Raw genomic sequence first — 72,089 nt, forward strand, 5'->3', positions numbered from 1 at the left:
AGAATTGGAAAAGTTAAGAAGCAGCAGCATAAGCATCTTATTTAGAAATGTGGAGGTAAATACTAATAACTAATAGAATATACTTAACACTAAATGTGTTAAAAGTGGTTGGTTATCTCTGAACAGGAGAAGTTGGGCGTGATTGGGGAAAAGGATAATGACAGCTAATTATTAACAAAACTTGTAAACCTGGGTGACTCTTACAAGTATATGGGTATGTAAATTTAATAAAAACAAAAGCTTAAAAATTTTAAGAGAGCCATCTATAAGGACAGCCAGCCTTACAAGCATATCTAAAAAACGGTAAACCCAGAACTGGTTCAAAGCTAAAAAGAAACTTACTTTCATTAGAAATGCTTGTAAGGTATTAAAGCTCACTTGCTTCTGACAACAGTGCTTCGGGATAGATATTTGTGTCACCATTTTGCAGATGAGATAACTGAGGCTCAGTGAGATTCAATGATTTGTTTGAGATCATGATTCATTCACTCACTCATTCACTCAATATGTATTTATGGTTCATCTCTTCTGCATTCGCTAGACTAGAATCTGGCCACAGACTTTTCAAACTTTACTAGTACAGTCTGTGTTCTTTTCCTGATACCAAAACAGATCCCCAAAAGCTAGAGAAATCCCATGGAGGTGCTCTTTCAAAGAATATGATTTTAAAGAGAATGAGAAGTTTTACAAAATATATAATTCTGACTATGCAACCGAGAGTAATTTAAATGAGAAGGAAATGAGATTGAAGGTCAACGTACTCAAAATAGCTACAAAATTAACTCCCTCATGAGCTTAGAATTTTTAATATACCAAATAAGCCATAAAGAGCTCATGACCAAGAAAAAGAATTGGCTTAGGCACAAACCTGGAAGGTTTGAGTCAGAATGGTTGTGGATCAATGCAAGATAACATTTTATAAATGTTCCAGATCACCAAAAGTGGCTAGAAAAAATGTGGAAAGGTGAGCTATGTGTCTGCTAATCAAAGATGTTATTGATGTTAACAGATATCAAAGAGCCAAGCTGTACCTAAATTCAATTGTTTCTATTATCTTCATCAAGAAACATGGTTTCTAAACAAGGAAATAATAAAAATAAATATTGTTTAGAGATGGTGGAAGACAAAAGCATTAGAAGAGATAGTGAGCTAATGTTTGGAGAATTTATAAAAATCTAAATAGGTTTAATTCCCCAAACCTGATAGAATTGCATGTGAGGTTGTTGACTTTTTTTTGTGTTTGACTATGGAATTATCTAAGAAAATCAAATGATTCAACCCAAAGTCCTGGGATAAAGGAGTAATAATAAAATAGTGAGTAAAACTAAAATGCTGATATATTAAGGTTCAAGACACAGGAAGCATTGGTTGGCTGGAGCTTTGACTGTGAGGAAACATGGCTTCCTAGAAAGATATGAACTGCTTCAACATCAGGCATCAGCCACCTGATGTTGGTACCTGTGGATGGCAGAGATCTCCATCACAGAGCCCTTGGAGGCCTCATAGCATGCCCCTTTGGTTATCTGTAGTTAGGTGCACCTTGGTAAGCAGGAGAAGTTCCTTATATACAAATGAAAGCCCCCTTTGGGAATTTCCAGAACTGTTTCAAAATTAAAGAGAGTTGGGGTACTTAAAGAGCCGTGAACATTCTATTTTGTTACTATTGTTACAAGTCTTCAGTCAAATTCATTCTTTATGATTTTTAGAGATATTGTCCCTTCTTGTGACCCTAGAATGCTGATAACTCATATGTATTTAATATTCCAGGTAATTTTTATATTTTAACAGAACACTCATATGGGATGTTATTTTTTAAATTTAAGTTCTTTATTGTTTAATGCATTACATAAGTCTCCTTTTTCCCCATTGACCTCTCCTCAGCCGCCCTCAACCCCAGCACATGCCCTCACCCCCCACCCTCACCCCCTTCTATGTCCATTAGTTATGCTCATAAGCATGGATACAAGTCCTTTGGTTGATCTCTTACCCCGTCACCCCCTGCCTTCCCTCATAGGCTGGATAGTCTATTCTATGCTTCTATGATTCTGGTTCTATTTTTGTTCATCAGTTTATGTTGTTCATTATATTCCACAAATGAGTGAGATCATGTGATATTTATCTTTCTCTGACAGGCTTATTTTGCTTAGCATAATGCTCTCCAGTTCCATCCATGCTGTTGCAAATGGTAAGAATTCCTTCTTTTTTTTACAGCAATGTAGTATTCCATTGTGTAGATATACTACAATCTTCTAATCCACTCATCTGCTGATGGACACTTAGGCTGTTTACAAATCTTAGCTATTGTAAATTGTGCCGCTATGAACATAGGGGTGCATATATCCTTTCTGATTGGTGTTTCTGTTTTCTTAGGCATATCGGATGTTTTGATTCAAAGGGATGAGTTATTTTTTTGCTTAATCCTCACCTCAGAATATTTTTTTCCCATTGACTTTTAGAGAAAGTGGGAGGGAAGTAAAGAAGGGGCCAGAGAGTCAAAGAAACATTGATGTGAGAGACACATCGGTTGGTTGCCTCCCACATGTGCCCTGGGACTGGGGATAGAACCTGAAACCCAGGTACGCTCCCTTGACCAGGAATCAAACGCTTGACCTTTTGGTGTGCAGGCCAATGCTCTAACCACTTAGCAAACACTGGCCATGGCAAAGGGATAAATTCTTTATGATAGAAATTTAGACCCTGAATAAGTAAGCCTTAGCAGAGGACCTTTCCCTAACCCTTTCATATTCCTCATAACTGGTGTCCCATCTCTGTTTATCATATCTCTATATATAAAAGCCTAAGCGACCTAACGACCTGTCAACCGGTCGCTATGATGCGCACTGACCACCAAGGGGCAGACGCTCAATGCAGGAGCTGCCCCCTGGTGGTCAGTGTGCTCCCACAGTGGGAGTGCCGCTCAGCTGACCAACAGGTGCCAGATGCAGGGCTCACGGCTGGTGAGTGCAGCTGCGGTGGTGGGAGCCTCTGCAGCGCTACTGAGCAGTGGCAGGCGCAGTAGGGCCAGGATGAGCAGGAGCGGTGCGGCTCAGGCTCTTCTCTGGCTGCCTGCCACTTCGCGCACTACTAGATCCCTCGGGGGATGTCGGACTGTCAGTTTCGGCCCGATCCCTGTAGGCCAGGCTGAAACTGGCAGTACAACATCCTCCAGGGTTCCCGGATTGCGAGAGGGCACAGGCCAGGCCAAGGGACCCCACCAGTGCACAAATCCATGCACTGGGCCTCTAGTATTTTCATAATATCTTTTTGGAGCCCCCATCTCTTTCAGTTTATTGAAGTCTCTGAATTATTTTCTGACTTTCACAATGTTACATGCCAATTGAAGTAGGAGTTTATAGATACACTTGTAAGGTCTAGAGATCCATTCCCTTCACACTATTTAAAGAGGTGCAAAGAACACACTAACCAGATTGACTTCACGTTTCAGATGTTTAACAAATGTTATGAGCCAGAGTGTGTATCTCAAATGTATATTTATACAGTTGAGCACTGCAGAATGTGTCTTTAGGGTACTATTGCAAACAAGCTGTCAAACCTAACAGGGTTATCTTGGGGGAAAAAGCAACCCTTGTTGCACATGTCATTTACAAACCTTGCAAGAAACATTTGCTAATCAAATTGATTGGATGATTTTAAAACCATGGAGTACTGTTCTATCTGTTCAGAAATCCAGACCTTAGGCCTTTGTCTATTTGGCATTTGGAAAGCTATTTTAAAAATTAAAATCCAATCAATTGACAAATTGCCTCAAAATGTTTACAACTGTTATTGTGTTTTCTTACTTCCTTTTTAAAAATTGATTTTTAATCAGTTGATCAAATTAAATTGATTTTTAGTTATTATATAATGTTGAGAGTAAATATCAGACTTTTGGATAAAGTTAATATAGTCACTTTCTCATTCTGCTTTTATTAGAGAACAAACAGACTCAGACAAATATCCCAAATTTCTATGATTAAATCTAAAGTCACCTTCATCTGAAACATAAAACACTGGAATTCCATAAAATAAAATTTTACTCATTTCATTTAATTTTAAGGATTCTTTGTGAGGAGAATTAATGGAGTAGAGAAGCAATTTTCAATCTTTTTCATCTTGTGGCACTCATAAACTAATTACTGTGGCACTCCAAAATATATATTACATATATTTTTGCCAATCTGACAAAAAATAGATATAACTTTGATTCATTCATACTGGATAGCTGTTGTTGTCTTGGCTGTTATAATTTTTTTTATTTGATAATCTAAGGGAAAGGAGGGCAGTGCTTCTGACTAAGTTGTCAGGTATTGCATGCCTTAAAAATTCTTGCAGCACACTGGTTGAAAATTGCTGGAGTAGAGAATTCACTTTAGCAGAATCAGAGTTTGGAGTAGGGGAGACTACAGCCAAGGTATCAGGGAAGGCTTCCAGGAAGAAGGCAGATTTGAACTAGGCTTTGGAGAATAAAAAGAATGTCCACAAATGGATTCAAACATGAGGACATTCAGGAAGGAGGAAACACTAGGGAAAACAAAATCTAGGCACGTCTAGGAAATAATGACTAATGCAATTTAAAATAAAGTATGGGTATATAAGTAGTGGATCCAAAGAAGAACCTCTCATAGCAATTGGGAAAGAACACGTAGTAGAGGCAATGTATTCTTTCATTTACCAATTTGTTTGCCAACTGTGTACTGAGCACCTCTTACATGCCAGACACTGCTGTAGGCAATGAGAGCATAAAGGAGGGTATGTGTGACAAAAATTCTGAGAGCCCTTCAGACAGAGTACAATGACATTCTATATAATAAAGAGGTAATATGCAAATTGACTGTCACTCCAACACACAAGATGGCCACCCCCATGTGGACACAAGATGGCTGCCACAAGATGGCCATCAGGGGAGGGCAATTGTGGGCTATCAGGCCAGCAGGGAAGGGCAGTTGGGGGCAAACATGCCAGCAAGGGAGGGCAGTTGAGGGTGACCAGGCCTGCAGGGGAGGGCAGTTGGGGGCAACCAGGCCTGCAGGGGAGCAGTTAGGTGTCGATCAGGCTGGTAGGGGAGTGGTTAGGGAGTGATCAGGCTGGCAGGCAGAAGCGGTTAAGGCAATCAGGCAGGCAGGTAGGCGAGTGGTTGGGAGCCAGCAGTCCTGGATTGTGAGATGGATCCCAGATTGGAGAGGGTGAAGGCTGGGCTGAGGGACACACCCCCCCGTGCATGAATTTCATGCACCGGTCCTCTAGTATTAGTAAAAGGTGTGCAGGATAGGGCTCAGCCCTTGAGCATTCAGACAAAAGTCACCAACACACACGACAGAAAAGTGCCTTACTCTGTAGCCTAAGGAGTTAAAATCAGCTTAAGAGGGGAAAAAAAAAAACTTAGAGCATTGCCTTCCATTCATTAATTCAACAAGTTTTTCTGGAGCCCCCTACTCTGGGCATGAAGCCGTGCCAGCAGGGGAAGGGATTCTGAGCATTTAGAATGGATAGTGAGAAGGCGCACAAGCCTGTCTGGAGTGATTGGAACTCAGGGCACAAAGGGCATGTGACCTCTCTTGATGGGGCAGGAAACACTCCAGGCTCTTGTGGCCCTCAGGTCATCTTTATGGACATGTGCTATCTTTGAACTCCAGATTTGCAGAAGTGCCAACTATTAATAGACAGTAGAAAACAGTTTACTGTAAGAGGCTGACAAATATAGATCTGAGACATCAATATCCAGCTAATTTCTCTTCTGCCCGCAAAAGCTTTGCTGGCCCTTGTGCTCCTTCCTTTCCCTTCCTCTTCTCACTACTACAGCCAGACACAAACGGCTGGGAGCAGAGCATATTGTATCTGGTCTTTCTGCAGACACAGATAGGGCACAAAATAAGAAAGAAACTGTTATTTTAGGCCTGGTTTCTTATTTTCATGTACTTCTTGACTGACTTTTTAAAGGACCAAGCCTATTTCTTTTCCATTGTTGCTCCTTTCTCCCCGTCAAACAGCCGAGAGCATGATTTATGAGGTTTCTTTTTGGGAATATTAAAGCTAGGTCCTTCACTAATAGAGAATCCTGAAGTCAGGAAGATATACTTTTCCTTACTGGAGCAATAAACTGGTTATGGAGGCTCCTTAGAACTTTTTTAAAAAGGCTGCTGTAGGCAATAGTTTGAATGTCTTCCAAATTCTGAGCATGTCTTTTTTAGTCATAAATAATTACAGAGCTGGCACATTTGTGTGATTATCCCAGTGATAGACTCACCCAGAAATAGAGCAAAAGACTCTTAAAATATTATCCAGGCTATGGTTCTTTACATGCATAAAAGCTTAAATAAAATAGTTGAAACTTTAAGGAATTTCAGCTACAACCTGAAAAAACGTCCATGTGATTCTGTGTCTTCGCCTGTGAAGAAGTTGAGATAAATTTCAGGTATGCTTTTCAAGGGTAATTTTATAAAATTTAAGTTACTCATGAATGCAGAGACATAGCATTGTGGATTTTTAAGTGAATGATAAATGTCAGTTTATAGTTTCTACTGTAGTGTTGAATTGCTTTTTTAGAATAAGCCATGGTGGAATTACATTTTGGGGCTTTAAAAAACTCCCCCCACCACCAGATCTACTTTATATCAGCTTATCTTTGCCTTCTACTTTGTTACAAAATAGTCTGTTTTGTATTCCTTATAGACTTTCTTGTCTATAGGTATTTTTTAACATTGTGGTAATATAATCTTTCTATGGTTTGTAATCTTTTCTTTTTAACTCTGAATTTTAGCACTATTTTCCCAGTCTTCAGGTAATTCTATTTTCTTTATCCATTTATATAATGCCAAAAGATTTAACTTGTAGTTTTGCTTTCTTAATAATTGTGAAACTAGAGATATAATTCATATTGCAAGTGTGAAAAGAATATCTCAGAAAACAGTGAGAAAATAAATGAACCAGTAATCTGCTGTTACCAAATAAACAATCCAATTAAAATAATGGGCAGAGGACCTAAACAGACTCTTCTAAGAAGACATACAGATGGCCAACAGATACGTGAAAAGATGCAAATCAAAACTGCAATGAAATACCACCTCACACCTGTTAAAATGGCTATTGTCAACAAGACAAATGGTCACAAGTGTTGGAGAGGTTGTGGAGAAAAAGGCACTCTCATTCACTGCTGGTGGGAATGTAAACTGGTACAGCCACTGTGGAAAACAGTATGGAAGTTCCTCAAAAAATTAAGAATAGACTTTCATATGACCCAGCAATTGCCTTTCTGGGTATCTAGCCAAAACAATTGAAAACATTTATTTGCAAAGATATATGCACCCCTATGTTCATTGCAGCATTATGCACAGTGGCCAAGACATAGAAACAATCAAAACAATCATCCTTTGATAGATGATTCAATAAAGAAGATGTAGTACATATATACAGTGGAATATTACTCAGCCATAAGAAACTGTCATTTGCAACAACATGGATGGATCTTGAGAATGTTATGCTAAGTGAAATAAGTCAGAAAAAGCTAAGAACCATATGATTTCACTCATATGTGGTTATAAAACTGAAACTCACAGATACAGACAACAATATGGTGATTACTAGAGGGAAGAGGACTGGTGAATAGTAAAGGGTAAGTGGGGTCAAATATATGGTGACAGAAGATGATTTGACTTTGAGTGGTGGGCACACAATGCAATATATAGATCCTATACCAGAAATCTACCGTTGAAAACTATGTAATCACATTAACAAATGTCACCCCGATAAATTTAATAATAAAGAAAAAAATCAGTTGTTAGTGATAATGCAAAATGTTTGTTCTATTTATTGTTCATTAGTGTAATGTAGATTTTTTCGTTCTCTCCAGCTTTATTGGGGTATAACTAATAAATAGACTTTTGAGCTGTTATACATGTCTGTGAAAATATTGGGTGGATATGAGAACTGCATAAAAAAAGATAATACGATATTTAATATTTAAGCTTGATTTCTTGATGGGCGCTAATATTCTGAATAAACTAGAGGCCTGGTGCACGAAATTTATGCACGGGGAGGGGAGGGAGAGTCCCTCAGCCCGGCCTGCATCCTCTCGCAATCCTGGACCCCTTGGGGGTTGTCCAACTGCTGGTTTAGGGATTGGGCCGTCTGACATCCCTCTTGCAATCCAGGACCACTGGCTCTTAACTGCTCACCTGGCCTGCCTGCCTGATCGCCCCTAACCACTCTGCCTGCCTGCCTCATTGCCCCTAACCACTTGCTTGCCTGCCTGATCACCCCTAACTGCCTTCTGCCTGCCTGATTGCCCTTAACCACTCTGCCTGCCTGATCACCCCTAACCACTGGCCTGCCTGCCTCATTACCCCAACCACTCTGCCTGCCTGCCTGATCGCCCCTAACCACTTGCCTGCCTGCCTGATCACTCCTAACTGCTCACCTGCCTGCCTGACCACCTGTGCCTCGGCCCTCGCTGCTGCTGCTGCTTTGTCCAGAAGGACATCTGGAATGATGTCCAGAAGGTTGTTTGGCTATCTGGTCTAATTAGCATATTTGCTTTTATTATTATAGATACTCTTTGAGTAATAATTGCTCCTGTTTATTAAATTATAACAAAATGCCAGACATTGAGAAGGATACTGGGGATACTATAGTTAACAAGATAAAATCTATGGCTGTAAGGACTTGGCATCTAGCAGGGAGAAAACCATAACAATACTGTGGGATAAATTCTATGATGAGAATGTACAGGACATGGGAGTTGGAGAGTAATTCAGTTATAGGGAACAGCAAGGAAATCCTAAAGAAAGTAATGCTAAAGCTGATGTGGTAAGCATAACTCTAAAATGAACCCCAGTGAATCATGGTTTTGTATAATTGCATCCCTTGAGTGAGGGTGGGATCAGTAATTTATCTCTATGAATACAATAGGGCAAAGATGATAGGATAATATATTATATTAGATGGAGGGATTTTGTATATGTAATTAAAGATCCTAATCAGTTGATTTTAAGTAAACAAAAAGGAGCTTATCTTGGATGGCCTGACCTAATTAGGTGACCTCTTTAAAGGAGACTAGATGTCTGAGAGATTGCCTTCTAGCTTTGAAGAAGTAAGCTACCATATTGTGATGGGGTCTGAGTGGGCCCCATGGTAAAGACTTTGTGTGTATGGGTGTGGTGAGGTGGTGGGGCTCTGAAAGTTGAGAGAGGCTCCTGGCTGACAGCCAGCAAGAAAGCATGAACCTCAGTCTTACAACCATAAGTAATTGAATTCTGCTAACATGTGAACTTGGAAGAGGACTCTGGAATCTGGATAGGAATGTATCCCAGTTCACACCTAGATTGTAGCCTGATGACACCCTGAGTGGAGAACCCAGCTAGGCTGCACTCATACTCCTGACACATGGAAACTGCAAGATGATTAATGTATGTTTTAGACAGCTAAATATGTGGTAATGTGTTATTCAGCAATTAGGAAAGCTACTATAGCTGAGATGTGAACAATGCTACTTAGATGAAGAAAGAATGTTCCAGGATTGTAGTAGAGTAGTTAAAATCAGAGCCTTTCTAGTCAAGATTAACTTGGCTTCTCATTTAGCCAGGTGACTCTAAGCAGATTACTTACCTCTCATTTTTCCTAATATGTAAAATGGGCATTATCATTATCATCATCATCACCATTCTCCTCTTCACCATCATCATTATCATCTCCACCACTCATCATCTTTATCTGCATGATCATCATTATTCTTTCCTTTTGGAGCTAATTAACTGAATTAACCTGTTCAATTTTTTTTAAATTTATCTTTATTGTTAAAAGTATTTACAGATGTCTCCCCTTTTCCTCCATACATGCCCCCTCCTCTCAAGACCTTCACCACACTATTGTCTGTGTCCATGGGTTATACATACTATCTAACAAAAGAGTAATATGCAAATCAACCACCACTGTGCTACACCACAAGCCACGCCCACCAGCCAATCAGGAGTGAGTATGCAAATTAACCCAACCAAGATGGCTGCGGCCACGGAACGAGCAGGAGGCTTGGGTTTCCCAGGCAATGGAGGAAGCCAAGCTTTCCGCACACCCTGGCCAGCCCAGGCCTCCACTCAAGGCTACAAAGTTTCAATTATAGAAGATAAATAAATCCCAACAAAAATGGCTGTGGCCACCGAGCGAGCAGGAGGCTTGGCTCTGCTCAAGGCTACAAAGTTTCAATTATAGAAGATAAATAAATCCCAGATACCAAGGCCTCAACTTGGGTTGCTGGGGGGCATGGCTGGCCTGCAAACCACCACAGGCCCCTCGCCCAGGCCACCCCACACCCCAAGGGAGCCCCCACCCTGATGCAGGACACCCTTCAGGGCAAACCAGCTGGCCCCCAACCGTGCACCAGGCCTCTATCCTACCTAATAAAAGAGTAATATGCAAATTGACCATCACTCCAACACACAAGATGGCTACCCCCATGTGGACACAAGATGGCCACCACAAGATGGCCAGCAGGGGAGGGCAGTTAGGGGTGAACAGGCCTGCATGGGAGGGCAGTTAGGGGCAAACAGGCTGGCAGGGGAGCATTTAGGCATCAATCAGGCTGGCAGGAGAGTGGTTAGGGGGTGATCAGGCTGGCAGGCCGAAGTGGTTAGGGAGAATCAGGAAGGCAGGCAGACGAGCAGTTGGGAGCCAGCAGTCCTGGATTGTGAGAGGGATGTCTGACTGCCTGGGTCCCAGATTGGAGAGGGTGCAGGCTGGGCTGAGGTACACCCTCCCCCCTTGCATGAATTTCATGCACCGGGCCTCTAGTATCTATATATATAAAAAGGCAGTGACTGTGATGACCAAAACGACCGATGGACTGACTAGGCTCTCAACACAGGAGCTGCCCCCTGGTGGTCAGTGCAGGGCCCTCCCACAGTGGTAGCAGCCACTCAGAAGGCAGGTCCACAGTCACTGGGCTGACCCCACAGGTTGCCCCCCACCAGTGCACAAATCACAGCACTAAAAGATGGCAGTTGCTGACTGGGATGAGCGGCGCTCCCACATCAGGCTAATCCCCGCAGGCCACTGCCCAACAGTGCACGAATCACAGCACTAAAAGCTGGAAGTTACTAAGCACCATCTTTGTGGTGGGCGAAGGCTGTGTACTCTCCACGGAATCTCAGATACTCCCAGAACCTGCCTCACATGGTTGATCTAAGGGTTTCTACTCACAGCTTTCAGAATGGAATGAGATTATCAGCTTTTAAGTAGTTGAGGGAAAACACTCACTGCTCCTTTTCATTCTCTTCCTCCCGCCTTCTTGCAAGAAAAGACCAACTGGCTCCCTAGGCCCCGCCCTGAGCACTGTTTGGAGAGCTCACCTGCCCTCAGCTCCAAGTGAGTCTGCCTTCCAACGGCCTTTACACCTAACACCACTGCCTGCGCATCTTACTCAACCCATATCACTGACTGAGCACCCGCCCAGGTGATGCCCCAGTGCTGGCAGAGCAGCAGGGAGCCAGCCGCCCTGTCCTACTGAGTGTGAGTTCTTCCAGGAGAGGACAGGGTGCCGGGAGGAAACAGCCTCGGACAGACGTGAGGTGCAGCTGTTAGAGGGCACGGGCACCATGAAGACACGGGAATGAAGCCACGTAGGGGCTCCCTGAGGGAGGGGCGAAGGGAGGCTCACTGAGGGAAAGTGGACGGATGGAGGAGAGCCAGGCGAATGCCTGCAGAAGGGCATTGGGCAGAGGGGACAGCCCACAGAGGGGCAGCAGGATGAGCAAGAGTCTGAGGGGAAGGGGGTCAAGGCTGGGTCAGGGGGCACATCCTGCAGGGATCGAGGGCCCGTGAGAACCTAGCGCCCCTGATCCCCTGAGTGCAGGCGGAGGCACTGGGGCTGTAGGTGAGGAGCTTCTGTGTCAGGAGCAGACTGAGGGGGAAGAGGAAGCAGGGAGACAGCAGGAGGCGACAGCACCCTCCATGAGGGCGATGAGGAGACAGTGGAAACTGTGGCAGCCGAGGTGGCGGCTTTGGGGTGTGCTGGAGGGAAGCCAGAGTGTGAGGAATGATGTGTGGAGGGGGAGGGGTGAGGAGGCCCCATGCTTAGCTCGGCCCCTGGGAAGGCAGGCTCTCTGGCAGTTGCTGGCAGGGGGCTGTCTGTTTTGAGGGTCTGACTGGAAAACCCAGACCTTAGTTTGAGCTCCACATGAGGGACGAGGAGTGTTCACCACCAGCTTCCCACCCTGACGTCCAGGAGGCGAGTCATTCCTAGCTGGCTGCCTAATCCCTCCACGCCCCGCCCCCCAAGCTCTCTTCAGTGATGACAAGCACTTATTGGAAACAAGCAAATGGCTTTATTTTTGGTACAAAAAACAACACAACAGAATTATGGAAAGCAAAAGTTGGAAACTAGGAAAATGAAGCCCCCTTGTGGACACACAGATCAGCTGTGCCTGGAACCGGGTCACGGGTGACACAAAAGGGCTCAGGGCCCAATGCAGAGGGCTTGCCCAGGTGGCCGGACTCCAATCCCTGACTCCAGTTTCCAGGACAGAGAGGATCCCGCACCACAGAACAGAACGGCAGAGACCAGCCCCAAGTCCCTCGGCCTAAGGCAATGCTTGTGGTGCTTCCAGAGAAAGAAACGCTCCTGAGATGCTGGGACAGGGAGATCAGCATCCAGATCACTGCCTCTCACTCCCACCCCGGGTCTGTAGTGCTCCCAGCTCTGCCCCTCCTCCCCCTCCCACGCTCCTCCCAGGTGAACTGCAGATGACCCTTCCCATCCTCCACCCTCCTCAGCTCTGATGGCAGGTAGAGGGGGTGGGTCATGCGAGAAATCTGAGGGCCTCAAAGAAGTGCAGCTTAAAGAGCCAGAGACAGTGTCTCACTAGTGCGTGTTTAGAACCAGTCCCTCTCCCTCCCTCCGACTCTGTCACTGCAAAACTTGGCTGTTTTGGGCAAGTCGACCTCTGTAGTGTTAATTCTCTCTCCTTTAAAATAAGAACAAGAGCCCAGCAGGCGTGGCTAAGTGGTTGAAAGTAGACCTATGACTCAGGAGGTCAAGGTTTGACTGTCAGGGCACATGCCCAGGTTGTGGTCTTGATCCCCAGTGTGGGGCATGCAGGAGGCAGCCAATCCATGATTTTCTCTCATCATTGATGTCTTTCTCTTTCTCTCCCTCTCCCTTCCTCTCTGAAATCAATGGAAGATATCCTATATAATAAAAGCCTAATATGCATATTGTCCCCTCAACCAGGAGTTCAACTGGGAGTTCGACTGCTCGCTATGATGTGCACTGACCACCAGGGGGCGGCGCAGAACATGGTGGGTGTCCGCGATGAGGCACTGGCAGCAGATGGCAGTGCAGGTGCTGCTGGACCCAATGGGCTTCTGAGACCGCAAGGGCCGGTCGGGCTCACCATGGGTTCGTGCAGGAGCAGGTCTACTTCTGTGCAGTGCCACTGGGTGACCCAGAAGCCCATGCTGCACCCCGGCCCACGGTGTCTAGCCGCAGTTACCACATCTCCGTGTGGGGACTTGGACACCATGACTCAGGTAGAGGGGGGCAATTGGGGGGCCGGGGGCCCCAGAGGTCAGCCCAGGGCCCAGAGGTCAGCTGGGACCTGCCTTTCCATGCCAGACACTCACGCTTCAATTGCCAGCCAGGCCTAGGGACTGTACCCGTGCACGAATTTCGTGCACCAGGCCTATGGTATGCATATAAGTTATTTGCTTAACCTCTTCCTTCCCCTCTTTCTTCTGAGATTCATCAGTCTGTTCTATGCTTCTGTCTCTGGAACTATTTTGTTCATCAGTTTATTTTGTTCATTAGATTCCACATATGAGTAAGATCATGTGATACTTGTCTTTCTCTGACTGGCTTGTTTCACTTAGTTTAATACCTTCCAGGTCCCTCCATGTTGTCTCAAATGGTAAGAGATCCTTCTTTTTTTACAGCTGCATAGTATTCCATTGTGTAAATGTACCATATCTTTTCTATCCACTCACCTACTGATGGGCACATGGCTGTTTCTAGATATTAACTTTTGTAAATAACACTGCTATGTACATAGGGGTGCATATATTCTTTCTGATTGGTGTTTTAGGATTCTTAGGATATTTTCCTACAAGTGGATCACTAGGTCAAATGGCAGAGACTGGATTCCAGAATGCTCTTCTCAATTATAATTTATATTGTTCTTCTCTATTGTTATGAGCTCAGGCTCAGCAAATTTGACAGATCTGAGTTTAAAATCCAGCTTTACTCTGAGCAAGAAATTAAAATGTTAAGGCTCAGTTTCCTCATCATATATAAGATATGAAATAATAGTACCCACCTTATAGGGCTGTGAGGAGATTATGTATATGACATGTGTAGCAAAGTACATACTGAATAATTTCTTAAGTTACTTAAGAAATGTTCTGTGTTATTATTTGTAGACTCCATTCTTTGTATTTATGATACAAATAGTTACATCTACATGCGTATAAAAGGCTTCTCTGCATAATGAGTAGATTATGAGGAAAATTATAGTCTTTCTAAAGATCATTGAAACTAAGACAGATTTTAATTGGTCTGAAATGCTTCAGGTCAGGTAAATACCAAAAAGTAGTTATGTTAGAGATTCTGAAATTATGTTCCCAATCATCGTGTTTCTTAATTTAAAAAATTCTTCACTGTAATTACTTCATATGTGTGTGAATGTAGCCGAGCTGACTGATTTATATCCCTCAGGTCCTTCTTCACTGATTGTATAATTATTTGTTCTTTGATTTTCAAGGGGTGAGTCATTGCTTTCTATTTTTATTGCTCCTTTTCTTCCTTTTTTTTTTTTTTTTTTTTTTGTTTGTTTCCAGAAGAGCATGGCTTGCTCTGTGAATAGGTCCTGCTGATGTTTGGTTGTCTGAAAGCAAGCTTTTTCACATAATGTGGCTTATTATTACTATAATTTTCTAAACTTGGCTATTGCTACTAATCCAGAACAAGCTGAGAATCGAAATGCTGGAACTTATGATGAGGAATAGGGAAGATTCATTTTATTTTCTTGTGCTAACGCAGCCCTTCCCATGGCTGCTATGTTTGTTTTATTGGCACTCCTGCTTCCTCTTTCTTTCTGTCTCATTGGCATAGACTATGTTTATTGTTGCCTTACAAATTATCCTTCCACTTGGCATTTGCTGTTGCTAATTGCCTACTAACTTTCTCCCCGTTCGAGTAATGAGTGGCAATTTTGCATCTACCTCCACGCAGATATTATGGTTTCCTATCATTATTACACTGCATCTATTTCTCTCTTATACTTTACTTGACTTATATGTACATAATGCATTTTATACATGAAGGAAACAGAAGTCATTTATATTCATAATTATTCCATCTTTTCAAGAGCAAGGCAAGAAAAGTGTATTCTGTATAGCTATTTAGATTGGGGAACTGAATTACAGTTACTAAAATTTTCAATAAAGTTTTAAAATTGTGCAATTGTACAGACGTAGTACAGCCTCTTTATCACTTCTGTCAGGGCAGGGAGCTAAAGCCTGTGTTTGCTCTGGAGAACTGGTTGAGATTCCAGAGTACCTGTGTGAACTGACAGTGTAGTTGGGACCCCTTTCCTGGCCAGTCAGTGGCACATTTCATATTTTCAACAGCTGACTGATCATACCTTTTACTCTGGTATAGTTGGGACCCTTTAAAGTATGAAACAGAAAGCAATTGAGGGCAGTGTTCTGCTATAGAAAGATTACATAAAACATTACCTAAAAGTTATTATTGTGTAGCTTATTTGAACATGTATTTCTACACATATTCTCCTGCTTTTGGATATTAGATTCCATAGTCATCCTCCAGTGGGTAGTTGATTGTTACTGTAATCACTTTTGACAGTGTTTTAGTTTAAGGACTCTCTCTCTCTCCTAAACTGAAATTATCTCCCATTTCTCTTAACTCTTAAGTTCATTCTTTTCCAATCCACTCTTCACACTGCTGCCAGAACTCTCTATTTTAAGCAGAAATCTATGTCACCCCATGCTTCAAAACCCTTGCAATCTCCTGACTGTAAATAGGAGAGGATGGTTAAGAGCATAGCTTTGCAGCAAGGTCAATGTAGCTGGACAACCTTGGGATAGTTCCTCTACATGAGCCTCAGCTCCCTCCCCTGAAAATGGGGGTAATGTTGCCTCCTGCATAGGATTACTGCATGGACTAGAAAGAGCATCTGAAGTGCTCCATGGAGCCCTTGTCCAATGTGGACTTTCAAGAAATGCTAGCTCTTAGCTACTGTTTTTATAAGTATGACGGGTTTAAAGTCAGTATTCATTTTAGACAAAGGAAAAGCATCAGGAGAGACATTCATGTGATATAGTCTCTTCCTCCAATCCATCAAAACTTATTGTAATTCAACTGTAAAGCAACTGTAATTCACCACTCTGTGTTTTATTTTCATGTGCCAGGTTATTTTATATTCAAGTGATCATGACTATTATAAGACTATTCCATTTTTAGAATCTGATTTTAGGGACTTGACAGAAATGTCAACATAGCATGGCCAAGAAAAACATAAACAATCAGATCAAAGAGGCTCAGCAAGAAGAGAATAAAATTCAGAGCAAGAGAGAAAAATGTTCAGAGGAAAACTAAAGAGGCTGAAAACAAATTAAATATTGTTGGCAAGAACATTTTTATCGGTACAGGATGTTTTGTGGCTTCTGACTCCTCTTTTGAAAACTCTCACTCATATGAATCCCTTTGTGTCTGCTGGCCTACTGCCTTGGATGATCTCAGAGTCTACCCATAGTAACATTTTTGCCCACTTCATATTTCACATCCCCTAGCTGTGCCTTCTCTCACTGTTCCATCTTAAAGAGCTGCCCCCAATTATGGCTATTCATCTTTACTGCCGTACTCGACATTATTTTTTCTGTATAGCATTTTTCACACTATAATATATGAAATATTTGTGTGTCATCTGTTTCCCCCACTAAATATATATTGCTCAAAGGTACAGTGTGGTATAGTCTGAATATTTGGGTCCCCTCAGAATTCATATGTTGAAACCTATCCCCAGTGTAATCATATTAGTAGGTGAGGCTTTAGGGAGGTCCCAGAAAGTTTCTTCATCCCTTCTGCCATGTCAGGACACAGTGAGAAGATGAATATCTATGAATCAAGAAGTGGGTTCCCACCAGAAAAAACATCTTGGTACCTCAAGCACCACTTAATCTCCTTGACCTTAGACTTCCCAGCCTCCAGAACTATGAGAAAAACATTTCTTTTTTTTAAAAAAAAATATATTTTATTGATTTTTTACAGAGAGGAAGAAAGAGGGATAGATAGTCAGAAACATCATTGAGAGAGAAACATCAATCAGCTGCCTCCTGCACACCTCCTACTGGGGATGTGCCCGCAACCAAGTTACATGCCCTTGACCGGAATCGAACCCGGGACCTTTCAGTCCGCAGGCTGATGCTCTGTCCACTGAGCCAAACCGGTTTTGGCGAGAAAAACATTTCTATTGTTTGTGAGCCACCCAGTCTATCATAGTCTACTACAGACTTTTGAATGGACTTAAGACATAAGGACTTTGTATTATTCAGAGTTATACCCCTGGGATAACTAGAAGAGAGTCTGGTACTATAGTGAGTACTCAATAAATACATGTAAGATGAGTAGATAGATAGAAAATTTAATGTCCAAATTCCCAAGAAGAAATGTTTTAAATACCTTTTTCTACTTTGTTAATTATCAAAGAAACCAATAACTCATAGATTGAGACTTCTTCATAAGCAACTCCTTAGTAAAGGGAAGCTGTTTGGGCACCTATTCTTTCTACAGATAATGTATAACATTTACATAGTGTATCTATTGACATATGGTATTTTCTAAGTACTACTAATTATTATAATAGGTATGATAGATTAAAATGAGAGTTCTATTCAAGAATATAGCCTGCATTACAACAGCACGTGTATACTCCTCAGAAAGGTGTCTCTGACCATTGCCCCTCTGTCAGACTTGAGTGACCAGACATAAATACTATATGAGCTTGAAAAGAGGAGTGAGAATGAATAGTCAGTGCCTGTTGTCATCAGTGATAGAAGCTGCTTTGAGTAATCCCAGCGGAGCCTCAGAGCCAACATTCCTGAGGTCCCTTCCTGCTCTGAAATTCAGAGCAGTTCTATCTGACGGAGTTTTCAAAGTTCCTCCCTATATTTCTTTATCATGTAGGTCAGACAATTCACAGCTGTGATCAGGCACAGAAAGAGGAGTAAAGGGTTAGGAGACATGGATTCCTGATTTAGTCCTGCCACTGTGTCCTCCTCAAGCACCACTTAATCTCCTGGTACCTCAATTTCCTCATTTTTAAGTGGGAATAATACTGGCAGGTCTTATAAGGACACACAAGAACTGCATCCTGTGTTAAATGTTAGCTCTGCTGGCATAGTTCTCAAACTGTCATTCATACCCACTTTAAAAGTGTAAATATGAATGACAAATTACAAAAATTAAGGACTAACACCTAGAGAAGAAACAAAAGAAAAGAGTCACTGAGAGTATATACATGTCTCAACTTGGGGGCATGTTAGCCAAAAAAATCACCAATAAGCATGTATATTTGTACCAACCTCTTTTCTTTCTTCATCTCCTCTCTTCTTGATTTCTCTACAGCTTTTCTAAACTTTGCAGAGGCTCTTTCTGCATACTAAACTTAAGACAACTTCAAACGCAGGCACAAATAACCATTCTAAAACATTTTGTTCAAGTGAAGAATAAAGTATATGACGTACCACGTTATTGTTTTTGCAAAAAGCTATTATGTAAATATAAAGGCTCATATACGCTTAAATAGTCTGAGGCGAGGATGCAAAGAAAAGGAATGCATCCACATCTACGGAAGCAATGCTCACGGCGGCCTGGTTTTAACAGACAATTGCATATCCTCACTTAAAGGCCAAGAGGAAACCATATGTCTATTTTAGTGACTCCATCCTGAAATGGTGCACTCATTCCTTTTATTATATCTTCAGATAAATACATATGGGACTAGTCAGATGTCAGCAGTGGCTCTGAAAAGAGTATGAATTAGTCACACTGGCACACAGGGCTCGGGAACAATGAACGGTGTTCTGGAAGACCCTTGAATACAAGCCTATTTGCCTCTTAATCCAAATGAATAATTAATGATAATTATCATGCTGCAGTTATTATCTGTGATAATAATATATCCGTAAGGTGAATAAATTCAATCTGCTACTATGCAGAAATGGCAACTCATAATATTCTTAAGAAATACAGATATAATTATCAGTATTAATGGTCAAAGGAAAAAAAGAGATTTTTATATAAGGAATTACAGGAAAAGGTCTAAAGTCAGGTGAAAATGAATCCTCTTGATAATATTTTTTCCACAGCCCTCATCACCATTGCCCTGCTGTGGCGATGTTGGGGTTCCTAATTTTGTGGATAGGTTCCATTTAAGTAAAAGCTTTATTATGCATTTGTGAAGTCTGCAGTCTACCCTGAACATTTCCATTATCACCCTTTAGAAAATGACTCCAGTTAAGTTTCAGATCCTGTAAAAGAGCTTGTGAAACATGTTAGGACAGGTGAGGGTGGTTGGGCCTTCAATTTGACTATTTAACACCTGAAGGAAAAAAGGTACAGAAATCCAAACAAAATTAAATGTGAAAAGTTTGCTTATTTGACTGGGAGTAGAGGAGGGTCAGCCCTAATTTATGGAGGTTGTGGGTAGTTGTTCTTTTTAAAATGCCCTAATGGCATAGAGTCAACCAGTGAAACAATGCAATATGGCTGGTACATGACCTAATGCTTCCTAACAGTTCTCATTACCTTTGGAAGGCAAGCTGCATGGTCATCATTGTGTGTGTGTGTGTGTACACATACTTGCACACATATATCCTTTTGGAAAAAAGTCAGGTCTATTGAGATATAATTTATATAAAGTAAACATAATCCTTTAAAATATATAATTTCTTAATATTGGAGAAAGTATACAGTTGTGTAATTTCAACCACAACTTAGATATAGAATGTTTCCATCACTTATAAAGCCTCCTTCTTGTGCCTATGTGATTAACCCCCTTTCTCACTCCCAGCCCCTCATAACCACCAGACCAGTTTTCTGTGCCTATAATTTTGATGCTTTCAAAATGCTTTATAAATTGGATCATATAGTAGCTTTCACTTAGCTTAATGCTTTTAGGGTTCATTCATGTTGGTGCATGTATTAATAGCTTGTTCTTTTCACGTTCTGTGTAAAATTCCATTTTGTGGTTGTATCGCAATTTATTTATCCATTCACCAGTTCATGGACATTTGGGTATCCAGTTTTTTAACAATTACAAGTAAGGCTGCTATAAAAAATGGCCTACAGGTCTTTGTTTGGACATATCTTTTCATTACTTTTGGGCAAATACCTAGAAATGGGATTGAAAGGTCAAGTAGTAAATGTTTGTTTAACTTTATGACTACCAAACTATTTTCTAAAGTGGTTGAAACATCTTACATTCCAGCAACAGTAGATGTGAATTCCAGTTACACTGTATTCTTATTGACACTTGATATTGAGAGTTTTACATTTTTTGCCATTCTGATTGGTTTGTAGGGATATCTCATTGTAGCTTTAATTTGCATTTCCTTAATGACTAAAGATAGTAAACATTTTTTCATGCATTTACTTACAATCCACAAATCTTCTTTGGTAAATTGTTCAAATTTTTTTCCATTAAAAAATTGGGCTGTCTGCCTTCTTCTTGAGTTATCAGAGTTTTTAAATTTGTTTTGGATGCAAGTCCTTCATCAGATGTATGCTTTGCAAATACTTTTTTCCTGGCCTGGGGCTTATGTCATTATTTTTGTAAATGGTGTCTTTCAAAGAGCAAAAGTTCTTAATTTTTTGAAATTGTCTGAATTTAGCAAGCAAAGACAAATGGAGAGATTGTGAAGATTAAGATGCCTACCTCTTCAAAAATAAATCACTGATATTTTTCACACTAACTACATATAAAACTCTAGGCTGAACCTATAAAAGTGTATAAACACCCACTTAAGAAAAACAACAATAGAATAGTAGTTCAGTAGCTTCTATAATTTTGTTAAATGCCTTCCCCCCGCCCCCACACACTATTGCTATTTTGTTTTTATAGACATGGCTATAGATAAATATTTTACCTAGGAAAATAACTAAAAGAATATGTATAATCATGAAAATGGCATTTCCCTTTGATCAAATATTATAAATGTACTTAAATTCTACCATTTGTAACCTTTATAAGTGGAAAATGTTACCAGTTATTTGGTATATTTAGTATGTTAGCATTGGGAAAAGTAACCTTTTATTTGACACTGGTAGAATAACTCTAAAGTATTAGAGGAATATAAGACAGTTAACTCTAGATAACCAGATTTTTAAGTCATTTTTCAAGAGTAACTTTTATAAGAAATAACTATAAAACTTTCAAGGTTTACGCAGAAAATCTGACTAATTCTCTTTCAATAAGTGTGTATTTTTGTAATTCAGGATGAACTTTAAGTTCTTATAAGGCATAACAAAATTAAATATGTATTTTAGAATTGTTGATAATCAAATTTCAATATTGTGCTGTCTTTCAGTTGAAGAGCCCCTTAAACTAGGATATGGTGTTGGGTATCTGATATTTAAATAGCAGCTCTACAGGAGAAAAATTGCTTTTGTCTAAATTGTCTGAATAATTGATACATCAGTATAGAATCACAGATAATCAAGAATTAATGAACTAGAGAACTAGAGTAACCATCTTACCCATTCCCCTCATAGGTACAGAGAGATGAAAAAATGATCTTATTTTGAAAGATCTTTTAAAGGGAGTCCTTAATGCACTTCATTGTTTGAAACAATTATTCAATAACACTCAAAGCCTGATAATGTCTGAATCTAATGCCTTTGCCTTATTTTTCCTGAATTATCCACTTCTCTTTTGCAGACCCTAATATAGGCCAATGCATCTTGATAAAGTTCTGACTAATATGGAGGAAGTGATTGCTTTTGTGCATCCTAGTATTTGAATTGTTTTGTAAATATTACAGCATCACGTTATTAACTTACTGCTAGTTTACTACTCACTGTGAGCCTCTAACCATTTCTTCCCTGATCTTATTTATTTTCAGATTATATTCTTGCACTTTGAAACTCCTTATTGGTTTCACTCATTTGGGTCACTCAGAAGTTGGATCCTATCCTTTGGTATGATGGAAGTTGCTACAATCTGAATGTCATGTCTCCCCAACGTTCACATGTTGGAATCCTAAAGTCCAATGTGATGGTGTGAGGAGGTGGGGCCTTTGGGACATGATTAGTTTTTGAGGGTTGAGCCCTCATGAATGGAAGTAGAGCCCTCATGAAAGAGACTTCAGAGAGCTCCCCAGCCCCATCTATCACTTGAGGATACAACAAGTTTACAACTGGAAAGAGAGCCCTCACCTGATCATGCTGGCACCCTGATCTGATCTTCAACTTTCAGCCTCCAGAACTGTGGGAAATAAGTTTCTGTTGTTTATAAGCCATCCAGTCTGTGATAATTAGTTATAACAGTCCAAATGACCTAAGAAGAACTTGGTGAGTTGAAAGAATGTTCATTTTTTTGCTCTCTAATCTTTCTGTTATTCAAAAACACAATATGGAGACTAAAAAAATACAGAGTTTCAGAAACCACTGAAAAGCATTGAGAATGGTGAGAAAGAGCCAGATAGCATCATTATGCCATAAGTCCAGACTGTCCATTGTCTCTAAGTATAAGTAGAAGCAGGGGTTCTAGATGGAGAAATTTTGGAGTCTGAATGATTATGGCAGAAATATTTAAGGCAGAGAAACTAACTGGGTGATCTAACAGTTCAAGTGCTTCTTCATGCTCTTGGATACTTCCTAAATTATAATTTCTGTGATTACAAAGTAAATTATAACTTAAGTTCCAGACATAGGTCTGAGTACAATATATTCACATTGCAAATCCACTTGTAATATTAAGAATAAATGATATTAATAATATTTCTTTAATATATCTGGAAAATATATGCTATCTTAAATATAAATGCTCCATTGGTCTAAGAAGTGGAGTCTTTTGAAAATTTGCAAAATTATTTTGTGTGTAGTTAAAGAAATAATTATGTATTACTTCGGTGTTTTTATAAATTGGTCTCTTCTTTGTCAGATTGTAAGTGTGCTATCTAACATATGTGGAGAAGATACTGATGTAATAATGATAATCTAGGGTTTTATACTTTGAGGTAATGGATTCACCTTGATCCACTTCTGTTGTCTTGTTTAGGAGAGTGTATTTGAGATGAAATAAATTCTTTAAAATGTCTGGCTAAAATTAATGGAGTGGTTTTAGGTGTGAAACAAACTAAATGCATGGGAATAAGATTCAGAAATTTATAAAATATTTTTCATTTAAAATTCTATGAGAAGACTTTTCTGACTTGCATCTTTTTTATGAGGACCCCTGAGTTTATCACCTGATTGGGAATATATAATATTTATAAATATATACTTGCCATATATTTTGGTAACAGGAGGTGGTCTGATGTATGGCTCTATAGCACATATTCAAAGGGCCTTACCACGTTTTTGTGTGTAGTGGCCTAGAGCAAGATGACCGGGTTTTGATTTTCACCATGGTTGTTCTCAGTCAAAACTGTGATAATTGAATTTGTATTTACTCTCTCAATTTTTTTTCCCTGGCTCCCTTCCTTTTATCTGACTGACTTCGTGGTCCTCAGCTATTTAGTATTAAAGCTGTTTACTGGTTGCTTATAATCTTCCACTAAAGCATCACCACTTCACCTGCTCTCCTTCCCAGAGCCCAATATGCCTCCTCTTTCTCTCTGCCCCATCCCAATGGATCTGCCCTGTGTCTCATTCTCACTATTCTTAGATGATGAGAGCTAATATGATTTTTAAAAAATGTGAACCATTGAATTCTTCACCTAGAGTGATTAGTATTATGGGAGTTTAGATACTAAACTAAATTAGCTTGATAGGATTGATGGAAAGATATTTTGGGTTTAGAGAGTAATTTGGGTTTATGTATGTCATGCCTATAAATTTAACACTTCCTTCACACATTTGGCTAACTCAGAGGCAAGCTTGGGAGAAAAGCAAAAAGGCCATTGGTTTTTCAGAATTCATGGTGCTGTCCCCCTCAAATGGTGCTTTTAAAAAACATTTTCAATATTATATTAATTGACTTGGTGATGTTTAATAGCATTATTGAAAGACTTCAGGGAAAGCAGAGTGGTATAAAATGCAGGCAACATGCTGGAGAGGGTCAATGTTTTTGCTTCCTCTCCAGTCAGGTGAGCTCCACCCCAGCTGGCTTCCCCCTGAGAATGGCTCCTCCTTGTGTTAGAACTGGAATGAGTTCTGGACTAACTATGTGCCCATCCAACTGATTAGATCTGAGTTGTTTGGGGAACCCCTTGTAGCTTCTAGAACATCCACTTCTGGCATTTGTCAGCTCCAATGGAAAATTCCCTGACCAGGAAAGCTTATCTTTTAATATACATGTATTGGCAGAGTTTGATTTCTGTTGAGTGAGGACAGATATTTTTAGGCATTATTATGTTGCTAAGGAACCATTAATTTTGAGAGAAAGGCAAGATTTCTGGATCATTCTGGACACTCATTTAACAAATTTTAATTGAGCGTCTGTTGAGTTAATGTCCTAAAAATAGAGGTGTCCTAAAAAATGGGCTTAATAAGCTTACACTTTAGTGATATGTGAGTCCTTTATAAAATTTAAATCACTATACAAATTAGTTATCAGTTATAATTTACTATAATTACTCATTTAATATATATTTAACAAGCACCTGATATTTTCTCTGCACTGTTTGTGGTGCTGTTGACACTGGAGAATATAAAGGTGCATAAAAGCTTATCTCTATCCTTGAGGAGTTTGCAATCTGGGGTAGACAGTTATTGAAACAAATAGCCAAAATGTCAGGAATTAATTTCATAAGAGAGGCAGGTACAAAGTGCTGCAGGTCCATTAAGATGGATACTCACTGCTAACTACTTGTAAAGGTCTAGGCAGGACTCTACTGAGGAGATGGTAGTTGATTTGGAGTTGAAGGATGAAAGGGAATCTATAACATGGATGACAATCTGGATAGATGGGATTTGTAGAAAATTGAAGGCAGGGAAATCTAAGGTTGGGGGTAATTTCCAAGATCCAGAATGCTGTGAATTTGTTCATGTACAAGGGCAGATGAGATTAATTTTGTACATGAGACTCACCTAATTACATAACTCTCCTCCAGTTAACACAATAGACCAGTTCTCTTCCTTCATGTACAGGCTGATTTTGGTCATACCTTGGCTTTCACAGGTAGCTTGCATATTCTGCTTATTAGAAACCAACACTATCTTTATATTTGCATAAAATATCTCTCATTTAAGTGTAGTCACCAACAATGAGTAATAAATAATCCTATCTAATAAAAGAGTAATATGCAAATTGACCATCACTCCAAGACACAAGATGGCTGCCCCCATGTGGACACAAGATGGCTGCCACAAGATGGCCTGCAGGGGAGGGAAGTTGTGGGCAGTTAGGGGTGACTAGGCTGGCAGAGGAGGGCAGTTGGGGGAGACCAGGCCAGCAAGGGAGGGCAGTTGTGGGGGGGACCCAGGCCTGCAGGGGAGGGCAGCTGGGGGGGACCAGAACTTCAGGGGAGGGCAGTTGGGGGGGACCAGGCCAGCAGGGGAGGGCATTTGAGGGGGGGCAGGCCTGCAGGGGAAGACAGTTAGGAATGACCAGGCCAGCAGGGGAGGGCAGTTAGGGGTGACCGGGCCAGCAGGGGAGGGCAGTTAGGGGCAATCGGGCCAGCCGGGGAGCAGTTAGGCATCGATCAGGCTGGTGGGGGAGTGGTTAGGGGTGATCAGGCTGGCAGGCAGAAGTGGTTAGGGGCAATCAGGCAGAGGCAGGTGAGCAGTTGGGAGCCAACAGTCCTGGATTGTGAGAGGGATGTCCAATTGCCTGTTTACGCCTGATTCTGGTGGGATTGGGCCTAAACAGGTGGTTAGACATCCCTCAAGGGATCCCAGATTGGAGAGGGTGCAGGCTGGGCTGAGGGACACCCCTCCCCCCGCCATGCACAAATTTTGTGCACCTGGTCTCTAGTGTTTAATAAAATAAATGAAAATGTTTATATTAAATAACATGAAATTGTCTCTTTGGATGGTAGATGTTATCACCTAGTAAAATTTTCAAAATGCAAAAGTTACATAAGTGCTCATAGGTCCTTAAGTTTTATCTCTATATTATTTTTTTTCAAACACAGTTCTTGAAATTCTCACTTGTATTCCTTTTCTATCCTGTTATTTCTTGAAGGTCTAGATATAGAAATCCAAGGGCACATTTGGCTCAGAGAATTGGACAGAAAAACCATGCACTGGCACATTGACACTCCACCCAGCAAATTATGATAGCAAATGTGAGCTCAAGTTGTAGCAGAGAAATGTCTGCAGAGATTTGCAATCTATTTTGATGGCTCTGAATGTCACATTTCCTTCTATTTAGAAAGAAATATTCTTGTCATTCAACACCTATAAAACTCAGGTCCTTAACATTTTGTGATCTTGTGACTTCACCCTTGAAACAATTGGAGTTTTTCATTTCTTCTCTTAAACTATAGTCTCTAGCCTTCATGTCTTCAAACTCACAATCTATGAGTCATTGTCATTGATATTCTCTCCTCATAACCCCCTTCTACTTCTTCATTATGACCCTATCATTCCAGAACTCCTTTACCTACAATTTGCCCCTAAAGATCCCTTAATTTCTCTTCATCCATATTTTTCCATTCATTTCCCGTTCTTTCTCATGGTTTTAGAGACCCTGAACTCCTTTGCTTTCTCATCATTCACTAATTAGCATGTCTCCATGGTAACAGACAGTTGCAGAGCGGGAATCATTCTCTGTACCAGCTACTGCTGAGTAACCTCTGGGCCTAGCAAGGAGGGGCCTTGACCTGATTAAGATAGGAAGACTTTTCTCTTCTTGGCAGGAGAGGATCCATACATTTCAGAGAAGGCCCTGTTTCCTAAGGGAAAGAATAAGTCAATTTGGTTGAAAAGGTGTGTATACTTGGACTTAGGCATGTAAAATCAAAGTATGAAATAAACTAAGAAAATATTGAAGATGTAGGAAAAATATCTAAAGCTAATGCTCTGCTTCTAGTTTATAAAGATTAGCAGTGCTTTTGATCTGGAAGATGCTTATGAAGCAACTGGTAGCAAATATTTGTTAGCATTTACCTTCTAATTTTTAAATGCCTAATTGAAACCCAAGGACAGCTTTTCAAGGTAAGATTATATTATTTCAAGTTTATGTATGAATAAATTGAGATTCACAGAGGTTAAGTAATGTTCCCAAGGTCAAAGAACTAGGAAGAAAGAGCCTGGTGTGGTATTCCCAAATACCTGAAACAAAGTCTATGTACAGATATGTATTACCTGTACATTCCTACATTAAGATGTTTTATGATGTTTGCTATAAAAATGCAAAGTTGTAGACTCCTGTTTCCATGGAAAACAGTGATAAACAAGAAAGAGAGGCTGAAGTTTGAGGTCGCCTGTGTTAGAAGGTGCAGTAGCTTGAGGATGAAGACAGGAAGTAGCAACAATTTTTGCTGAGTGTCAGGGAATGAAATGTTTTAGCACATGTGGAACCTAGAAAAGCAAGAATTTATTGATTAGAAACATGTTCGTAATGATGTAAGGTTGTATAAACTGGCTGAAAACATTTTGTCCCCTAACATACTAATCTGGGCATGACATTGCTATCCTGGGAACTCTACTCTTGATGGGAGTTGGGATGGAGAACTTGTGTTCGCTGGAAGAGAGCTAACTTTTCATTTTCTTCTCTCCTCAATGTTTTTTATGAAAAACATCCCTTTTCAAACTTGAGTGAGATGTTACCAATTTGTATATGCATTCCATCAACTGAAGGTCAACTTACATCTCAAATTTTATTGAAACCATGAAGATTTCAGTCGTCATTCAATCTGTTAACAAAATGTCTGACATCTAAGGAGAAAAAAATACATTTATTGGTTGACTTCTATATGCCAATTACTGTGCAAAGTGCTTTCATATACAACTGGTGGTGGCTATGAAGGTATATCTCTCTGATTTTGTTCAGCAGAGAGTGTAATCATTTGGTCCCAGGTACTCTGAAATCCTTTACTAGGTTTGTATGGAGGCCAAACGAGTTCTGGTCACTAATTCTGAGGTGATGTGTGTGTGTGTGTGTGTGTGTGTGTGTGTGTGTGTGTGTGTACACGGGGAATTTCCCCACAACACTAGCTAGGATACTAGCTAGGTGACCTAGGATTCAATTCGGTCTGACACTATCTACCAGAAGATAGTGCCAGATCCCACAGGTTAAGGGCTTAGTCTTTCAAGACTATTTCCTGCACCACCTCAACTTCAGACATCAGTTGCAAGCCTTGGCTGTTACTTGTACTTCTGACAGACTGGCTATAAATAGAGGTTCCCATGACTCCCTTTTTGGGTTTGATTAATTTGATAGAATGGCTCAAAGAACTCAGAAACTTTTACTTACTAGAATATAACTCAGTAACAGCCAGATGGAAAAGATGCACAGGGCAAGGTATGGGGAAAGGGCTCAGAGCTTCTAAGCCCTCTTTCTGTGCAGCACTCTCCCTGAATCTCCATGAGTGCACCAACCCAGAAATTCTCCAAATCTGTCCTTTGGATTTTTATGGAGACTTCAATATATGGGCATAACTGATTAAATCATTAGCTGTGGGCATTGATCTTAATCTCCAGCCCCTTTCTACTTCTGTAATGTGTGTGGGTGTTTGAATGAAAGTTCCAATCATCTAATCATCATTTTTATGTGACTTAGGGGCATTCCAAAAGTCAAGTAACGTAACATAACATAACATAACATAACATAACATAACATAACATAACATAACATAACATAACATAACGACAGCTTTATGGCTTTAGGAAATCCCAAGGGTTTTAGGAGGTCTGTGCAGAAACAGGACTGAGACCAAATATATATATTCCTTACTACAAATCACAATATCACAAGGCCGCACTTCCCATGGGCTGCTCCCAGCCAATGACGGAGCATTACAGAGCTGCCAAGGCAGCTCTATTTCTGGAAGACTCTTCCATCCAACCTTCTTCCTCTCCCGCTCTCCTTCCGAGGGGTTGCCTTTTGGTCTCAGGCCTCTCCCAGCGTCTTCCTGCTCCCTCCTCACTTTACCCCACAGATGTCTCCCCTAAGGAACTTTCCCAATGCCTGCTTCTTAGATCAACATCAACTCATTGTCTAATTCAATCTTCCCAATCGTATGAGCCATTTATAATTGGAAGAATTTGAACCTCAGGGATTTTTAAGTACTCACTTAGATCACCCTGCCAATTAATGGCAGTTTTCAAACTCATCTCTGTTTGCTCCCATGGTCTGTTGACTTCCTGTACCCACTGCCTAGGATGCCTTATCATACCCACCGCTACTTCATGTACTGCTTTGCCTGTTGACAAGTTCTATGCTAAAAAAAAGGAATAAGGACAAATATTCACCCTTTTTCTTCGAATAACTTACAGTTTAAGCTGTCTCATATACATCACTGACAGGGAGCTGCCTGGCTACATGAATGTGTTGTTTTTCTTTTTTTCCTTATACCCCTTTTTAGGTACATCAGAGCTGCAAGTGCTGTATCTATTTTCCAGAGATAACATGTGAATTTGTGACATTCCCTGTGGAGTTTGAGGTCTAGCAACCAATGAAGAGATCACAATGAAACACGGGCATTATGTTTTCAAGTGATAGAGTAATTATTGTCTGAAGGTCTGAGCATTGCTTAAAAGGCAGCTCTTCTCATTTGGATCAGGCAGCAGTGTGCCTTTTCTGAGGGCGAGAAGGCCTTCCTAGCATGAATATAAAGCTGAGTACAGAGTGGGGCTGCAGGCTGCTTGTGTTATAGCAGAGGCCAACAGCAAAAAAAAAAAAAAAAAAAAAAAGAAAGAAAGAAAGAAAGAAAAAAGCCACGTAGCAGGCTTCAGGGAAGCTCCAGCAAGTGTAACCATTCCTAATGAATCCAAAGCCCAGTGGGGAAGCGAAGAAAACAAAGGGAGAATTTTTGTTACCGCCCACTCCCCACCTTTTTTTATTTTGGGAAACAAAAAGTACAATTTACTGCAATTCACTACTAAACCTGGTGAGGGTTCAAGAGGACAGGGGGCCTGCGGACCTTCACCTGAATGGCTTCCCGAAAGGTGCTGTGTCTAAGATCTTTGTGCCAGGAAAGCACTGACTTGCTTCCCTCTCTACTTTGCAGGCCATCCTTTCATGTGATTTAGGAAACTTTATCCTTCTCAGATTTGTGCCAGTGGTGTTGTGGGTGCTACCGGTCAGCCCATGTATAGGGAGACTCCTGCTGCTGATCCATTTTCTTTCTCAGGTCAGGGGTGGTGGTGGGGTGGCAAACAAAGGTAGGCACCTTAATATTTGATTTGTTTCCCCCAATGAGTCCACTGTTGGTCTCCTCCTGCCTCACATTCCCTTGAACTTGATAGTGTCCTGTTTACCTCTCCAGCTTCATCTCCCTTGGCTTCTTCACATCAAAACAACGTGCTTTCGATTCTAGAACCTTCCTCTTGCCCCACACTAACTCCTACACTTTTTGCCTATTTGGTACATGTCCAATTCCATTAAGACCGAGTTCAAATTAAATGTCTTCTGCAAAGCTTTCCCTGACCTCTCCAAACTCAATTAATTACTTCATCCTCTACACATCAGTCATTTTGCTGAGCTGAAATTAATTTTGCTTATCTTCGAAGACACAGATTCAAATTCAACAAATTTTCTTTGAGTGACTACTAAGTGCCTGGCACTGGAATTATCCCATATAGTGTTTCTTGAATTTTTATTTCACAAAAAAGTCAGAGAAGAAGAGAAGTCTTTTAGATTGAGATGGACTACTATGACATTCTGGAATTATTGTTAGACAGATGAACATAGACATGAGGAGTATTTTTAGTCATGCCCAGAACAAAACCTAACAACAAAAACCTTGCTGTTTAAGGTCTCTGATTTCCCAGAACTTTTTGAAAAATGTTCTAGAAAATTGTGAACTCCCCTTCTAGTGACCCTCTGCCACTCTAGGTCATCCTATCTAATAAAGAGGGAATATGCAAATTGACTGTCATGCCATCACAAAGGTGGCGGAGCCTATAGCCACAAGATGGTGGTGCCCAGTCCCTGCAGCTCCACCGGAGTCCCACAGTCCTTTTAGCCCAGCCGGGGGCAGGGCGGCGGCAGGTGCATGGTGCGGCCAGACCCGCCCTCAGCCCCCCAGCTGCCCAGGGCTGGCCTGAGGCACAGGCAAGCCTTGGATGTCGGCTGCCTAGCCACCCAGGGCCACCCAAGGCTCAGGTAACCAGGGCCGGCCGAGGCTTGTGCTGCCAGCAGTGGCAGCAGCAGAGGTGTGATGGGGGCGTCGCCTTCCCCTGATCACCGGGTTGCCTCCCGCCCCTGAGGGCTCCTGGACTATGAGAGGGGGCAGGCCGGGCTGAGGGACCCCCCTGTCCAGTGCATGAATTTTCATGTACTGGGCCTCTAATATATAAATAATCTGTTTCATAGGTCTTTTTGGAAGATGCATTACTATCACACTTATGAGCTCTGAGGACTGGACTCCCTGAGTGTTAGCAGCTCTGCATGGCTCCTGAGCCACGAGCAACACCATGTCAGTCACTCCTTCTATAAGGCTGCAGGTAACAGCAGCATTTCTACACAGTGTAAGAAATACCAGTATTTAATGCCCATAGGATTTTTTATTTACTTCTTATACTCTGCACCAAGCCACAAGGAGTAGATGACCAGCTCCATGAAACAGTTAACAATATAAAAAACAACTTTTATTTTTCACTAATATGACTGTAAAAAATATCTTTTGAAATTGACAACTCTGCTTTTAATTGGCAACATAAACGATAGGCTGGTAAACTACAGCCTATGGCCCTGCTGCTTGTTTTCCTAAATAAAGTTTCATTGGCGCATAGCAGGCCATTAGTTTACATATTGCCCATGCCTGCTTTCACACTGCAATGCAGAATTGAGTAATTGCAAGAGAAACCATATGGCTCACAAAGACTAAAGTATTTACTATTTAGTCTTTTGTAGAAAGAGTTTGCTCAGTCCTGACATACTAATCCAAGGATCTGCCAGAAACCATGAATGCAAACTCTTTAATATCCAGTTCTGATCAAAAGCCTGACTATGAGAATATATTTCTTTCAGGTGTTAGTTTCAGGAAAGCAGTGCTTCTTCCTGAGCCATTGGTGAGTTTGTAATCATATGAGTACTCCCAGTCTTATGATGGGTTTTGCTTCTTTCTCTCTTAGCTTTGATTACAGGATGTCCTGAGGCAAAATTGCAGTCCTCTGTAGGTAGTCCCTATCTTTACCCACGTTCAGTTTTACATACTTTTTAGTCATCTCCTCTCCAATTTCCTATTAAGATTAGGTCTAAATAAATATGAAAATAATATGTACTCTGTTTTGTTTGTTTATATTGTTCTTTAGATTCCACATATAAGTAAAATCATATTTGTCTTTCTCTGACTGACTTATTTCACTTAGCATAATACCCTCTGAATCCGTCAATGCTGTTAAAAATGGTAAGGTTTCATTCTTTTGTATGTATTGGGGATGCACTTTGTAAAGTATATGATTGTCTAACCACTATGCTGTACACCTGAAACTAACAGAAAATAATATTGAATGTAAAAAAATCTATAAATCTTGAAGGAAAAAGATAATAAAATTAAAAATAACTGAAAAAAGAAAGTAATAGATACTCTCTGAACTTCTATATTCTACTGTATAAAATTCATTGCTTATATGTCTGCCTCTACCTTGTAGTTTAAAAACTCTTTGGGCCACACAGGGATGTAAAGTACAGCACAGGAAATATAGTCAATACTATTGTAATAACTGTGTATGGTGCCAGATAGGTCCTGGAAATATTGGGGGTAACACTTTGTAACACATATGATTGTTGAACCACTATGCTGTATACCTGAAACTGATAAAAAAAATAATACTGGATGTAAACTGTAATTAAAACATAAAATTTAAAAATAAATACATAAATTCATGTTGAGCAACAACAAAAAAGAGCTGCACATTTGTCAACTTAAATTGATTGACTGTTGTTAGTACAAAAAGTAGTCTCTGCAAGGTGCCTGGAGTTGATCCCTTGGTTAAAAAATTGATTTAGTTTGCATGCTTTTATTAAGAAAAAAATGATAAATTTCACTCTTCATTAAATGCCTACTTTACCCAATGCTATGTATACCTTGTTGAACTTATTCCTCATAGCAATATGTGGTAGGCCTTGATATTCCCATTTCATAAGATTTTGGAATGAGGCTCAGACAAGGTCCCTTGCTTGGAGGGAATGAACAGAGTTATGGCCACCTCTGTCTGCAGGAGTCTGGCCAGTGATGTCAGTGAATGAAGCAGGTGGTGGAATACAGCGTGGAGTCATGGGGACCAGTGAGCAGTGGCTAAAGGGGCAGTGGCTCCTCAGCTGCCTCACTCAGATGTCAGCTGGTTGTTGCTTGGGTTTTCAATTTTTCAGAAATACCAACTTCATGGAAATCTTCCAACTTTAAAAAAGCACCTTTCAGGCATAATGAAACATGTTGTGGGGTCAGATTTGGCAACTGGACCGCCAGTCTTCACACTCTGGATGAAGTCCACAGAGTTTGGGGCAAAGTGCTGAGATCTGAATGCTGACTCTGCACATTCTGTGTTTCTCTGAGCAGCTTACCCTCTCTGGACCTCAGTTTTCATCAAATCAGACTAACGGTAGCACTGACTTATAAGTGCAGGACAATTACATGCTAGAACACCTATGTCAGTATTAGACATACTGCGACAATCAGAAATTTTGATTTCAATTATATTTTGACATCGTGGAGAGTTTTGCTCAAGAGTTTAGCATATGCATGTCACATAGAACATACCTACTAAATGATTACATACTCATTATGATTATGACTTAAGGACATATAGCTAGTAATTTTATATCTAGGATTTGTAGCCAGGTCTCTGTAATCACAAAAACACACCCTTTCCCCTTGTGTAATCCTGTTTTTTCATAATTCAGTATTTTGTCTTGTTTTGTTCCTAACTGTTGTTTTCCAATTGTTTATCACAATAGGAACTGATAACAACTTTATGAACCATGTAAGCTTCTTTACTGAAAACATATAACTGATTAAACAAATTATTGCTTTCAATTTTGCTCAAAAAGTTCTTTTAAAAATTCTCTCTACTCACTCTAAATTTAAAAAGCTAAATTTCTCTTAAATGCACCTGCATCTCTCATTGCTTTCGGTGGGAGTCAATAATCTAGAGATGGAATCTTGCCTGAATAATTTTAATTTTCTGTTTATTTACTTACAGCAGGAGATAATAAAAATGATGTTTTCTTAGAGTGTATCAACATTAAGTATTCTTGCTAGCTGGGTCAAGTACAAAATTATGACTGAAGCTCAAAGCAAACAATTTCTGCATTTTATTGGCAGACATGAAGATGCTTTCTTATAAATGAGCAAGTATAGCTGTAGGCATCAAAGATAACAAACAATATTGAGTGGGAGGAGGGTTTTAATGAAGTGAAAAGAGGAGCCAAATAGGCAGCACAGCTGATAAATAGCTCTTACCTGTATCTTTTCATCTGACTCATATTTTTTATTAATGGACTAGTGGCCCAGTGCACAAAATTTGTGCATGGAGGGGGCGGTTCCCTCAGCCCAGCCTGCACCCTCTCCAATCGGGAGCGGGCCTAAACTGGCAGTCAAACATCCCTCCCGCAATCTGGGACTGCTGGCTCCTAACTGCTCACCTGCCTGCCTGCCTGATCACCCCTAACTGTCTCCCCTGCTGGTTTGATCTCACCCCTAACTGCCCTCCTCTGCTGGACAATTTGGTTCTAATTGGTCAGTTTCTATGCCAGTCAGTGTCTAAAGCTCCACCTCCTAGGCAGCTATTGGCTCCTCACAGCTGACTCAGATTTGGTTCTAATTGGTCAGTTTCCATGCCAGTCAGCATCAAAAGCTCTGTCTCCTAGGCAGCCACTGCCTTCTCACAGTTGACCCAGATTTGGTTCTGATTGGTCAGTTTCTATGCCAGTCAGCATCTCTGGGCCTATCAACAGGGCCTGATCAGAAAAGGCGGGCTGATCAGCAGCCCCAGTGGAGGCTGGAAGAGAAATGGAGGCAGGGCTGCTGGCCAGGCTCAGAGGGAAAGACAGAGGCAAGTGCTGGTCAAAAGCTGCCACAGACGCTACAGATCAGCCCCTGCTTTTCTCTTCAGGTCTCTTTCTGAGCCTGACTCACAGCCCCCTCAGCAGTCACTGGGCCTGCAGCCGCAGTAGTCAGCACTGGGTTGCCATGGCAACCCAGAGCTGACTTCTGGTTGGTCAGCCTCTGGTCCTGATCAGTTGTTACACCCTGGATCTTTATTATAGAGATATGTTTAGTACAATGACATAATATTTTCTTTAATAAGATATTTTTATTTTAACCTTTTTAATGTTGGTATTATGGCAGATGTCCCCCTCTTCCCTGCCCTTCATTCCCCTCTACCCCCCTCAATTAGCCTTCACCAAACTATTGTCTTTGACCGTGGGCTATGCATATATGTTCTTTAGCAATTTCCTTCACCTTCTTTATCCAGCCACTCCCCCCGCCCTCCCCTTGCTCTCCTCAACACTGGCCAGTCTGTTCTATGTATTTATGCTTCTGGTTCCATTTTGTTCATCAGTTTATTTTGTTCATTAGACCCCACATATTAGTGAGACTATATAGTGTTTGTCTTTCTCTGAGTGGCTTATTTCACTTAGCATAATACTCTCCAAGTGCACCCATGCTGTTGCAAAGGGTATATTTTTTATAGGAAACTTCATGTGTCTACATGCATGGTTATCCTATCCTGAAAGAGTTTGGAAAACACTAGCTTCTTCAGTGATGGTGACTGGGTAGAGCAAAGCACTGCAATTGGAAATGGAGGACATTGATTCAAACCCCAGCTTTGCACATAAATAACTCTGTGATTTTTGGCAAATCACTTCCTGTATGATGATTGGAGATAATAAACCTGAACTACCAAGAGTGAGAATATTTGCAACAACATTTTTTTTTTAGATAAAAGTTCAGTAATTTTGCTATAGTTATTTTTATGTGATGATGGTGATGGGATAGAGCATACATGACTTTATACTTTTCTACTAAGGAATCAAACAGTTTCAACTGCTTTAGTGACAGATACACTTTTAATTATATTCATTTTGATTCTGTCCTCACAGAAACAGATAAGTTGAGGTGATCCATGCTATTTTTCTCCCCTGAGAAGTGAGAGTAACTTGACTGGCAATAAAGAGACTAAAAACAAAGGACTTGAGGAGAGAACAGAGGTTGGAATAAGTAACATGAGGAATGTAAAGTGGAGATGATTGGGTATAAGTAAATGAAATGTTCAGATTGAAGACCCTGCTGTGTGTAACTTAGGTGGCTCAAGTAGCTAATTTCTTTTACTTTTTTTAAAAATAAGTCTTTATTGTTCAGATTATTACAGATGTTCCTCTTCCCCCTGTCCCATAGCTCCCCTCCACCTGGTTCCCACCCCATCCCATGCCCTTACCCCCTGCCACTGTCCTCATCCATAGGTGTAAGATTTTTGTCCAATCTCTTCCCGCACCGCTCACACCCCTTCCCCCTGAGAATTGTCAGTCCACTCCCTTTTTATGCCCCTGATTCTATTATATTCACCAGTTGATTCTGTTCATCAGATTTTTTTATTCACTTGATTTTTAGATTCACTTGTTGATAGATATTTATTTGTTGTCACTTTGTTGTTCATAATTTTTATCTTTACCTTTTTCTTCTTCTTCCTCTTCCTAGAGAATACCCTTCAGCATTTCATATAATCCTGGTTTGCTGGTGATGAACTCCTTTAGCTTTTTCTTATCTGTGAAGCTCTTTATCTGCCCTTCAATTCTGAACGATAGCTTTGCTGGGTAGAGTAATCTTGGTTGTAGGTTCTTGCTATTCATCACTTTGAATATTTCTTGCCACTCCCATCTGGCCTGCATAGTTTCTCTTGAGAAATCAGCTGACAGTTGTATGGGTGCTCCCTTGTAGGTAACTAACTGTTTTTCTCTTGCTGCTTTCAAGATTCCCTCTTTGTCTTTTGCCCTTGGCATTTTAATTATGATGTGTCTTGGTGTGGTCCTCTTTGGATTCCTCTTGTTTGGGGTTCTCTGCACTTCCTGGACTTGTAAGTCTATTTCTTTCACCAGGTAGGGAAAGTTTTCTGTCATTATTTCTTCAAATAGGTTCTCAGTATCTTGCTTTTTCTCTTCTTCTGGCACCCCCATAATTCGGATGTTGTACATTTGAAGTTGTCCCAGAGGCTCCTTACACTATCTTCATATTTTTGGATTCTTTTTTCTTTTTGTTTTTTCTGGTTGGGTGTTTTTTGCTTCCTCATATTTCAAATCTTTGGTTTGATTCTTGGGGTCCTTTGGTCTACTGTTGAATTTCTGTATATTATTATTTATTTCAGACAGTGTATGCTTAATTTCTGACTGGTCCTTTTCCATTTTTTTTGGCATTCTCATTAAGATCCTTAAAGGTCTCACTAAGTTCCTCAGAGGTTTCTAGAAGATTCTTGAGTAACCTATAACTGTGGTTTTGAACTCTATAACCAATAGTTTGCTTTCCTCCATTTCTTTCATTTGTGACATGTTTCTTTGTCTCTGCATTTGGCTGATTCCCTGTGTTGATGGAGTGGCTTTGTGTGGTAGGTGACCTATAGGGCCCAGTGGTTCAGCCTCCCCAATCACCTGAGGTGGACACTCTTGGTGCACCCCTTTGTGGGCTGGGTGCACAGTGTTGTTGTAGTTAAGCCTTGATTGTTGTTGGTACACTGGGAGGAATTGAACTGCAGGCCAGTTGGCTGTGAGGACCCACTGTGTCTATAATGGAAGAACTGCTGTGCTGGAGATACCCTTATGGGGCAGGACTTGCTTCAGTGGGGATTTGGTGCTCACTGAATCTGCCTCTTGAGTGTGTCACTTATGGATGTGAGGAGTTGAAATCCAGTGTCGTCTCACACTGACCATTAGGTACACTGGCTCCTGGATCTCCAAGGAGGTACAAGTCAGCTACTGCCTGAGGCCACCCAGCAGGAGCTACAGTGAGATCTGCAGATTTCTCCTCTTTTCTTGGGGTTTGGAAGTTTTGGAGCTGTCTGACCCAGCTGCAGTTTGTTAGGTTAAGCTGCAAAAGGGCAGCCATTCATATGCAAAAGCCACTGTGCACAGTTTGGGTGGGTTTGTAAATTGGGTGGGGCGGGGTCTCAGGGAATCACCAGTGTGTGGCAAACAGCGATGGCTGCCAGTCAGCTGTCTCAGTGTCTCCGCGTTTTCACGTCCCACACCCCAGCACAGTAAACAATGATTTCTGCGAGCACCTCTGGGAGAAAGCCACCCTCACTTTTCGACCCGATGGCAGACAGTCCAGCTTCTCCCCATAGGAGTCTGGGTCCCCAGAGTCTCGCCGGAAACTGGAGTTCAGAGCAGTCGGGAGCTTGTATTTCCCTTAGGATTGAAAAAAACAGCACACCCAGTCACCAACCCGATTCGCGCGCCTCCGTACCTCTGCTTTTCCATGTCCTACCCAGCCTCAATGCGCTTTTTTCTTTCCTTCTAGTTGTAGATCTTCTACTCAGCCAGCTTTCCCGTGGTTCTGGGTGTTAGTCGTTTGGTCTTTTAGTTGTACTTTTGGTGTGGTTGTGAGAGGCAGCACGTACAGGTGTTTACCTATGCCGCCATCTTGTTTTCTCCCCCTCTTTTTCTTTCTTGTGTATGTATGTATATATGTATGTATGAATGTATTTCAGCATCACCCCGGGCAGTGGGCACAGAGTGGCTGTGGGGGTGGGGAAATGCTTGCGTTGTCACCCTGGTGACGAGGCAATTGTTCCGCGCCTGGCTGCGTATGGGCCTCTGGCTGGGGAGGGCAGTTGGGGACCATGAGGCCGGCCAGGGAGGGCAGTTAGGGGCCAGGAGGCTGGCAGGGGAGGGCAGTTGGGGGCGATCAGACCAGCAAGGGGGGCAGCTGGGGGCAAGCAGGCCAGAAGGCAGAGTGGTTGGGGCAATCGGGCAGGCCAGCAGGTGAGCGGTTAGGAGCCAGTGGTCCCGGATTGCGAGAGGGATGTCCAACTGCTGGTTTAGGCCCGATCCCACAGGGACATCCCCCCATAGTTGGACATACCCAAGGGGTCCCAGATTGGAGAGGGTGCAGGCCAGGCTGAGGGACACCCCCCCCTCCCCCAATGCACGAATTTCGTGTACCAGGCCACTAGTCATAATAATAAAAGGCCAAGAGGCGTCACGACCAAAAGGACTAAACGACTGGTCACCATGAGGTGCATGGAGCACCTCTTGGGCCCTCCCCTGTGGCCCACAGGCTCTGATCTCAGCAAGGCTGGCAGCCAGTGTGCGGTTGGGGTGGCAGGCAGGTGGGCACAGTGAGAAGGGTGCAGCGAGGTGGGCACAGCTATGTGTGCGGCTGCGAGCAAGGCTGTGAGTGAGGATGGTGGGTGGGCGGAGCACAGGCACAAGCCAAGCGCGGCGGAGCGGTGGGTGGGTGGGTGGGGTGTGTGCAGGTGGGTGGGGCTGTGAGCATGGCAGCGAGCGTGTAGTTGGGCGTGGCCATGCAATATCATGCGCTGGGCCTCTAGTAGCTTTATAATAATTATTGATGTCCAATAGAGCAACTTCTTTCATCTTTTTCCTGTTCAAGTTTAGTTTATCTTGGTTATTCTTGCCTTTTGCATTTCCAAATATAAATTGAATAATACTTTCAGAATCAGCTTGTGAAAATTACACACACACACACAAAACTATTGGGAGACTGAGATCACATCATATCTATAGATCACTTTGGGGAGAACTGACATCTTCATAATATTGACTTTTTAACCCATTATTAAAAATGACCCTCAGGCACCTAGATTTTTAAAATTTTTCTTAATAGTATTTTATAGCTTTCTGCTTGGAGATTTTGTATTCTCTTATATTTATTGCTAGGTATTTGACATATTTTGGTATTTAAATATTTTTAAAAATTTACTTATTGTGTCTCTAGTGTATATAAATTCAATTGATTATTGTATATTGACCTTTATCCAGGAACTTTACTTCTCATTTTTCCCCCCAAATTTTCTTATGGAAATTTTCAAACATACAAAAAATAGAATTGTGCAATACCCAGCTTCAACAATTATAATTATTTTTTTAATTATCTAATCTCATATTTCAATATAATAATTTTATAGATTTTTTGAATTTTTCTATATACACAATCATACTATTTGCAAATAAAAATGCTATCTGTGTAGTGGTTATAGAACAACTTTAATAACAGATCTAATCTCAGGTAAAGCAACTCACAGGTCAGCTGAACCTCCATGTAAGGATAAAGGAAACTAGGCCTGGATTCTTTCCATGTTGCTCAGGCTGGGTGACATTTGAGGCTAGCCAAGGCAAAACTCATTGGGTACTTTCAAAACCCTCCAACAACACTGTGTCATAAACTTAAACATGCTAAGTGACTGGATTTTAAGTGTTCCCAACACCAGAAAAAATGATAATTATGTGACTCAATAGAAGTGTTAGCTAAAGTTACTATGACAATCATATTGCAATATAAGTGTATCAAATCAATATTTTGTATACCTTAAACTTACACAATATTGCATGTTGAATATAACTCAATTTAAAAAAAGAACCAAAGCAGAAAAACACACAAAAAAGACACCTTATAGAGCTCTCTCCTTCTTTGCGACCTCTGTGCCCAGTTCGGTCTTCTTCCCACTATGGCTGCCGGTGGGCAGACCCATATGCTCCTTTGGCCCAGAACCACAGGAGCACTGTGCCCACCGTGGTCTGTGTCCATGTCCTTTAGGAATGCTCAGTCACACCTTGTCTATCTTAAATCTCTTCTCAAGATTCTGACCTTGTCATCCAAAGGCTGCTTGTTGATTCCAGATCCAAACTGTGCAGATACGTTTATTGATACAATCTTGTGAATGGGCGATGTTACTATGCTACACTGCCCCCTTTTACTTTCATTAATCAATTGTACATTAAAATGCTTTATTGTAGAAAACGGATAAAACACAATAATCTCTTTTTTTACTCTTAAAAATAATTTAGCATAAATAATGCTAAATAGATGTGTTGGGAATGATTCTTATTATGTGACTAGCAAATTAGGAGTGACACCTTTGACTTTAAATAAATGGTAAGCTGATTAAGCGAAGTGTTGGGTAACTATAAGTCAAACAACATTGTGGGCAGCAAAGGAACACTTACTAGTCAGAACCATGATTTTTCTTCTGTGTTTGTAACGATTGCTTGAGAATGCTTTTGGGGTGAGGGAGTGCGGGGGGAAGAGGTGTGTGTCTGTGTGACATTTTTCTATTCACTTTGAAAGACAATCTAGCTCAAATGATAAAATATTAAAAAATAAAAAAGTAATTAAAAATGAACTAGTTTGATTAGGGCAACTTATTTGTAAAGTGGATTAAATATATTATTTTATAATTAAATATTTTTTCATGTAATTGTTTCTGTTAGTAAAAAAGATCAGAGAGTGCTGATTAATGAAACACAATGTTTTCATCATATTTTAGTATTTTCCTTTTCCAAGAGAATCTATATTAACTGATATTTCAAAGATGAAATTGTTACACACATGAAACTATGGGGATAAATGGAAATGAAGAATGTGTTCTTTTTGAACAAGGATTTCTTTAACACATGAGAAGAAATAAGACAGTGATTGATAAAGGATAATACTGAGAGAATTGACAGACAAACCACCGGGCCTGTAAAGGGGGCTGTGGGAAAAATTACAGCGAGAAGAAAAAATTGTGTTAGAAAGATGTCCAGAAAAATAATAAAGATAATCATAGCATTTTATTTTCAGAGTAAATACTAACATGACTCATGTACCACAAGATAACTCAGGAGAAAGGGAAAGAAGGGGTCTTGATTAATGAATTTGAACTAGATTTCAGAAAGAAATGGTTTGACCCCGAAACAGGACATTTCCATTCATTTATCCATTCAATGTCAACATCTACTGTGTCTCAGTGCTATATTAAGGGAGATATTCTATTGTCAACTCTGGTGAATGCAAGGAAAGTGGCCTGGTATAGGAAATTCACTGTTTTGTGGGTTTTTAGAGGGAAAACTAAAAATGATACTGGTCCTTATTATAAATCTGATATACAATAAATTTTGATAATGAATTAAAATTATAATTCTCTGCAATCCCACTATACAGGTAGGAAAAATAAGCTACAAAAGGGCATGTGGTCCTGGACCTCAGATTCCACAGCTTAGCTGACATTAACCTCATTATTGATGTTCATCTAGACTCTCATTAACCTCTGACCCATGCTGAACATGCTTCAGGTGAAAAGATTATATTGTAATATGAACAAATTACCGTGTTAAATATTTAAATGTTTACTAGTAGCACACAGGCCATGGTAACTCACACACAGTAGTTCGATATTAAGCTGCTATGCAGTAACCTGTTAACTACAAAACGAATTTGACAACAGATTAATTTTTAACACTTTTAATTAACAAACAATGAGCAAAATAAAGCTGAAAAATGGAGAGCCACACTGAGTCTTAAATGGCGAGCAATGTGGAAATAGTAATTCTCTGTTTTTTCTTTTCCATGTATGAAGATGATCCAGCATTGGTTAAACATGTTTTTCTTTTTAATATTTTCTCATCAGAAGTGAAACACCCACATTCATATGATTGTCTAGTTGTGCTATATGTTAAGATGGAAAATTATTGTAAATGTATGAGATTTCATCATGTAATAGATTTGATGGATAAACAATTGGGGAATGAAAGAGTCCTAATAACAACTTCTAAAATAAAAGAATGTCTGGTTAGAAAACATTCTCATTTATGAATTAGGCTTTCCAATTGTCCATGGATTTTTATTAGTCACGTGTTTCTTGCTTTAGACCAAGTCTTAATATTAGAGATAAGATATAGACTTAATTCAAATACGTACACACATGCACACTTCATCAAAGTTAGAGCAAATTATGCTTGGCTAAAATAACCATGTTTTCCATTAGTAGGAATTGAAAATGGTTGCCATCCAGATATGTACTAGTACTCATATATTAGTTTTTAAAATAGACAGTTATTAAATCACATTATCCTTTAAATTAAGAATACCATAGAAAACATGATTTAGAGGCAATTTTCACTTTCTTTCCTGTTTTTCATAAATCTTAATTTTGTTTTTTCACACGTTTAAAAAATCATAAGTTATTGAGGTCAAAATTATATAACATAAAATTTAACTAAGTGAATCTATCAGTGGAATTTAGTATATTCATGTTAATTACTACCTTCTTTAACTTTAATCCAATCACTTTCTGACAGAATACACTTATCATCCTTTAAATCAAAAGAATGCTGTCTTCTTGACTCTTGGGGTGACATTGGTTAATAAAGTTATATAGATTTCACTATACAATTTTATAATACATCATCTGTAGATAATATTGTATGTTCACCACCCAAAGTCAACTCTCCTTCCATCACCATTTACCCCTGCTTTACCCTCTTCTACCTGCCCCCATCCCAATAAATCTTAATTTTAAAAAGGTAGGTAAAGAGAACTTGTCATCAGTTAGAAATGGTTCATTAACATTTTAGGAAGTTAGGATTTATAATTGTTCTCATAAGAATTACTAATTTTTTTTTTTGGATGGAAGTAAGCTACTTCCACAAAGAAATTAAATTTACACAGTGAAACTTAGGTTCGTTTCAGAAATAAGTCCTGTAGCTTTATCTTTTGCTTCCATTCTCCCTTATCATTTTTTTGCTGGTCTAATGGTTGCCTGACTCATGGTACAGTTTCTGTATTTTGATGATAAGTCAAAACTATGACATTTTCCCTAGTATTCTTGGATGTATTTATACAAACTCATTTGGATAAATAGCTTATTAAAAAGTAATATCTCTCCCTTCCTCCTTCTCTCCCTCCCTCCTTGCTTCCCTCCCTTTCTATCTTCCTCTTGTATACCTTTTCTTTTAAGTAAGTGATGTCCCCTTCACCTTATCTAATCAGATTTTTAAAAATATTACTCAGCATGTGAAATGACCTTTTAACAGCAGAGTAACCTAAAGTCTTTTTCAACCTAAGAGTGACATTTAGATGGGTTGTCTTTTTGTCCCTTTCTCTAAAGCAGTGGTTCTCAACCTTTCTAATGCCGCGACCCTTTAATACAGTTCCTCATGTTGTGGTGACCCCCAACCATAAAATTATTTTTGTTGCTACTTCATAACTGTAATTTTGCTACTGTTAATGAATCGTAATGTAAATATCTGTGTTTCCCGATGGTCTTGGGCTCTACAGCCCAATTCATTACGATTCATAACAGTAGCAAAACTACAGTTATGAAGTAGCAACGAAAATAATTTTATGGTTGGGGGTCACCACAACATGAGGAACTGTATTAAAAGGTCGCGGCATTAGGAAGGTTGAGAACCACTGCTCTAAGGCAACTGAGTTTGGTTCAGTAACTCTCTTCCTGGAGTGATGATGGAGGGATGATGTTAATGCTCTAATACTGGCTCTGCCAGTGGTTTGTTGTGTTGTCATCTATTCTAGACTCTTGTTTTTTCTCCCTCTTTCTCTGCCTCTCCCTCTTTCTACCTCCTTCTTTCTTTCTTTTTCTTTTGGCTAAAAAAGTGATTCTTATTAACTTTTAAAGTGATAAAACTCCCCTAGCAATTTTGATGCTAATATTGTCTCCCATCCTGAGAACCAATGACCTAAATAATCACTTCAGACAGAAAAACCTCTGCAAATGTATGCAAAACGTGCAGGGGTCTTAGCTCTAGCCCAAGTCTTGTCCATTGCTGAGGTCCAAATATGTGTGGGCCTGTCAGTTGGATTGTTGGGGTGATCCACAAAGCCTCTTTGTGAGGGACTGGGGATTTTTTTAGACTATAACTTATCCAAGGTGCAGAGGGAGGCATGATATGCTTAACTTGGTAACAATACCTCCAACTTCTGAGGGGAATGATGACTCTGGCAATATTTCAGGTGGCAGGATCTGTGAGTTAAAATGGAAGGAACTATTGGGGAAGCTAAGACTCCGGGCACAGCACATTATTTTAGCTGCAGCCACCTGACATAATGTAATACACAAGGAGACAGAGACATTCTTATTCACTTCAAAAGCCAACAGCTGGCAACAATGGATCCTCATGGGGTCAGGTGTGTTAGTAGTTGTGGGAGGCTGTGTTGTATTTGGGGACAGCAGTGTCCAGAGAGAGTGGTGGTCCAGCAGGCATGGTGCTTGGCAGATGGAGATGTCTGCACTGTTAGGGCCGCGGCATGCTGCAAAGGTGAAATTGTGTATCTGGGAAGCCAGCAGGTAACACATGGTGGGTAACCACACTTATTTGTGAGCCAATTAGAGACTCCTGAAATACGTGGAGCCGAGGGACTTTGCAGAGGTCTAAGCTATTGGAGGGCAAAAGCAGTGAGGGTTGGGTTATTACTACAAATTGAGTGTACTTGCTACAAACCCAGTCTTAAAACAGTAGCATACAGTGCATGGCCATGCCTCAGTATTCAGTCCCCAAACCAATTTTTATTTAGTATACTCTTTAATAAGATAGACTAATGAGTGCTGCAATGAGAAAAGACCTTACCATTTTGATAAGGAAGAGGATGAATTGTGAAGTATGAGGGTAAAAAGCCCTGGAATTAACAAGGATAATTAAGGTAGTAAGAGTGAGAGAAGCTGCTTTTCACATTACCAAATATATTTCAACTGAGCAAAAAGGATAGTTATTCACATACATGTATTCACAGACGGCAGAAACAGAGCAAAACTAACTATAAAAACTGACACAGAAAATTAAAGAGGAGGAAATAGAATAGTTAATTCTCCTACTCAGCCTAGTTCCTTCCCGAGCTTTTGAAAAATGATAGCAGATTATATAAGTAAAGCTAGAATAAAATTACTGCGAAAAAAATGCTAACTTTTGGTGCATCTTTTTTATTTGTCAACTCATGTGCCATGCACACAAGAACATTAATTATTTTCTTCATGAACTGGGCACAAATTGCAGACTCTTTGGGCACTGAAAGCATGTTTCCTCATGCATTGGTGCATGCTGAAAGGGGCTGTCCTTTTTCTAAATTATCATCTGCTTGCCTGTGCAATTTCCATGAGCAAATATGGGTATTTGCACATGCAAATGGAAATGCATGAAAATAATATGTGCTTGGTTTTAGTGGGTCTAGCAAGGGTTTAGAGTTTTAGAGTTAAAAGCCATGGATTTCTGACAAAGCTTCACTTAGCAAGCACAATTCATGAACCTACGCAGGAGTTATAATCCCATTAGCTAAATATCCCTTGGTTATATATATATGAATGATTTGGAATTGTAGAACACTTTTGAAGAACATTTTAATAGGATATTGTACCATAGTTAACTTTGGGAGCAAAAGTAGGTTTGAAGTTGGGATTATGTGAAACAGTTCATTCTTGTATTATTATTATTATTATTATTATTATTGTGTTATTTTCAATGTGACCCACTGTAAACCTAATTTTCCCCACTCTTTATTTAGTAATACCTTATGGTCTGAAATTTAGTATAAATCTTTCAATTTCATTTTAAACTATCACTTTAAAAGTTATATAATTATGAAAAACAAAAGTGGCAGCTAAACATTCAGGGTTATATTGCCAAATAATTTTGGGAAAGCAAAATATTACAAAAATTATTATACAAAGCCAAGCTTCCTCTCAGAGGACAGGTAATATTTTAATATTTTAGGGACCTATTCACTGTTTTACTGGTGCAGTATGCTAAGGCATATGTGTCACAGCTATACTCACACGCATATCTATACCTTGAGAAAGCTAGTTGTTTCCTCTGGTCTGAAAATCTTCCAGCCAGGGCTAACGAAATGACCTAGAATGCCCCTTCCTCTCTTAGAACCTCCTAAAGCTGCTCTGCTTGCAGACACCTAAATCTGAATCTCACCTTCACAACACAGACACAGAATCTTAAAATACACCTTTCTGTTTGTATTTTCATAGCATCATTTTCTTAGTTAAGCTATTCTGAAGTATTATTTAGAAATTCCTACTTCCTTATTACATTGTTTCTGATTCCCATGCAAGTTATCAGATTTTTTGAGTGAAAAGGAGTATTTTACAAAGGAGGGAAGGGATGTTTTAACGTATCTTCAGGATGCCAAAAAACTCATGGAAAAGTGAAAAAATCAAACTGATCCACTGGAATTGTCAAAATCATGATGAATAATGGTTTAGATAATTTCCCCTCATTATTTTTTGTCAGTTGTTTTTGAAATCCATGGCGCAAACTGCATTTTCCATATATCCAAGCCCACAAGTGGCCTGTGCAGTGGGTGTGGTCTCCCCAGGGACATGGGCTCTGCAGTGGAAGCTGGTGTCAGAGGGCTGGGCTGGGAGCATTCAGTGCACAGTTGCAACTTCCTGTGCCCCCCATGCTCTTCTAAAACCTTGCTATACTCTTTCAAAAGCAGAATCAAATTCTCTCTCTCTCTCTCTCTCTCTCTGCATCTGGGCAAAACTGTGATTTGCTTATAACTGGTAGACTGTGGTTTGAATGACGCTATGTGATTTCCGAGGCTTGGTCATGAAAGAAAGTGCAGCTCTGCCTGGCTGGCCGGGCACTCACTTTGGAGCTCTGACCCACCATGTAACAGAGAACACCCTGAGGCCTCTGTATAATAAGGAAGCCCAGGCCACGTGTGGGTGCTCCACACATAGCCCTGGCTGAGGCCCCAGCTGACAGCCAGCGTAAGCCACAGGCATGAATAAAGATGCCCCCAGATGACTTCAGTCCTCAGCTGCATATTCACCCCAAACTTTGAGTCTTCTAGTTGGGAACATACACATCAAGGAGCAGAGAAAAGCCATTCCCATAGTGCCTTGTCTAAAATACTGACTTAGAGAAACTGTTAGCAGAATAGAATGCTTGCTTTAAGCTCCTAAATTAGGGTTAATTTGTTATACAGCAGTAGTAACTCAAACTGCCAATGAGAGGGAAACCAAGATGGCAGCATAGGTAAACACCTAAACTGCTGCCTTGCACAACAATATCAAAACTACAACTAAAAGAAAAAATGGACACCATCCAGAACCACAGGAAAGCTAGCTAAGTGGAAATTCTACAACTAGAAGGAAAGAGGAAAGCACATTGAGACTCAGAGTAGCTGCAAAACGCTGAGGTAAGGAGACGTGCGCACACAGAGAGGACGGGCGGCTGAGTGCACGGGTGACTGAGTGCGTGGCTGGGTTTCCCAAGTGGGAGGGAGATGGAAGCTCCTGACTGCACTGAACTCCAGTCCTGGGCAAGACTCTGGGAACCCAGACTCATTCGGGGGGGAATCTGGACTGTCAGGAAAAGAGAAAACACACTGAGACTCAGGGGAGCTGCGGAAGGCAGACGTCTGGAGGCGCGCGCGTGCAGAGAGGACTGACTGCTGAGCACACGGGTGGCTGAGTGTGTGGCTGGCTTTCTAAAGCGGGAGGGAGACAAAAGCTCCTGATGGCTCTGAACTCCAGTTCTGGGTGAGACTCTGGGGACCCAGACTCATTCGGGGAGAAACTGGACTGTCTGGCAGCAGGCAGAACTCGAGGGCGGCTCTCTCTCAGAGGTGCTTGCAGCGATTACCGAGGGACACTGAGACCCAGGGGCCTCATAGGGCAGAGCTGATGGGAAGCCAAGGCTGCCTGCTCCACCCTGAGACTCCGCCCCATCCAAGCTGAGCACAGAGGCTTTTGCAATTTTGCAAGTCTTGTCTCATAAGGGTGTCTCCAGCACAGAAGTTCTCCCATTGTAGACACAGCTGATCCTCACAGCCAATTGGCCTGGAGGTCAATTCCTCCCAGTGATACCAACAACAATCAAGGCTTAACTACAACAAGGCTGTGCACACAGTTCACAAAGGGGTGCACCAAAAGTGTCCATCTCAGGTAATTGGGGAGGCTGAGCCACTGGGCCCTATAGGACACCTACCACACAAAGCTACTCTACCAACTCAGGGAAGCAGCAAAAATGTGAAGACAAAGAAACAGATCACAAATGAAAGAAATGGAGGAAAGAAAATGACTGGATATAGAGTTCAAAACCACGGTTATAAGGTTTTTCAAGAATTTCCTAGAAAAGGCCGATAAATTTAGCAAGACCCTCGAGGATATGAAAAAGGACTAACTAGAAATTAAGCATACACTGACTGAAATAAAAAATAGACAGAGACCTAACAGCAGACTAGAGGATCCCAAGAATCAACTCAAAGATTTGAAATACAAAGATGCAAAAAACATTCAACTGGAAAAGCAAAAAGCATAAAGAATCCAAAAATTTGAAGATAGTGTAAGGACCCTCTGGGACAACCTCAAGTGTACCAACATCTGAATTATGAGGGTGCCAGAAGAAGAGAGAGAGCAAGATACTGAAAACCTATTTGAAGAAATAATGACTGAAAACTTCCCCACCTTGTGAAAAAAATAGACTTACAAGTCCAGGAAGCACAGAGAACCCCAAACAAAAGGAATCCAAAGAGGACCACACCAAGACACATCATAATTAAAATGCCAAGAGCAAAAGACAAAGAAAGAATATTAAAAGCAGCAAGAGAAAAACAGTTAGTTACCTACAAGGGAGCACCCATACGATTGTCAGCTGATTTCTCAACAGAAACTATGCAGGTCAGATGGGAGTGGCAAGAAATATTCAAAGTGATGAATAGCAAGAACCTACAACCAAGATTACTCTACCCAACAAAGCTATCATTCAGAATTGAAAGTCAGATAAAGAGCTTCACAGATAAGAAAAAGCTAAAGGAGTTCATCACCTCCAAACCAGGATTATATGAAATGCTGAAAGGTATTCTTTAAGAAAAGGAAGAAGAAGAAAAAGGTAAAGATAAAAATTATGAACAACAAATACATGTCTATCAACAAGTGAATCTAAAAATCAAGTGAATAAAAAATCTGATGAACAGAATCAACTAGTGAATATAATAGAATCAGGGGCATAGAAAGGGAGTGGACTGACAATTCTTGGGGGGAAAGGGGTGTGGGGGATGCGGGAAGAGACTGGACAAAAATCATACACTTATGGATGATGACAGTGAGGGGGAGGTAAGGGCAGAGGATGGGGTGGGAACCGAGTGGAGGGGAGCTATGGGGGAAAAAAAGAGGAACAATTGTAATAATATGAATAATAAAGATTTATTAAATTTAAAAAAACTGCCAATGAATTACTTGAGATATTGCAGTCTATTTGGGATAAGATGTCGAGGTATTTATCTCTAAAATCCAGTGATATTTAATAATTTTTCAGAGAAAAAATTGCTAGTTAATTATTTTAAGGCCAATATTCTCATTTTAAAAAGAAGTTGTATATACAAAAGGCTATTTAAAAAAGATAATATTTAAATCAGTCAGACCAAGGGATACATTGCACAAAGTGACCTTGGAATACAGATCATTTGAGCTCGACCAACAGACGTTTTGTTAGTTCCTTGGGTTAAGGGTAGTTCTGATCCCATTTGATATTTACTATTTCTCTTCTTTTTCTTCCTGTTAGTGAGCAACCCCTTAGAAGGCAGCTGGTGTGCTTATGTGGTGTGTGATAAAGTGTGAAATGAAAGTGATTTATTCTCTGCCCGTCATCATGCACATCTAATCATGGGAGAATACACTTTCTATTTTGCCCCACAAGTCACAGTGAGAAATAGACAATAAAATCTCTTTACAAAATATTTTGGAAATTACAGTGCCTAACACTAAGGATGAAGGACAGATCCATGGCTAGAGAAACCCCACAGAAAAATGTAGTAATAACTTTTACTATTTTATACACACATTTTTTTGGGGGAGAGGGGGATGAATTCCAAGAGGAATAAATAGTTTGGAGTGGAAAACAAAAGTGTAAAACAAAGAAATAAACTGCAGTGAAAAACATGTCTTAGCAATAGCTCCTCTGTTCTGGATAATTCCCACGTATCCACCAGTAGACATGAGGCTTGCTTCATCTCACGGCTGAACTCAGGACAGTTATAGTAGGGTCTAGGCCAGCCGTGGGCAAACTATGGCCCGCGGGCCGGATCTGGCCCGTTCGGCTGTTCTATCTGGCCCGTGAAGCCGAAAGAGCGGAGGGTTCTCTTGCTCTCCCCTCCGCTCCTTTACTTTGAATTTATATTAGTTCACACAAACACTCCATCCATGCTTTTGTTCTGGCCCTCCGGTCCAGTTTAAGAACCCATTGTGGCCCTCGAGTCAAAAAGTTTGCCCACCCCTGGGGCTCATGTAGTCCATCCTTCTGTACTGAAATATTGCTGCTTGTCTGAGGAAAATTCTGTGCCACTTCAGCATTTCACGGGTTTTTATATACACTAGAGGCCTTGTGCATGGATTCGTGCACTGATGGGTGGCATGGCCTGCAGGGATTGGCCCGCTGTGGGAGCACCGCTCATCCCGGTCAGCGAGTGGCTGTGGACCCGCCCTCAAGTGGCTGTGGACCCGTCCTCTGAGCGGCTGCTCCTATTGAGGGAGCACCACTCAGACTAGTCAGCCGAATGGTGCTCCCACTGTGGGAGCGTACTGACCACCAGGGGGCAGCTCCTGCATTGAGCATCTGCCCCTTGGTGGTCAGTGTGCAACTGGTTGACTGGTCATTCTGTTTGTTCCACCATTCGGTCGCTGGGCTTGTATATGCTGAATTTCACTTCTCAGGTGAGAAGTATAGAAGGGAGTGGACACCATGCATAATGGTACTGGGACATGTTGATTCTTGGTTACTGTATAATATGGTTCAAAATAGGTCTGTTTCTGAATAGCCCACAATCTCAACAATCCTTAAGAAAATAAATTTGCCACCAGTTCTATAGTTACTTCTGCAACTACTACAAATGAAAAGCCAGTGACGTATTTATAATATATAGAGAATCGTTGCCCCTTATTATATTAGTTGCAATATTTTTTTGGAAGTAGGGCAGGTGTGGGAGAGACCACACTGCAGAGAGACCACAGAGGACATGTGACTACTACAATTTCATCTTCCCTTTTGTGTCTAAGGCATCACCTCCACATGACTATTTACAAAAAGATTCCTGACTTAATGAATTTAATTACACATCCTTTTGACCATGCAACTGAATCTTTCATCCCAGATTTGTACGGTTTCTCCTGTTTAAGAGAGTGGAAGGAGTGCATACACTTAAATCACCTGGGCTCTGGTATTGGCCCTGTGATTATCCAGAGGGTTTGATCACAGTTTGAAATATTCATAGTTATAAATGAATAAATATATTTTATAGGAAGATTCCACTTTTTCCTCCTCCCCTGCTCATCACTAACATTCATTGAGGTTTACTCCATCCTAGGCACTGAGCTAAGTACTTCACTTGCATGATCGTATTTAATTTTCATGGCAACCCTATGAGGCAGAAATTATCATATCATTGTCTCAAAGAGAAAGACAAAGCTGAGAGAGATTAAGCTACTTACCTAAGTCACATAGAATTTGAACCCAGTTGCATTCAATGTCAAAGTCCCTATTCTTAAAAACTATGTTGTAATACTCCTTCTGAAGATATTAATTGATGATTTTTTAAATAATAAAGTTATGAAAAAGCATTGGGATTTGACTCCCTCTGCTTTGTGATATGGCTCATGATTTACATCACATGATTTTGTTTATCCTTCTAGGCTCCTCAAGATATATCTGAGATATTCAAGATACATTTATTCAAATTGCCAGAACACCAGTAAATTTTCTAGATTTTTGCCTTTTCAATGCACCCAAACATTTATGAAGTCCCAAAACAATACATTTGTGAAACAGACATAAAAATCTTGCTTTCTTCCTTTAAGACAGATGTTAAAGAGATTGGAAAATATATATATTAAAAAAAATTTAAATTGATCTTAGAGAAAGAAAAGAAGGGAGAAAGAGAGGGAGAGAGAGGATGAGAAAGAGGGAGAAAAACATCAATGTGAGAGAGAAACATCCATCCATTGCCTCCAGCACACACGCCAATTGTGGATCAAACCCGCAACCTTTTGGTGTATAAGATTACACTCCAACTAACAGAGTCACACTGGTCAGGGTGGAAAAAAATTTGAAATACTACTCTTTTTAAAAAATTTTTTGCTTTGGAAAATATAATTTTTTAAATTAAAAATGTTATTTATGTTACCATTTAATGGGTTTATTATTTTTGTTTTAATTACTTAATAAATTAATATTTTATTAAATTTCTCAGTTTTAATTTCTAGTACCATAATGTCAATATAAACAAAAGTCTTTTGAGTTCTGAGATGAAAATGTTTGAGACGCTGACATAGTTATTTACAAATCTATGCACAGTGTATTTTTTGAAACCTATTATGCTCCAGCACTGTGCTAGATATTGGAAATAATAAAGTAAACCTGACGTTAAGTCCAGCCTTGGAGTGGCCACAAAGTTTGTTTTGTTGACAAGTAAAGATAATTACATGATACTACTATGGCAGGTTTACAAACAAAATGCAAATCATTCTGAATTCAATTCAGAATCCTAATTACAGTCCCATAGCACCTGAGGTATTTCCAGCATCCCCATTTTATAGATGAAGAAACTGTGGCTGAGAGAGTGATGGGGCCAAGATTTGCAGCTAATGCGTGGTAGACCAATATAACCAATTTAATTGAAAGGGTGTGTTTATATTATTGTCAGAATTTCCTCACCCTTTTTTCTTTTTTCTTTTTTCATTCCAATGTTCTTGGATTGTATAATAAATATAAATCTCGTAGAACTCGCATTGTTAAAGAAACTTAAACCAATAAACCTCTTTGGGGACAATTTGTACAGTAAATTAGTAATCCTTATTACAAGTAAGCTAAGTCAGTTGGTATAAATTATGTTTTAGAGAATGAGTTATTATTACTTATAGAAGATCTTAGTATATGAGTTTCCCCTTTTGTGGGTAAACAAAGATCATATTTCATTTATAAATTCAACATATTCAGTGCCTTAAACTTTAAAAGGAATTTCTATGTTTCTATTTTGTTCAATTTCATTAAGATGAAAAAAAAGACTAAAAGAATCAAGCTCTAAATAAACACACAAACAAATAAAATAAAATGCAATCAATCCTCTGGGAAAATCACGGCATGCCAAGTGGTATTATTTCACTCTGTCCATTTCCAAAGGTGCTCAATGCAGTAAATGTGGCTCAGCAGAACTTTTATTCAATAAGGAAACCTTCATAAAGACAGACCTTGTGCATTTTACTTGATCTGCTATAGAAGTGCACTTTGTTGAAATATAATTTTTAAAAGCTTAGGAAGACATTCCCATATATTCAGAAATACCATTCTTGCAGCAGGAAAAAAACACCCAACAACAGTAGCTTGTGAATCCTTTAATCTTGGGCATTCAAAAAGATATGTTCAGAGATTGCAAGGCTGCTGACTCAAGTTAATATTTTCTTGGCTCACTTCTGGGCTGCTAGCTCTCTTTGCATGTGCCTGATGATGCTGATGGAAAATGACATTTGCACCTGTTGTTGCCATCCTATGTTAATTAGCACAGTGCCCTAAGTAGTAACAGGGCCATCACACCCAAACAGAAGCCATTAACATATTGCAGCTGTCATGACTAAGAACGGTACAGGGGTTGGGAAATGTGTGCACCCTGCATATCTTGGCTCAGCTAGCAAAGCTCTCCCAATTGGAGTCACTGGGAGAAGAAAACGAGTGTGGGATGTAGCCAGTCAGGAGTGAAAGAATACATTTTACTGCAGGTTCACTTTCATGTATTATGCATAGCCTTCAAGGTCACTGCATGATCATTTATAAGATTTTAATGAGATATCAAAGTGGAAAGAGTGGAATGTAATTAATGGAATCTTATTGAAAAGATAGACAGGTATAATAAGAACTTCCAAATGCAACACATTCTTCTAAATGCTAGAGCTAAGTAGAAAACCAAATATCAAAATCATACTTGCAGCAAGGAGGCAAGTGCTACCATATTGAGATAGCACTTGATAATCAAAGGCCTTGAACTCTTTTCAGCAATACAACAATTCCAAAAATTAAAACACGGGAAGAAGTTTCTGTATGAGAGTAATGAGTACTTGAGTTAGCATGCACAGATCTATTCTAAACCCAGAGGAGGCAGATGACCTACTCCAAGACTTCAAGAAGAGATTCTATTAAGTATGTATATCTTCTATGAATCATTGGAAGAGGGCACACAGGTCAGCTATCTTATGCCAGTGAGTACTCTATTCCCCAGAAGGTGTTTTGTTCAACATACACTCAGGTTTCTTTGAAGTTAGTTTGGTTCTATATATATTTTTTAACTTATAAAAATTGTTCAGCTCATACAAATGTTGGTGAGAATGTAGACACATAACATAGGAAAAGTCTAGATTTCTAAGTACCTAGTTAATCAGAAACTTCACTCAACTGACATTTATTTATTTATTTTTTTTTTTGCAATCAACCTAGAAGGGAAAAGCAAATGAAAAGGAATTAAGTGGACTAGAAGGGATATATCCTGGGATTGATATTCATACTACTAAATTTTCCAGAAATGTATACCCACATTTTTGTTCAGGGAGAATTGATCTTAAAAATAATGATCCCTAGGCCCAAAGGACTTTGAAGTCTTTCATGATTCATCAAAGAAAAATAGATTTCATTCAGCATAGTGTTGTAACTAAGGCAAGAATGTGTGGTATGGTTTAGAAAGATTTCATAGCTAATAATCTTGGGGGAAGAATAACTCTGTTTAATCACTAACTCCAAAATCTAGATATTTAATTCCTTAAACATTCTGGTTAATTTTGTTTAGTCCCAAATTCTGTCTTTTAAAAGACAAGTTGCTTGACGTGAGAACAATTTTTTTCAAGATAATATTAAAGAATGGGACCTGTACTTACCCATACTCAAATAATTTAGTTAATTTCATATGTATATGAGTATATGACAGAGGGGATGGGAAACAGGTAAACCAGGTCAATTGCAACCATACCAAATATTGATTGGCTGAATGACTAAATTTTTTAGTTTTGGTAGTAGTAGTTTTGGGATAAAAGAGAAAAACCTTTATGTATTTATAAGGCTATCATAAACCAAGACAAACACTAGCATTTAAAAAATTTGCTTACTTGTCATAAAAATATTCAGTAAAATCATAGACTTTTATTGATGATCCAGGAATCCTGTATAATGATGAGCTAATATACTAGACCAAACAGCAGAACTACTTCCAGACGACCTTCTGGATAACCATCCAGACGACCTTCCAGATGAAGCCGGGGCTGCAAGGGCCAACCCAGGCAGCCAGAGCTGCGAGGGCTGAGCCCCTTGCATGAATTTCATGCATCAGGCCTCTAGTTTTTATATAAATGTCACACAGTGCTTTCAAAATTGTATCCTATCTTCTGGTTTAATGATAGAAAAATTTACTATGTTTGAGACAGTTGATAAAAAATGAAAGAAAAAATCCATACTTCTGCAGATACTTTATGCACACAATATTTGGATATGAAGAAATAACGGCCAGATATTTAAAATTTTCACTAAAATATTTTATCTCATTTAATCATCTCTAGATAAGTAAATAGCTTGGCTAATATCAATGATACATTTTAGAATAGGAATTTGTCTCTACTTCCAGTTCAACACTGGGGTCCTAAGAATGATGTTTTCCTAACTGCATTATTATACAAGTCATTACTAATACGTCATCTTCATTTGGTAGCCACGAATACCAGCACTATGATTTACATATCTCCCAGCCATGACTCAACAGAATGTGGTATTTGGGCGGGAGAAAGCAAATAATCATTTTAACCTAATCAACAATGCTAGACATAGGAGATAAAAAATAATTTAAAATTCATGAAGAAACCATCTTCCCATTTTTAAAAGGTTAAGTTCCCCTAAGCTATGAAAGAAAAACACCCTCTGAAGACCTAGGGAAGCAGTAAACACCGGTGGCAAGTGACAGGCATTGATCCTCCTTGGCTGTGCCTGTCATGTCTCTAAATTTTATTTCCACCATCTCTAGAAGGCTAGGAACAGAGGGAGTGGGCGCCGAACGATGGCCCCAGGGCTTGGTACCCAGGTCTCGGACTTTTCCTCAATTAGGAGGCCTCCTTGCTTGATGGAGAGACGTGCATCTGACTGGGGGCTTGGACAGTTGCGAGATATTGATTAGCCATAATGTGAAGTCAAATCTGAATAAAAGAGCCCCATGATCAAAAGACCTTCATGGGAGACAGCATGCCCTCTAAGTCAAGGGTGCGGAGAATCTGACGAGGCCCGTGTCCTTTCTGAGCGCGAGAATGCCCGTTTCTTTGTGAAGGCGCTCTTGATAGGAAAGTCCAGTGGACCTCCTGTCAGAAACGCCGAGGCTTCCGATTTGACAGGCGCTTGTTAGTTTCTCATCCAGATCACTCACAGAGAGGAGGAGAGAAGACTGTCAATCCTGCCGCACGCACGCCACAAACACCGGCCCTGCGCGAGGAAGCTGACACCGCCTTCTTCTCCATGAAAGAAAACCAAACCGACCTGACCTGGCGTGGAGAGCATCCCTCTCCACAGGGCTGGCCTCCTCCACGCAGCACGCAGCGCAAGCACCAGGGAAAGACGTGAACAACCAGTCCATGGCTTTTAATTGCATGTAACCAAGTATTTCTCTACAAAGTAATACCTTTGCTTTCTTTTGTAGGATCTATTATTCTGACTTTAATTAAAAATTGGTGCCTTTCATTTGTACTCTGTTTCTAAGACAGTTCTATGCATCGTCTGCCTTTTTACCACAGCCCCGTGAAGTAGGAAGTCCAAGGGTCATCATCCCCATGTGAAGAATGCAGAAACAAAGATAGAGATATACAGAGGCCACGAGCTTGTCCACAGATAACTTACAGATAGCTTGCACAGATAACTTACAGTAATCAGAATTAGAACTCAGAAATCCTGATTCCTGGTCTGTTTTTTTTTTTGGTCATAGAACTAGAATTAAGCCATTCTGACTCCCCAATGATACATTTGCATGACTGAATGCTGTATAAGTTGCCTTGTTCCAGAACTGCCATACTTTAATGACCTATTTCAGCAACTAAAGTTACCAAAAAAAAAATAAAGTTATCGAGAATAGCAAGTGTTTTCTGCATTCTTGCTTCACTTAGTACATTACTATTAATTGGTAATGAATCAAACTCACATTCCTACTGTTATATTCCCCTTTTCTTCCATTAGTCTCTTAGTATGCCTGTATGCATTCATTCAGTCATGTACTCTCCTGAGTCTTTTTTAAAAAAAATATTTTTATTGATTTCAGAGAAGAAGGGAAAGGGAGAGAGAGATAGAAGCATCAATGATGAGAGAGAATCATCAATTGGCTGCCTCTTGCACACCCCCTACTGGGGATTGAACCTGCAACCCAGGCATGTGCCTTTGACTGGAATTGAACCTGGGACCCTTCAGTCTGCAGGTGGATGCTCTATCCACTGAGAAAAACCATCAAGGGCTCTCCTGAGTTTTAATTTCCCTGTGTTTCAAGGCTGTGCTTGTCCTAGTCACTGTTGTATGCCCGAATTCAGCACCATCACTGGTCCAAATAGATATATAATAAATATCAGTCACAGGAATAAGTGAATAGATGAGTGAATAGAAGTCCCAGAAGCCCATAGGAGAACAATAAACAGATTAGATATTATCGATAAAGTTCTCTATAAGTTAATAGCATACACTTGTGAAAACTCCTCTCTCTCTCAAAGTTTATAGAACTTCATTAGAGGCTTTGAGACTCTTACCAGAGCTTAGACTCCCTTAGGATAGTAACCACATCTTGTTCACTTTTGTTTCCCCAACTGCCTGGTGCAGAGGAAGCCCTAAAAATGTACTTGTTGAAGTGACTGTGGAAGACAAAGTCTTTCTACTCTTTTTTCTCCCTTCTGTTTCTAATACACATGTAATCATAAGTTAGTAACATTTATGAAGTACTGAGACAGCTAAGTTGCCATGCACTTAGTGTGCATTATTACTTTTATTTCTCAAATAACTCTAAGAAGTTTAGGTACAGTTACTAGCCCCATTGTACAGATGAAGAAACTGAGGCTCAGAAAGGTCATAGGACTTGCCCCAAGTCTCATAGTTAGTAAGTAGAGCTGTGTTTTGACCCAGATCAGATTCCAAGGCTAGCATGCTTTACTGTTCTCCTGGATCACCTCTCAGGTATATTGCACTGTTTTCTTTTCTATTCTTTTTTTTTTTTTTTTTTTTTTTACCTGTGGTCCTCTTTATTTTTTTTATTTTTTAAATAAATCTTTATTGTTCAGATTATTACAGTTGTTCCTCTTTCCCTCCCCCCCATAACTTGCCTCCACCCAGTTCCCACCCCACCCTCTGCCCTTACCCCCCCTCCCCAACACTGTCCTCATCTATAGGTATACGATTTTTGTCCAGTCACTTCCCAAACCCCCACACCCCTTTCCCCCGAGAGTTCTCAGTGCACTCCCTTTCTATGTCCCTGATTCTATTATATTCACCAGTTTATTCTGTTCATCAGATTTTTTATTCACTTGATTTTTAGATTCACTTGTTGATAGATATGTATTTGTTGTTCATAATTTTTATCTTAACCTTTTTCTTCTTCCTCTTCTTAAAGAATACCTTTCAGCATTTCATATAATACTGGTTTGGCAGAGATGAAATCCTTTAGCTTTTTCTTATCTGTGAAGCTCTTTATCTGACCTTCAATTCTGAATGCTAGCTTTGTTGGGTAGAGTAATCTTGGTTGTAGGTTCTTGCTATTCATCACTTTGAATATTTCTTGCCACTCCTTTCTGGCTTGCATAGTTTCTGTTGAGAAATCAGCTGACAATCGTATGGGTGCTCCCTTGTAGGTAACTAACTGTTTTTCTCTTGCTGCTTTTAATATTCTCTCTTTGTCTTTTGCTCTTGGCATTTTAATTATGATATGTCTTGGTGTGGTCCTCTTTGGATTCTTTTGTTTGGGGTTTTCTGCGCTTCCTGGACTTATAAGTCTATTTTTTTCACCAGGTGGGGATGTTTTCTGTCATTATTTCTTCAAATAGGTTTTCAATATCTTGCTCTCTCCCTTCTTCTGGCACCCCCATAATTCGGATGTTGGTATGCCTGAAGTTGTCCCAGAGGATCCTTACACTATCTTCATATTTTTGGATTCTTTTTTCTTTTTGCTTTTCCGGTTGGGTGTTTTTTACTTCTTTGTATTTCAAATCTTTGACTTGATTCTTGGGATCCTCTAGTATGCTGTTGAATCTCTGTATATTATTTTTTATTTCAGTCAGTGTATGCTTAATTTCTAGTTGGTCCTTTTTCATATCCTTGAGGGTCTCGCTAAATTTATCGGCCTTTTATAGAAAGTTCTTGAAAAACCTTATAACCGTGGTTTTGAACTCTATATCTAGTCGTTTGCTTTCCTCCATTTCTTTCATTTGTGATCTGTTTCTTTGTCTCCACATTTTGGCTGCTTCACTGAGTTGATAGAGTGGCTTTGTGTGCTAGGTGTCCTCTAGGGCCCAGTGGCTCAGCCTCCCCAGTTACCTGAGGTGGACACTCTTGGTGCACCCCTTTGTGGGCTGTGTGCACAGTCTTGTTGTAGTTAAGCCTTGATTGTTGTTGGTATCACTGGGAGGAATTGACCTCCAGGTCAATTGGCTGCAAGGATCAGCTGTGTCTACGATGGGAGAACTTCTGTGCTGGAGACACCCTTGTGAGACAAGACTTGTAAAAGCCTCTCTGCTCAGCTTGGATGGGGTGGAGTCTCAGGGTGGAGCAGACAGCAATGGCTTCCCCTCAGCCCTGCCCTAAGAGGCCCCTGTGTCTCAGTGTCTCTCGGTAATCGTTGCAAGCACCTCTGAGAGAAAGCCGCCCTCCAGTTCCGCCTGCTGCCAGACAGTCCAGTTTCTCCCCGAATGAGTCTGGGTCCCCAGAGTCTCACCTGGAACTGGAGTTCAGAGCCATCAGGAGCTTTTGTCTCCCTCCTGGTTGAGAAAGCCAGCCGCGTACTCAGTTGCCAGCCCTCTCCGGGTGCGCACCTTGGTACCTCTGCCTTCTGCAGCTCCTCTGTGTCCCAGTGTGCTTTTCTCTTTCCTTCAAGTTGTAGAATTTTCACTCAGCCAGCCTTCCTGTGGTTCTGGATGATGTCTGTTTTGTCTTTTAGTTGTAGTTTTGAAATTGTTGTGCGAGGCAGCAGTTTAGGTGTTTACCTATGCCGCCATCTTGGTTTCTCCTCACACTGTTTTCTTTTTAATGAGGAATAAATAGTAGCAAACACATGCAGTACTTATTATGTGCCAGTCAATACTCTAAGCACTTTGCATGTATCAATTCATTTAATCTTTATGTATCCTCACATCAACCTTTGGAGGAAGATTCTATCTTTATAATCACTGTGCTGATAAGAAAAATGGAGGCACAGAGAGCTTAAGCAATATGTCTCAACTCACACAGCTCAAAAAGGTGGAATGGGGATATGAACCCATGCTCTCTGGCCCTAGAATCGATGCTTTCAACCACCATGTAATACTGTCTCTTGATGAAGTGTGGACACTAGTCAGGTTTTTCTTTAATTCATAATACTGATCACATTCTAAAAATGCTTAGCCCATGATATTTTAATTTATAATACTCAGCCCATTCTGAGGACTACCTAGCACACATGGTCTAGATTTTTCATTTGAAATTTACCCCAAAGTGTGGTAATATTTTTCTTGTAGTATCCAATCTCTTTAACTAGATTTTTAGCTTCTTGGGGAGAAATGGCTGCCAAATACTTAGTGTCAGAGTTGAAATGTGCTATATTTCCTTCTTACAGGTTTGAACATGATTAAAAAGCCATATATGATACATCAGAGAATATGAGGTAGCTTTAAGATACTGATATGCATGGTTAAGAGACTAAAATTATTTTATTTATTTTCATCCTCACCCTTAGATATGTTTTTAGTGATTTTGAGAGAGAGACAGAGAGAGAGAGAGAGAGAGAGAGAGAGAGAGAGAGAGATGTGAGAGAAACATAGATCGGTTGCCTTCTGCACATGCCCTGACCAGAGATGGAACCCACAACCTTTTGGTGTATGACACTGCAACCAAATGAGCCACCTGGCCAGGGCAAGGCTAACACTATTTTAGACATTTTGGAGTTGTTAATTCCTAGAGATTTTTGATGTAAAAAAAATAGTATTCACCAGCATGAAATTTTAGTGCCACAAGTAAAATTATTTCCTTTTAATATATGTCTCATTCTGCTAATTAATCACTGGTAATGTGTGTAAAGTTCTTAAAAATATAAAGAGAGAATGGTAGGAAGTAAAGAAAAAAGATATACTATATATTAGCACTCCTTGAAAAGCAGCCAGAATATTGTCTGACATTCAAAAGCATAGGAAATACTCCCCAAACACATGTTGAAATACATTTGATATTAGGCTAGACCAGAATGTCAGAGCACTTATGGTTCATGGGAGATTCTGACAAGATCCTCATGTTTTGCCTGAAACTCTCTATTTGTTTTTATTTACACAAAGCATCTTTTATCATAATGTTTTGCAAAACTTGTCTTCCCAGATGTTAACCCAATGATAATACATGGAATGTCAGTACAAATGTTAATTTAGGTGTATTTCCATTTGAATTTATACCAAGAAACTCTTTCAAAAGGGAATGACTGTGTTTTTATTGCTTTCTTGGCTATTGCAAGTTTGACAGCCAATAAGCCTTGCTGTTTTGTGTAGTCTGGGTCAGCTTCATTAGCTGCCTAGTAAAGAGATTCCAGGAGTGTCCAAATATAAGACATTTCACATTATGACATCTATTTGTTTGGCTCAGTGGAGGTAATTTTGTCCCCCGGGTGGTGTCTGGCAATGTCTGGAGATAATTTTGTATGTTCTGTTAATCCTCACCTGAAGATATTTTTTTCCATTGATTTTTAGAGAGAATGAAAGGGAGTCCAGCCAGTCTGTGTGGCTCAGTGGTTGACTGTTGCCCTATGAACCAGGAGGTCATGGTTCAATTCCCGGTCAAGGCACAAGCCTGGGTTGCAGGCTCCATCCCTAGTAGGAGATGTAGGATATTTCTAGTAGGATATTTCTCTCTCTCTCCCTTTCCCTTCCTCACTCTGAAGTCAATAAAAATATATTTTAAAAAATTATTCCTAGAAAGAGTAGAAGGGAGGGAAAGAGGGAGGGAGGGGAAGAAGGAAGAAGAGAAAGAGAGAGAGCGAGAAGAGAGAGAGGGGGGAGAAAGAAAAAGAGAGGGAGAGAGAGGGAGAGAGAGAGATATTGGTTGCCTCCAGCAGGCTCCCTACCCAACTGGGGCTGGGGATTGAACCTGCAACCTAGTTACGTGCCCATGACAAGGAATCGAAGCCAGGACCCTTTGGCCAAAGGGCTGACTCTCTAACCACTGAGAAATGCCTGCCAGGGCCTGGAGATAATTTTGATTGTCATGCCTGTGAGTGCTACAATAGGTCGAGGGTCAAGGATTCTGCCAAACATTGTACAATGTGGAGGACAGCCCCCCACAACAAAACTTATCAGTTTAAAATACTGTAGTGCCATAGCTGAGAAACTCTGCTTAGGTTAATGCCTCTGGATCCCTACTAAAAAGGGCCAGTGACCTTAAATTAGAAAATATTAATGCTTCAAATCATAGTAGTCATTTACATTCTACTGTGAGTTTACCCTTACCTTTGACCAAGAAGATTTTGATGGGGTGTGGGAGGTGCTTCAGGGGAGGGGGAAGATGTCTAGAGACACTGCTTGGGGTAGTGACATCATTGTAGGAAGAGATATAATGCAGAAGAAAGAGGCTGAAGGTGAAAGAAGACAGTACATTTTTCTTTACACACAGCTTCTATTATAGTCTAGAAAATAAAGAAGAGAGATGAGTATGCATATAGAACATTATACACATACTAGAGGCCCAGTGCATGAAAATTCATGCACTGGAGGGGGGGTTCACTCAGCCTGGCCTTCCCCCTCTCACAGTCCAGGAGCCCTCAGGGGTGGGAGGTGACCTGGCAATCAGGGGAAGGCGATGCTCCCATCACACCTCTGCTGCTGCCAGTGCTGGCAGCTCAAGCCTTGGCTGGCCCTGTTTACCAGAGCCTCAGGCGGCCCTGGGCAGCTGGACAGCTGCCATCCGAGGCTTACCTGCACCTCGGGCCAACCCTGGGCAGCTGGGGGGCTGAGGGGACTGGGGAACTCCGGAGGCAGGCGCGCCAGTGGGACTGAGGGGACTGGGCACTGCCATCTTGTGGCTGTGTGGCACTGCCATATTTGAGGGAGTGGCAATCAATTAGCATATTCCCTCCTAATTGGCTGTGGGCGCTGCCATCTTTAAGGGCGGGACAGTCAATTAGCATATTTCCTCCTTATTGGCTGTGGGTGCTGCCATCTTTGAGGGTGGGACAGTCAATTAGCATATTCCCTCCTTATTGGCTGTGGGCACCGCCATCTTTGCGATGGTGTGAGAGCCAAATTAGCATATTCCCTCTTTATTAGATAGGATGGAATTGGATAATAACATGCCAGCAATCAGAAGTCAGAATAAAAATGTTTGAGGCATTGTTATGACCCTTAAGAATCTGACCTGTACCTACCAGTCTAAACTTCTCTCCTATTTCTCTCTTATGTGATTTCTATTTTTTAGCCTGAAAATATTCTCTGAACTTTATTGTCTCCACTTTGGCTTACATTTCTTGCTTTTGCCTGAAATATATTTTACTTTCCTTTCTGTTTATTTGTATTATGAGTGGCAAAGAATTTTACATTGCAGGCCAACTCTGACCAATTGTTGTTGGTTAGTCCTGTGTTGAGGAGTCAGCGGCTCAATCTGGGCTCAGTGAGGAAAACTGCCTGTTTAACTATGTATAGTATGGCCTGGGAAGAAGTTGTGCCTCATTCATGGCCAAACATCTGCCATTCCAGACTTACTATTTCAGGGCTCAGTGATGATCTTCTCACAAAGTCTGCCCTAACAAAATCAGCTCTCCTCCAAATCTCCGCAGCATACCTAGGCTATATCTCTCATTTGGTACTTAACCTAAAGTGTGGTGATGTTTGTCTTGAGGTGTCCAATTTCTCTAACCAGATTTTAAGTTTCTGAAGTAATGAGGACTCCGAATTTGAAATTCCAAATATTGAAGAGTTGACTCCTACCGTACTGCATTCACCTTTCATGCCCTCTGCCAAGGGATATATCATTGGCACTATCCAGACTTACTGACCTAAAATCTTCATGCAAGAAGCTTGGGTATGCATTTATATGTAAGTGATTTATACTCAATCCCTGGTTTAGAACTATCTCAATGCTATTGATGACAATGTTCTTTTCAAGTTCTAATTTTCTTCTCCTATGTCATTGCTAATGCTGTTGTTGTTTTCTTCCCTCCTGAAAGGCTTTTCACATTTTGTTATTATCTTTAAAACTCTCACTATTCTGCCCTGACCGGTTAGGGTCAACCTGGATAGAGCGTCAACCTGCGGACTGAAGGGTCCCGGGTTCGATTCCAGTCAAGGGCATGTACCTGGGTTGCAGGCACATCCCCAGTGGAAGGTGTGCAGGAGGCAGCTGATGGATGTTTCTCTCTCATCAATGTTTCTAACTATCTATCCTCTCCCTTTCCTCTCTGTAAGAAATCAATAAAATATATTTAAAAAACAAAAAAAAACCCAAAAAAAACCTCTCACTATTCTTTCCAAGTCAAGCTCAGCGGCTACTTTTCTTATGAGTCTTTCAATGTTCATCTAGAGCAGTGGTCGGCAAACTGCAGTTTGCGAGCCACATGCGGCTCTTTGGCCCCTTGAGTGTGGCTCTTCCACAAAATACCACGGCCTGGGTGAGTCTATTTTGAAGAAGTGACGTTAGAAGAAGTTTAAGTTTAAAAAATTTGGCTCTCAAAAGAAATTTCAATCGTTGTACTGTTGATATTTGGCTCTGTTGACTAATGAGTTTGTCGACCACTGATCTACAGTAAGAAACTTTCATTTACTTCTTTGAACTTTTCTATCCCCTAAAGAGTATTTGTAACATGATCCCTGTCTAGAGATGATTAGTGTACACATCCCATTATTTAAGCTCTAATCTCTTTGGATTCAGAGATCACATCTTATACACCAAAAAGTGATCAATTCAGTTTTTGATCAATAACTTAATTAATAAATTTAGTGTTGTTATAGCCTCTTGTTTTTACTGTCTTGCCAAATAGAAAATATAATATCACAAAGGTAGCCCTTGATGGAATATTTTAAGTCATGTGTTTGTTAGTGTAGTTGAAAAATATCCTTCACAATGTCTAATCACTGATTCTGATGATGTGCCAAATTATAGCCTTGTGTAATCATTGCCTTATTTGTGTCTTCCATGATATAATTATTTCAGGTACTGTTCTGGGCACAGAAAGTACTGGCATTAAACAAAATTCTTAAAGGAACTTACACACTGATAGAGAAGACAGTAATGTGATACTCTGCCAGCTTATGTCTGGGGTGCAGTGGGGAGAAATGGAGGGGTTGATTCATTTCAGGATAAAAGAGGTTAAACAATTTCAATGTCCCAGTTGATTTCAATATTACACATACAGTATACTGAAATGCATATTATGGGCCAGAAACTGTCCAAGGTTATGAGAAGAGATAAATATGGTATGAGTAGTAGATTACAGAGCAAAAAAGTATAGGATTGGGGACCATCTAGGGTGGGAGTGCTGAGGAAATGGGAAAAGCATTTCAAGCAGAAGGAGAAAAGGGGTTACAGTATAAAATAGAATGAAGCAGCTGCATCTTTGAGTGATCACAAATGGCAACATAGCATATTCACAACTAGAACATAGGATATTAGGTTGTCTGTTCATGGAAGAGACTGTAAAAGGAGCCAGAGGCAAGTCAGGAAAGATTTATATCACACATAGGAGGGTTGGGACTTGGTCCCATAGGTAGTGAAAAGACAGCAAAGAGCTTTAATCGCGAGAACATGATTGGGTATGTGTTTTAGAAAAGTCACTCTAGAGGCTATGAATAATCCAATGTACTAGTTATGACATTAACATATGAGAGAACCTGATGTTCCAGTGTACCCTCTTGAAGAAAGGCAGAGATATTTTCTAGAAAGCATCGTTAGCACTAAACTGGAATAATTATGCATAAATAACACAGTCAAGAATTGCATAGACCCAAGGAATCAAGGAATTACTTTTCTTAATAATGCTCTTACCAATGGAATGGCTGTATTGATGTTGATGTTTTATTAGTCAGCACTTGCATTTGCATAAAAGATTTGTAAACATGACTGCTACTGTGTGTGGGTGTGAAAAGGGCTGCACCAGAATAACGAAAGTGCTGACAGAAGCAACAAATGTGCCTTCATCCCCAAACTTCAATAGCTTCTTATGAGGAAACATGCTATTTGTGGACACTCTTATTCAAAAAGTTTTTTTTCCAACATTTACTGAAAAAGAAAAAGGACCTAGGCCAGGTGTTAGACCCTTAAAGTGAATAGTTTTGTCAGTTTGCTTACTAGTTCCTCTAGGAATCCTACATAATAAAGAACTAATATGCAAATGGTTGTCACGCCCTTGTGCTCTCGTGCCTTTGTGCTGGGGCCGGGGGACCTGAGGCGGCGCTCCCCGCCCTGGTGCTGGGGCTGAGAGACCTGAGGCCAGGCTGGGGGACATGAGGCCACACCCCCTGCCACAGTGCTGGGGCCAGGGGACCTGAGGCTGTGCCCCTGCCCTGCAGGGCTTGACTGGGGTGGGGCCAGCCAGGTCTGGGTCTTGCGTGATTTCAAGGTACACACGGGTGGGTGGGGACTTGACTCTGGGTCCCATGGCATGCCCAAGACTCTGACAGGAGGGTGATTTTCATATACATTTTACTAATTTTCTTTCATCTCTGACACTTCTATTATACAGAAAAGACAAATAACAATATTAAAATATTTCTTCTAATTAATTCCCTTTTAATGTGCACGAATTTCATGCACTGGGCCACTAGTAATATATAAAAGCATGGCATTCTGTGGGTAGGTCAGTGAGGCAAATAATCCTCTTCTTTAGTTTCATACATCTATGCTTGAAACATATGTGGAGACCTACTATTTGCTTTCTATTATGATGCCACATACCCTTCATGTTCTTCCTAATTCATCAGTTGCTTCCCAGTCCTCTTTTCTGGTTCCTTCTATTCTGCTTGATCCCCCAAATTGGGATGATCAAAGATTTGGCTATATGATCTCTTTTCTTCAAGAGTTGTAAAGCCCAAGTCTGTTTTCAGCCCTATTATCTCTCCTGAACTCCAGCATCATATATCCAAATTATTACTTGACAACTACATGAGGGTGTCTAAGAGACAACTCAAACTCAACATGGCCCCAAAAAGGACATGACTCACACCCCCAAGCTTTTCTTTGCCTCATCTCAGTGAACTATTTAACAAGTTACTAAAGGCAAATTATAATTTACTTCTTGTTTCTTTTATCATATCCACTTCAAAAACTCTAGCAAGTCCTTTCAATTCTACAGCTAAAATATATCCTAATCTCTTTCTATCTTCATCACTCCTACTCTAGTTCAAGCCAAGATAAGTTTAGTAGTGCCTGGATTATCACAATGTTCTCCTAAGTGGCTCTTTTTTTATTATACAATGGAATACTACTCAGCCATAAGAAAAGAAAAAAAATACTGCCATTTGCAACAACGTGGATGGATATTGAGAATATCATGCTAAGCAAAATGGGTCAGACAGAAAAAGTTAAGAACTATATGATTCCACTCATATGTGGGATATAAAACAAAATGGCTCCTTATGCTCATTCGTAACTTCACCCTCCTCCACATAAGTAATCCCTCCACAAGGTGGTCAGAATATCCTTTTTAGAAAATAGTCATAAAGAAACTCAATGCTGCTCCAAAACTTTTAAGGCTTTTGGTTACTCTTAGTTGTCATAAAATCCAAAGCATTTTTGGCTCCGGTCCTCCTTGCTAAGCTCATCTGGCTCCGCCTCACCTAGTTTTCACCGCACTTCACTTATTGCTCCTCCTGTGTCTGGTCTCTCCTTTCCAGCTACATTGCTCTTCTCTCCATTCCTCCAGGATGCTAAACTCATGAAGTCCTGGAACCTTCACTCATACTTCCTTCCTCTTGGATTGTTCATCCCTAGGTCTTCCATGGCAATTTGCCTCTTAGAATAAATGTCAGTATCTCCTAACCACCGATATAAAGTGATCATCCACTAATAGAATATTTCCATTTTCTTCATAGCAGTCATCTGATATTTTCTTATCTGACTTTTTATATTTTTTTCTTGCTTTCCTTCACCAGAAGAAAAAACCTTAAGAGCAGGAATTTTTACTCATCTTATTTAAAACTGCATCCTTGACATATAGAACAGGTCTGGCACATAGCAGGTGCTTAAGAAACATTGTTGATTAAATATGTTGAATAGCCATTGTGGTATAGATGGTGTTTGGCAGTAAACACACATCTTACCCTCTTTAGGGAATACTAAGAAGTGATCTGTTGTCCCTTTCTTAATTAAGGTTCCAGACTTTTAGACTCACAGACAGCAGGAGAAAACCATTAGAGCAGTCTCAGTAATAGTCTTTTTGCCCTCAGGTCAGGGTGCTATAGAGCATAGGCTTAACCTAGAGATTTCCCGCCTATGCTCCTGCTAATGGAAGATGGAGGGTATAATGTAAGAATTAAGCTGGGGATAACCAGCCATAAAGCTTTTCAAAATTATTAGAGGGTTGGGAGGTGGATGACGAGAGAAGTGGGAGCATTTTTTAAATTACTTATGAAGCACTAGACTATTCTGAGCTCCATACACTCCATGTTCTGCTCAAGAAATACAGTGTCTGCCCTCTCTACCCTCTGGGTGAAAGATGGGCCACACTTGGCATCAAACATGTACCGCATTTTGAACTGTGCTTCTTTTAAAGTTAAAGTGTATGACAATGATCAAAGGGGTAATACAAATAGAAAGTAATTGGATACTGCGGATTGGTGGGTGTACCAAAGAGCATGCCAATAGCTAACAAAGGGAATGCCAGCTAAAATTATGTACTTATTCTCCTTCAGTAAGAAAACTTACACAGATAAGAAGTTATTTGAGTTTTCCTTATCTTTGTAACCATAGTAAACAAAATCACCTTTGTTTACATAGGTGATTTTCCTATGTAAACAAGCTTTTATATCCCTACCTTGCATCTATTTTTAGAAAGCTTCTAATGCATAAATGCATTGTATGTCAACTCAAGTTGATGGATTATGGTTATGACTTTATACTGGATTTCAAAATAAGTAATTACAATTTTCAATGTTTTTTAGATAGATAGATAGATAGATAGATAGATAGATAGATAGATAAAGTAAGTAAGAGAAAATATGAAGAATAGTTTTGGTTGCAGCCATCAAAAAATTTTAGGGCAGACCACTTGTATTCTGTGATGTTCTTAAGGACTCTTTTTCTATCTTCTTCACATATAAGATGACTGGTGGAGTAAATATTTCCTACAACCAGAGCATATCGTTATCTAATCTAAATAGGTATAACAAACCCTGTTAACACCAGGGCTGCTCCTAAAATAAAAACAAAACAAGGATGTTTCATGTCAATGCTGGGTGGAATATTTGGTTTCCTGGCAGGGTTGATAAAGGAAACTTTATCCAAGAAGTATGCACTATAAAATTTTCAACATAAGGAAAATGAATGGTCACAATATAGAAGGTTTTGGAGCTTGCATGGCTTTAGATACTAGAAAATCTGCTGCCTCCACACTTTCCACACCTTTTCCTCAGCAAAATGTTACACAATTGTGCTGAGAACACTTGTGGCCTCTAATGGCCAGATAATGGACCACAATAAAAGTTATGGGTCCCCAGCTGGGTCGAAGCTCATAATGGTTGGCAAGGTCCATTATTTCACCATTAGGATCTACAGAAAAGGGCAACAATTGTCAACCAAAAAGAAAAAAAATGTCATTGCACATATTCCTCTTATTTGAGGGGGGGGGGGGGAATCTAATTCCGCAAAGAGTTGGTGGTGATTTTCCTATGTAAACAAGCTTTTATATCCCTACCTTGCATCTATTTTTAGAAAGCTTCTAATGCATAAATGCATTGTATGTCAACTCAAGTTGATGGATTATGGTTATGACTTTATACTGGATTTCAAAATAAGTAATTACAATTTTCAATGTTTTTTAAATAGATAGATAGATAGATAGATAGATAAATAAATAAATAAATAAATAAATAAATAAAGTAAGAGAAAATATGAAGAATAGATTTGGTTCAGGTTAAATGTCTGAATGAATTTCCTCCTCCCTCCTCAATTCAGGTATGTTCCACAACACAACATACAATAGTTTTAATATTATCGTATATTCTGGAGATCTTTCTCTGCTCTAGTAAAAGCCAAACCCCTTTCAATTATGAGGATGGTAAGTTATTATTTCAGTGTCTTAGTAAGATTTATTTAGAAATCAATAAATACATCTTTAGCCATTTCATTTAGCCTTGAGGGACTCTTGATATTTTAGTTGTGTCTTCTAGTGAACATAATGGTGACATGATATCAATATCCTTTCTTTTTTTAAAACATGATATACCTATCTCTTTTCTCTTGTCCCTCTTACCTTTGAATGAAACTAGAGTAAATGTAGAGTAATCCATTTTCTATTGTTTGTGTTTGAGATAGAGGGATGTTGGCTGACTGTATAAATCTAACTCATATGAACAAGCAAAAATATGACTACAAAGTGGTGGACTGCTCTCTAAAGGATGCATGTGGTTCTCTTTCAGAATAACTTGAAGAAGTAAGACT

This window comes from Plecotus auritus (assembly GCF_963455305.1).
Source record: "Plecotus auritus genome assembly, chromosome: 3".
Classification (NCBI taxonomy): Eukaryota; Metazoa; Chordata; class Mammalia; order Chiroptera; family Vespertilionidae; genus Plecotus; species Plecotus auritus.